The sequence below is a fragment of the Solanum stenotomum genome, chromosome 5, assembly GCF_019186545.1.
Source record: "Solanum stenotomum isolate F172 chromosome 5, ASM1918654v1, whole genome shotgun sequence".
In the NCBI taxonomy this organism is placed as follows: Eukaryota; Viridiplantae; Streptophyta; class Magnoliopsida; order Solanales; family Solanaceae; genus Solanum; species Solanum stenotomum.
The window spans coordinates 661,178-729,617 of record NC_064286.1 but is presented as its reverse complement, the minus strand read 5'-3'; the positions used below and the strand labels follow the sequence as shown (position 1 = coordinate 729,617).

At 33.8% G+C, this 68,440-nt stretch overlaps 12 protein-coding genes across 15 annotated transcripts; 9 read left to right on the top strand and 3 right to left on the bottom strand.

The window, feature by feature from the left end:
- Nucleotides 1-665: 665 nt before the first annotated feature.
- On the bottom strand, nucleotides 666-3,275 carry LOC125864699 (uncharacterized). Its single transcript, XM_049544737.1, has one exon. The coding sequence runs from the start codon at nucleotides 2,961-2,963 to the stop codon at nucleotides 1,056-1,058; it is 1,908 nt and encodes a 635-aa protein (XP_049400694.1). The 5' UTR covers nucleotides 2,964-3,275; the 3' UTR covers nucleotides 666-1,055.
- An 839-nt stretch (nucleotides 3,276-4,114) lies between these two features.
- On the top strand, nucleotides 4,115-5,098 carry LOC125865611 (late embryogenesis abundant protein 46-like). The gene is made up of 2 exons (XM_049545813.1): nucleotides 4,115-4,261; nucleotides 4,352-5,098. The coding sequence occupies exons 1-2, from the start codon at nucleotides 4,175-4,177 to the stop codon at nucleotides 5,075-5,077; spliced, it is 813 nt and encodes a 270-aa protein (XP_049401770.1). The 5' UTR covers nucleotides 4,115-4,174; the 3' UTR covers nucleotides 5,078-5,098.
- A 1,480-nt stretch (nucleotides 5,099-6,578) lies between these two features.
- On the top strand, nucleotides 6,579-7,678 carry LOC125865575 (protein LE25). The gene is made up of 2 exons (XM_049545777.1): nucleotides 6,579-6,737; nucleotides 7,330-7,678. The coding sequence occupies exons 1-2, from the start codon at nucleotides 6,663-6,665 to the stop codon at nucleotides 7,525-7,527; spliced, it is 273 nt and encodes a 90-aa protein (XP_049401734.1). The 5' UTR covers nucleotides 6,579-6,662; the 3' UTR covers nucleotides 7,528-7,678.
- A 1,090-nt stretch (nucleotides 7,679-8,768) lies between these two features.
- LOC125865760 (late embryogenesis abundant protein 46-like) lies at nucleotides 8,769-9,183 on the top strand. The gene is made up of 2 exons (XM_049545997.1): nucleotides 8,769-8,864; nucleotides 8,965-9,183. Exons 1-2 carry the CDS (start codon nucleotides 8,778-8,780, stop codon nucleotides 9,166-9,168), a joined length of 291 nt encoding a protein of 96 aa, XP_049401954.1. The 5' UTR covers nucleotides 8,769-8,777; the 3' UTR covers nucleotides 9,169-9,183.
- A 562-nt stretch (nucleotides 9,184-9,745) lies between these two features.
- LOC125865812 (zinc finger CCCH domain-containing protein 14-like) lies at nucleotides 9,746-13,432 on the bottom strand. Its single transcript, XM_049546064.1, has 3 exons — nucleotides 13,127-13,432; nucleotides 12,274-12,334; nucleotides 9,746-10,733 (listed from the first exon to the last, which is right to left on the bottom strand). The coding sequence occupies exons 1-3, from the start codon at nucleotides 13,197-13,199 to the stop codon at nucleotides 9,962-9,964; spliced, it is 906 nt and encodes a 301-aa protein (XP_049402021.1). The 5' UTR covers nucleotides 13,200-13,432; the 3' UTR covers nucleotides 9,746-9,961.
- A 3,169-nt stretch (nucleotides 13,433-16,601) lies between these two features.
- LOC125865498 (enoyl-[acyl-carrier-protein] reductase [NADH] 2, chloroplastic-like) lies at nucleotides 16,602-21,108 on the top strand. Its single transcript, XM_049545693.1, has 13 exons — nucleotides 16,602-16,759; nucleotides 17,894-18,184; nucleotides 18,287-18,396; nucleotides 18,492-18,547; nucleotides 18,629-18,713; nucleotides 18,804-18,851; nucleotides 19,429-19,503; nucleotides 19,592-19,703; nucleotides 19,857-19,908; nucleotides 19,987-20,038; nucleotides 20,140-20,197; nucleotides 20,532-20,630; nucleotides 20,761-21,108. The coding sequence occupies exons 2-13, from the start codon at nucleotides 17,911-17,913 to the stop codon at nucleotides 20,916-20,918; spliced, it is 1,179 nt and encodes a 392-aa protein (XP_049401650.1). The 5' UTR covers nucleotides 16,602-16,759; nucleotides 17,894-17,910; the 3' UTR covers nucleotides 20,919-21,108.
- Nucleotides 21,109-21,576: 468 nt separating this feature from the next.
- LOC125866086 (non-structural maintenance of chromosomes element 4 homolog A-like) lies at nucleotides 21,577-25,442 on the bottom strand. Its single transcript, XM_049546379.1, has 7 exons — nucleotides 24,994-25,442; nucleotides 24,370-24,450; nucleotides 23,481-23,733; nucleotides 23,308-23,398; nucleotides 22,685-22,901; nucleotides 22,505-22,596; nucleotides 21,577-22,124 (listed from the first exon to the last, which is right to left on the bottom strand). Exons 1-7 carry the CDS (start codon nucleotides 25,202-25,204, stop codon nucleotides 21,867-21,869), a joined length of 1,203 nt encoding a protein of 400 aa, XP_049402336.1. The 5' UTR covers nucleotides 25,205-25,442; the 3' UTR covers nucleotides 21,577-21,866.
- A 7,641-nt stretch (nucleotides 25,443-33,083) lies between these two features.
- Nucleotides 33,084-36,515, top strand: LOC125865055 (myb family transcription factor PHL5). Its single transcript, XM_049545220.1, has 7 exons — nucleotides 33,084-34,001; nucleotides 34,429-34,615; nucleotides 34,706-34,782; nucleotides 34,878-34,917; nucleotides 35,699-35,753; nucleotides 35,834-35,903; nucleotides 36,012-36,515. Exons 1-7 carry the CDS (start codon nucleotides 33,432-33,434, stop codon nucleotides 36,228-36,230), a joined length of 1,218 nt encoding a protein of 405 aa, XP_049401177.1. The 5' UTR covers nucleotides 33,084-33,431; the 3' UTR covers nucleotides 36,231-36,515.
- Nucleotides 36,516-40,904: 4,389 nt separating this feature from the next.
- On the top strand, nucleotides 40,905-43,898 carry LOC125865763 (uncharacterized). 3 transcript variants are annotated; one of them, XM_049546002.1, is made up of 2 exons: nucleotides 40,905-41,277; nucleotides 43,277-43,898. In XM_049546002.1, exon 2 carries the CDS (start codon nucleotides 43,311-43,313, stop codon nucleotides 43,716-43,718), a length of 408 nt encoding a protein of 135 aa, XP_049401959.1. In that variant the 5' UTR covers nucleotides 40,905-41,277; nucleotides 43,277-43,310; the 3' UTR covers nucleotides 43,719-43,898. The 3 variants fall into 3 exon arrangements, with proteins under 3 accessions (XP_049401959.1, XP_049401960.1, XP_049401957.1); XM_049546003.1 differs by having other exon boundaries at nucleotides 40,908-41,277; nucleotides 43,290-43,898; XM_049546000.1 differs by having other exon boundaries at nucleotides 40,910-41,277; nucleotides 43,266-43,898.
- A 4,558-nt stretch (nucleotides 43,899-48,456) lies between these two features.
- LOC125863608 (squamosa promoter-binding-like protein 9) lies at nucleotides 48,457-53,917 on the top strand. The gene is made up of 3 exons (XM_049543657.1): nucleotides 48,457-49,235; nucleotides 52,790-52,929; nucleotides 53,043-53,917. The coding sequence occupies exons 1-3, from the start codon at nucleotides 48,871-48,873 to the stop codon at nucleotides 53,654-53,656; spliced, it is 1,119 nt and encodes a 372-aa protein (XP_049399614.1). The 5' UTR covers nucleotides 48,457-48,870; the 3' UTR covers nucleotides 53,657-53,917.
- A 678-nt stretch (nucleotides 53,918-54,595) lies between these two features.
- On the top strand, nucleotides 54,596-58,558 carry LOC125863609 (outer envelope pore protein 16-3, chloroplastic/mitochondrial). Of its 2 annotated transcripts, none has more exons than XM_049543658.1 (3): nucleotides 54,596-54,701; nucleotides 57,134-57,476; nucleotides 58,176-58,558. In XM_049543658.1, the coding sequence occupies exons 1-3, from the start codon at nucleotides 54,597-54,599 to the stop codon at nucleotides 58,319-58,321; spliced, it is 594 nt and encodes a 197-aa protein (XP_049399615.1). In that variant the 5' UTR covers nucleotide 54,596; the 3' UTR covers nucleotides 58,322-58,558. The 2 variants fall into 2 exon arrangements, with proteins under 2 accessions (XP_049399615.1, XP_049399616.1); XM_049543659.1 differs by having other exon boundaries at nucleotides 54,635-54,701; nucleotides 57,129-57,476.
- A 1,667-nt stretch (nucleotides 58,559-60,225) lies between these two features.
- LOC125863607 (FT-interacting protein 3) lies at nucleotides 60,226-63,778 on the top strand. The gene is made up of 2 exons (XM_049543656.1): nucleotides 60,226-60,432; nucleotides 61,178-63,778. The coding sequence occupies exon 2, from the start codon at nucleotides 61,333-61,335 to the stop codon at nucleotides 63,652-63,654; it is 2,322 nt and encodes a 773-aa protein (XP_049399613.1). The 5' UTR covers nucleotides 60,226-60,432; nucleotides 61,178-61,332; the 3' UTR covers nucleotides 63,655-63,778.
- Nucleotides 63,779-68,440: the final 4,662 nt, after the last annotated feature.

Below are 68,440 nucleotides of genomic sequence, written 5' to 3'. Positions count from 1 at the left end.
TTTATTTGGTCAACAAGTTTGAAACTGAGACGTAATCGATCCATTGATTGAATAAACAGCCAGAGGCTAGCACAACCTGCAAAAGCTCCACCAGTTGTTTCATCGCTTCACATTTCTACGTAAGATCTACATAACATTATGCATCACTCTATTTTTTCCTGCGAGAAGGGAATAAACCTGCTGATTACCTGTCTGGACTTGGACAGAATATGTATGATATGATCACCTTCACTGGTCCAGAGGAGCTACCAATGGAACTTATAGGCTTCATTAGAATGGATAGGTGTCCAGCATTCAGAACTAAGAAGACTAGCAATATCTAGATCTGACACTGTATAGCACCATGCAATTATAGAATCAATTTAAAAAGTGTAAGCCTGTTCACCCTACCGTTAGGATCTGACTAAAGATTTATGTCCTCTTCCTTGTGTACTTTATTTTACTACAGATAAAATATCCGCCCCCCCCCCCCCCCCAAAAAAAAAAAACAGTTATAGCTGGCTTAGTAGTTCAGATTCATTTTTGACACATAACAAGATCAAACCCAAAATTAAAAAAAGGCAATATAAATATCTTCAAATTTATATTTATCAAGACACGTCCATGTTCCATCAACAAAAGGGGAAAAAGGAAACAGAGGAAGGGACATACGGAGATACATCTTCTTCTCTTTTTTCTTTTTCTTTTGAGGGGTTGGGGGAGAGCTGGGGGGACTCTAAATGATGTTAGAGATAAGACTTGGGTCAAAAATCATACAAAGACTAGCTTTTTAAGATAATATTACTCTAAATGATGTTAGATGTCAGGATCCAAAAAAAAAAAAAAAACTTTATTTAGACAAGATATATCAGATATAAAAAAATCTTTTGTCCCATTACATAAAGAGAAATATTGGGAAGATTTAAACAAAAGAATTCCTCAAAAACCAGATCATCTAAATTACATGCTAGTACATTCAAAGAAAGCTGCAAATACTTTGATAACTCATACCATGTTAAAAGATAGAAAGCACAAAGACACACAATTTCTAAACCAACAAAAGAAGCCATTGATGCTTAGTTGCATGTGTAAACTCCACTTGAATACCTGTGATCAACCTCATAAAAATCAGTCTTGCCCTCTAAAGCCGGCTGCAGAGAAATGCCAGACAAAGATCTAGTTCCTTGGGATGAAAACTTTACATAACCAAAAAGCTCTAGCTCTACCGCCTCATCATCATCATTAATATCAATGGGGAACCTCGCCTTCAATTTGCCAGGATGACCCTTGAGCGGAATCTCATCAACATGCCATTTCAGTTCTCTCTCAGAGCGGTTCAACACAGCTTTAGGTGAAACTTTCAATAATGTTGGGTCCACTGGCAATTTCAAGACAAAGGTCACATTGGTTAATGGAACTGGAATATCAGGATTTGCAACGTACTGCAGCATTACAGAAAGTAATGTCCCACTAAGACGCTTAACAAGTCGAATCCTCAAAGGCAGCGGAGTTAAACGTGGTAGCAAACTGTACTTGATAATTGGTATAGGCTCATTTGATGGTGCTGTCTTCACATGAAACAGACCATTCCCAAGGCTGCTCACACGAGAATTTTGCATGACAAACCTTTTAACAGCAGCAGTGTCTTCAACCTTGAAAGAAAACTCAGTTTCGTTATCATCGGAAGACTTTGGCGGCAGGGTTCTTAAGTAAACAATGCCCATCAAACCAACTCTAGCAAGCAATGATTCTCTGAACTCGGCACTGATCTCCTCAGTAATAAACATTTCTGGACCATTCATTTTCTTCACCAAAATATCCTCAAGATTCTTCCCAGCACCCTCAGCAGTGGCTCCAGCTGCAGCTTTTGGTGGTTCACTAGTCGCCAGTAATTCAAGCCCACCAAGACCCTGATCTTTCTTCACCTTTTTCGTACCCACATACTCAGAAGCATCTAATCCACCACCCCAGGCATCATTGATGCCTTCAAAATCTTCTCGCAGTGTTGATCCTTCATTACTAAACTCTATCCCTCCATACTCTCCTTCAAACCCTTCCACACCGATGTGAGTTGACTGGCTAGCTGCAGCAGGTGGCAGGGTAGTCACGTCAAGCCCTGCCAATGCCTTTGCGACATCTGAACTCTCATTAGCCTTGTCCTTCTTAAAACCACCCATCAAGGACTCTGGCTGATTAATCTTATCACTTGCTGCAAATGGATCCTGCTCCACCTCAATCTCCTCAATTTTCTCCTCCTCCTTTTCTCCACCCGTAATCGCCAACGTGGCTGCCACTTCATCTCCCGCCTCCAACGTTTCCTGAGGCAACTCAAACAACGCTTTCGAGAATGTCTCCAATCCACCTTCTTGTTCCAACGAATGCGCCTCCACATTCACCCAACTATCACCTCCCCTAATCTTATTCTCCGTATGAACAGCTGAATGCACCATCTTCGCTATACTCTCCCCGTGCATAGACGCCAACATAGCCGCCAACCTAATATTACTCACCCCTCTCAACACAATATCCAACGCCATATAAATCTCCGCGTATTTCTTAGCTAACTTCTCCGGTGTCACATCTACACCACGACACGCAGTAACCACCACAGAAACAGCTTGATTCACAATACTAATGCACTCAAACACATTATTAACAACCATATCTTTATCATTATCATCAGCAGTAGTAATAGCAAGCACATAAATCGAGTTCACAAGACGATACACAACCCGATACCTCGATTCAACCCCAACAATAACTTGACCCGAAGAAGCAGCAAGTGGGTCATCACCAAGTGACATAGAAGGATCGGAAGGATATGAGTCAGCGGTAGTTTGTTGTGGTTGTTTGGAAAATGCAAGACGCGTCTGGCGAAAAGCTGAAAGTGCCATTAGGGCTCGAGATGGTGGAAACCATTCACGGGTTTGGAGTAAGATATCAGGTCCATTAGTGGGTTGCAGAGAAAGTGCCAAACAAGACATTTTTTGGGTCGATCTTTATCAGATCTTTGCTAATTTTTGCACACAAAGTCTTGCTTTTAGAGCTAAGAATTTATGTATGTGTAGTGTGATTTTCAAACTAGATCATGCTTATACGAGCAGATTGGGAGAGAGAATACTTACTTGGGAACTGTGCAGAGAATTTTGGCTGAGCTCCTCTCAATTGCAGAGATCGGAGAGAGAGTACTATGACCGGAGAAAATGTTGACGGGATTTGGAAGAAGGAGATGATCAGTTTCGGAGCAATTGCTTAATGGGTCGGGTTGCTGAGATCCAATGTAGTGGGCAAAAATCAAAATTGCCCTTTTATGGATATTAATTTTAAAAAAATAAGGCACTCCATAAATTTATTTCTAAAATTTGATTTGATATATATTTGAATTTTATGAATCATTCATAGAGTTTAAAAATTACATTATCAGAATTTCACTTCTTTGAACTCTAGAAGTATGTTGGAGTAACAAATATTGCTTTCATATTTAAAAATGAATAGTTTTTTAAATATATTTAGTTTAAAATAATTTATTAAATTTTAATTGTCAACTCAATAATTGACATCTCAATAGAATGACACATGACCAACATACTATACTTGTCAACTTACATCGAGTGAATCTCTAGATTTGTGACTATATGCAACAAATCGCGTAAAATCCACCTAATTATTCATACGTATTAGTACTATACTAATAATTGATCACAATAAAACAAGCATGGCTATTTGATTTAAAATCTGTTACGTACAACTTAATTACGGCCATAAAACTTAAAACATGTAGTATACACTTGGATATTATCTTCACGATGCAGCTTATTATTTTCAACTTCTTGATAATAATAATTATTTTATTTTAAATTGAATAAGTAAAAATGGACTTGGCAAACCAAATCGTCACAACTTAACGTCAAGCCACAAGCAATTCTTATCATTTTTGACAATTTTACAAACGTGTTTGAATCTCATGCATCCAACTCTTATATGTATCCACGTATCACTTTAATTCCACGTGGCATCACCCCACGTCCTTGTTAAATCATGCCAAACGATGAACAATTTTGTCCCGTGCAGTATTTATAATTAAGAAACTTTATATTATAGTCCCATCGAATCATATTTTCTAAACAAAAAATAAAAAATCAGAGCCAATTGATCTATACAACTACTAACAAAGAAGAGAAGGAATAATTTGAAGATGGAAGCAGCAAAGAAAACCGCAGCTAATGTTGCAGCTTCAGCTAAGTCTGGCATGGAAAAAACAAAGGCAGTTGTTACAGAGAAGGTTAGCGAAATGTGAAATCAGTTTCACATGAAGAGTAATTAGTATATTTGATTTGTTATAATCAATTAAATTGAAATTTTGTTTGGATAGGCGGAGAAATTGACAACAAGTGATCCAGTGCAAAGACAAATGGCGACGGAGAAAAAGGAGCAGAGAATCCATGAAGCGGAGATGGATAAGCTAGCGGCGCAGGAGCAGAACGCGGCCTCAAAACAAGCGGCTGCCACTGGAGGAACTACTGCGTATACTGCTACTGGTGGTGGTGGTGTGGGTCTCGGTCACACCACCACCGGTACACATGGCATGACCGCAGGTCATACTGGTCTTGGTCACACCACTGGGACACATGGCACTACCACGGGTCATACTGGTCTCGGTCATACCACCGGTACACATGGCATCACTCCAGGTCATGCCGGTCTCGGTCACATGACCACTGGGGCACATGGCACTACCACCGGTCACACCGGTCTTGGTCACACCACTGGTACACATGGCATAACTCCAGGTCATACTGGCCTCGGTCACACCGTTGGGACACATGGCATCACATCAGGTCATACTGGTCTCGGTCACACCACTGGAACACATGACATTACACCAGGTCAAACCACTGGTGTGACCGGGACACATGGCACTACCGCAGGGCATGCTACTGGTGTGATGCCGGGAGGCCTGGCAGCTGAGCACCAAACCGGGACCACAACGGGCGTGGTAGGGAGCGAGTATCCACCGGGGACAACCACAGGAAGCGGAAGAGCTACGGTTCAAGGCCCTAATACTGGTGGATCATCTACCACTGATTCTGCCTTTTAATTACCTAGCTAGGAAGTTGTTTTTATTTGTGTGAGTTGTAAAATTAATACTTCTAAATGTTGTTACGTAAACCGTGTCATCCAACAATACAAGTATGTCCATGCCATCTCTTTTTTTCCTTATTTCTCAAGGAGTTTTGAGTAATATACATCACATCCCATAAAGTAACCTTATATTTTGTATTATATTTAAGATTTCAGTAGCGAAATAGAGATTCAAATAACACTCACATTTTAGAATGTAATAGTGGTTATAATTTGAATAAAATTCTTGCATAGTTGTAATTTGAATATACAATTTAAAAGTAAATTTGAACTTCATGTACATCTATATTCGAATTTTTCGTTGTATCAAGAGGTTTAACAACTCACGTATAACCAAAAAAAATTAGATTAAGAGGTTTAACAACTCACGTATAACCAAAAAAAAAAAGCAGATTATTTTATTTCTAATATAATCTTTTGACTGTATATCCTTAATAAATACTTGGTTCAATTTCTAAAAGGAGACTACTTAGGTTTACTAATGAAATATAAAAACTTGAACTCTATTTACAAACTTGAACTCTATTTACGTCGTAGAGTGTAAATGTAATTTTTTGATCACTTTCCAACTTAGTTCTATCGCTATTTTCATTTTACTACTTTTCAAATAGTACTTAGTTTTCTTTCATTAAAAAAAAAAAAAAAAATACAGTAGTACTTAGTTCTATCGCTAACAAATAGACTACTTAATTATGACTACTAGAGAGATAACGCAGGTTTTATTCATAGGACGTGTCTTACATCATCTAAGGTTTAGATCATGTTTTGCATATTGTTACTCTATAGCGACTCGAACTTGAGCGTCATTGGATTATAGGTTTTCGTTTGTTTTAAGGGTGTTCAAAATACTATATATACTGATATAGAATAAGACTTGACTTTATACATAGCATAATTTTTTAATGAATATTAGGACGTCTAGCTACACACCTTGACACTACTGTATGGCTCCTCCCCAGCAGCATTCATATTTAATGTAACAATATAGCAATAATAGAATATTTCAATAGTAAAGTGAATTTTTTCATTATATATAAAGAAAAGTAGAAACTCTATTATTCCATTTTCAATAGTAAAATAACTATATAGACAATCAATTCTCTTATTTCTCATTTTTTTAATGCAATACATTTCAAATTTTAATCTGTCTATCAAATATAATACAGAAAATACTCTGCATTTTTTCTAATTTTTTTTTTAAAAAAATCATTATTATATTATATATTTTTAAAGTACATTATTAGAATTCAAAAGTCATCTTTGCATGGACTAGTTGATACAAATCCAAAAAGGAATTAAAGATGTTTATCTATTCAACTAGTGAAAACAAAACGTGTCAAAACCTCAAGGATTCTACATCTCATGACTCACCACGTGTACATTTATAAATATTTACGTGGCATCACTCGGTTACCTACCCAACTCCTATATAAACTTTATTTCGTAACTTTCACAATAATCGAAATTACAAACAACAAACAAGCACTCTAGAAAGAAGAAGAGAGAAAACGAATTAATCGATTAGCGAAGAGTAAAGAAAAATGCAGACAGGAAAGGACGCAGCATCTGCAGCCAAAGCTGGCATGGAGAAGACTAAAGCCAATCTTCAAGAGAAGGTTTCCAATTCCTTACCTTTAATAGGTTCTTTAAGTGTTTTTTGTGTTTTAGAGGTCTGGCGGGTTGGATTGAATTTGAATGACGAGCAGAGTTAATATGTGAGGTTTATCAACTCGTCTAAAAATTATTTAAGTTATATTAAATTAAAATACGCGTCATAACTTAATTCGCTTTGATGGTTTTTTATTTTTTACCATGATTATATAAGATAAAGATATTTGTAAAAATATTTTTATGAATCAATTTAGGCTATATATTTGTGGACTAAAATGAGCTACGCTCAGTGGCATAGCTAGAGCCACCCTAGGGTGTGTATATTTCAAATTCTATATTTATAGGATATATATTTAAAATTAGATATCTATGACAAAAGCATAGCGGTTAAGAGTTTTGAGTTCAAACCCCAAATAGTACAATTTTACAATTTTTTATTTTGACCGTCACATACCATTATTTTTGGACACCTATAAAATTTCTGGCTCCACCAGGGACTATGCTTATAAATAAATAGGTCAATAACTCACTCAATTTTTTGTTGTTGATTGAGTTATATTTTTAAAGTTATGAGTTCATATATATCTATTCGTGCAGGGTGAGAAGATGACAACGAGGGATCCATTGAAGAAAGAGATGGCAACGGAGAAGAAAGAGGATAGGGTTGCAGCGGCGGAGATGGAGAAGAGAGATGCTAAAGCACAGCATGCAGCTGCAAAACAAGGAGGAGCTACAACTGGAACTGGAACTGGAACTGGTTATGGTGCCACCACTGGCGATCATACCACTTTTTAGAAAGAAAAAAGCTAGTTACTTTTAATTTTGGTGTTTTTTTTTTGTTTTGTTATTGGGGAGGGATGTGATTCACACTTTTTGTGTGGGTGTTGGCTTTTAAGATTGACACCAAATTAAATAAATAAAGTGGTACTCTTCCTATATTTAAAAATTGTTTTATGTTTTGTTTCGTAGTAGTGCAATTTTGGACATGTAATTTTATATTATGATTTTAATTTTTTTAAAATATAAAATATAATTGATAAGTTTAAGAAGAGGTTATATATAAAAAATAAATGAAGAGTTATTACTCTTGATTAATGGATATTTAATTAAAAAAATATGAAAAAGGTGTGATTTATCAATGTGGTGTTTATGAATTATGATTTCTTCATTTATAAGAGTACAAAAATTGATGAAATTTTATTGTTTATCATAAATTTGTAGGGCTCTATATTAATGAAAAATATTACTACCATTTAAGAAATTTAAATGGTATATGGCATGTCCAAACAAAAATGTATAAGTTCCCTAGAAATTTTTATAAATATCATATTTGGGTCCTAGAAGTTGAATAATAGTACTTTCTCCATTTCCAAGTTAGTGTTATTCTAAAAACTGAAGATATAAAATCAATTTGGCTTTTCCACAATATTCTTATAGTCCCATCTTTTTATAATTTTTAAATTTTCAAGAGACATTTATTAAAATAGATAATTTAATAGATCTTATGTTACATTTATTAATTTTAATGAACATGATTTTTAATTGTAGTACTTATTTTGAGACAAATCCCTAATTAAATGTGTTTAAACTATATATACTTGGCTTTAAGTATCCTTTGTTCTGATTTTTTTTTTTTATAATCATCATCTTTTCAAACAATAATTAATTCTACTTATCTCTTTGTTAGGAGAACAATTGTTTAAAATAGTGGAATTTTTTTATTTTATTTCCTTGAAATTTGTTGCTTGCCAGAAGTTTTATCCTTTTAAGTAAATATGAAACACAAAAAATCCCAATTTTCTCCTCATCCTAAAAATTCTCGACATTTTGCTAACACTTCGATGAACTCTAACACCTGTCTCGACAGATGTCGAAATGTTAGTGAAGAACGATAATGTACGATGCAATATGAGGACATGTGTTATACCGTTACTCATTAGCCAAATATATTTAAATCGCGATAATATAATATTATATGACATAAACTAATTGAGCATAAAAAAAAGTGTGTTTTTACATTTACAGAAACTAATTAGAATAACAAAATGCAGTCATTGAAGGAAAAAGCATCAAATGTTGCCGCTTCGGCAAAATCTGGCATGGAAAAGACTAAAGCTACTGTCCAAGAAAAGGTTATCTATCGTTTTTGTTTTTCTTTTACTGTCCATCCATAATTTTACAGTTACTTTCTCTATTTCGTTTAAATTTGTTTGTTTTACTTTTTTTTTTAAGGTGGAGAAGATGAAAGCTCATGATCCAACAGAGAAAGCGATGGCAACAGAGAAGAAAGATGAAAGGATCTATGAAGCAGAGATGAACAAGCAAGTAACTCAAGACCGCAATGCAGCTCTCCACCATGGCGCAGGCACGGGTACCGGGAGGCCACATTATTCAAACGCAACCACGGGTTCCACTGGACACCCTCATAACAGCTAAGCTATAGCACTGGTGGTAACTGGTAACGATAGTTAGGCTTGGGAGGAGCACAATAAAGTTACGGGTTAAGCAAAATTCAATAGCTGCTATTGAGAATCCAATCAATAAAAAGATTTGTGATCAAAACTCACGACGATCATCAAATCCTGAATCCAAATCTATAGTTAGGATATCATATTGAGCTAGAAATATTTGGCTTTTGAAGCCTGTGTTGCCTTAATGACACTACATTTAGGTGTTTCAATTGGTAATAGGTTTTTGAGGGGTTTAATTTCCATTCTTCTTCATGTTGTTATATTTTCTGATTATTGTTTGTTTCAAGAAATGCAAATTAGTTAAATTATTCCATGACAAACTAACTTGATGCAAGTAGTAGTTTTCATGTTAGACTCACCTGAAACAAAAGTACTAATGGAGACATACATCCCGCTAAAGAATACGATAACGATCACCAATGGTTCAAAGGGGAAAAAAAGGGAAGAATCAAGCAAGATCATGTAATCTAATGATATTCATGCGACATCCTTCAGACAACAATCAAAAACTACCAAGATATAGAAGGGATTAATTAAATAAATGAAAGAGAAAACAGAGCTAATAAGCAACTAACACAACTCAACAAAGCTAGAACTAGAAGTGTACTGTTAATAAGATATCAATTCATGCCTAGATAATACTCGGTTCCTCTCATGAAGTTGCATTTCATAACTAGAGCCCAAAATTGAGATATACAATGTATCAGCATGACCGACCACAAGCAAGGTAACACAGAGAAGAAACTGCCTTCTTAAAGTCACGCTCCTGTTTTGCGCATTTCAGCATCCCCATGGGCAAAGTGGCACCTATCCCCGAAAGTGCAAGACCCTTTAGCAAAATTCTCACAGAGCTTCGTCTTGTAATTGCTCATAGGAGGGGCGGGGCCACCAGGACCAGCCGGACCTCTTCCATGACCTGAAGGAGCTCTCCCAGGGCCACCTACTGGACCAAGGCTGTTGATCAACTCTCTTACCATAGCACTAGCCTGAGAAATTTGTTCAAAGGTACCCTCCAGTTCAATGTTTCTGAGATTAGTGTCTGTTTCATGCTCCCGGATTGCCAGCTTTGCTCCCGTCTGTCGACAAATCTGCTTAGAGTTCACACCACCCTTCCCAATGATTGCTCCAGCGAGAGAAGAATCCACACTGATCTTTGCAGTTGCCGTGGTACCAAAGCTAGCAGCAGGTCCAGAAACAGGAGGCTCTGTTCGCCCACCAAAACGACTAGGAGCAGGTCCAACCCCCATGGCACGTGGATCTTCCTGTGATGGCATAATCGGCTTGCCAATTTGCCATTCCCCGTGGGCAAAATTGCATGTGTCTCCAAATTTGCATCCCTCGGCAGTGTTGAATTTGTTGCAAAGTTTGGTTTTCACAGCAGGAGCATTTCCATTGGACATGGGTGGTGCAGCCACATTTCTTGATGGTGGTGGCGCTGATCCTAAGTTCATCATCTGGGCCACAGCATTATAGCCACCAGGGACGTGATGAAGGAAATGACAGCTCTCACCGAATGGGCAGCCAGCAGTGCTGTGTAAAAACAAATCGAACAAAATCAACTCCAAACCAAGCTAAGAACATAATTCCCATCTCAATATTAGCAAACAGGTATAATCCAGAAAGCAGATATTATCAATACACCATAACAGGACTAGTATACTAATGCAAATGAGAATCTTATCCAGACCATATTCTAAGAACAAGGGAAAGGGCATCCCACAGAACAAAAAAAGCAAGCACTCTAGTTGCACTCAAGTGCTTTTAACAATGGTGGATAACTGCAACCAATATTATATACATACAACAGAGCTGCAAAAATAGGTTTGCTGACTTCCTAGGCTCCAATCAGGCAATCACCAAGAAGACACAGTACAACTACTTCCCTTTTGCGCACTCCAATCTCCCATGAGAAGAACATTTGAAACAACTGATTTTTTGAAACAAATGATGTTCAAATGAAGAAAAGATAATAACTCTCCCTGTTATTCATCCAAAGCAAAGGACATAAAAAATTCTCACTTCGATTAATATTGAGGAAAATTGAATAAATAAAAAATCAGGTCAAAATTGACTGAATCCTTCAGGTTATTTGCTTTTGGCCTGTTTCATCACAATCTAATAATTTTTAAGACAAGTACGGGTTCTTAAGACTATTCCTTTGAATAAAATAAAGAATCCTTATGAACATACAAATCCTTACTCTTATCCTACACAGAAACATACAAATCCTTAACCAAAATAAAAGAATCCTTATGAACACCAACCTAATGTATGTGCAGACAACAACTAAGCCTCTTGATAACTTGATACACCATCTTGGATTGTGTGCTAGCACTATGTTCTATTCTTAGCTAAGAATGCATTGATTTAAAAAGTTTCTGACTTTAGAAAATACTTCCTTTCATGTAATTGAAGAGCATCACAAGGACGAAATTTCAGCACCCATTCAGCCCTTCTGAACTGAAGAAAAAGGACATCACCTAAATCCAAGCTCATTACTCTTTCAAAAAGGATATGGCATGTACTTGTAATATAAAGCATCAAATGGTAAGTGTCCCACAGATGCCTTCTGTACCATTTTGCAACTCAAACTTTTTAAGAAGTCCACTAACTTGTAGACACAGAAAACTGAGATTCAGCCATTTTAGACATTAAATAAATACCTCTACATGGACTATGCCAACTCTAAGCAGCTTTACAGTTAAAAAAAGAATTACATACCTGTTTGAAACATATTAAGGCTTGAAAAAAATCATTGCAGTACATAGTAGATAGAAACTTTGGAGGACTGTGACAATATTTTATATTAGAGTTCCCCTCTCCTCCAAGTGTATTACAGCGGGTAAATATTTATCTCTGTGGATATCGTTAACAGACAGCTGTCTCATCATTAACTATTAGACAATTTATTGAGAATTCATCAACCTCAGCCCTCAAGGGCAAATATTTATTCTTTTGAGCTTCTCACAACAGGAAAATACTGAACGTTTGGATCTTGCACTTGATACCAATTAAAAGTCCACAACAAATTTAAAGTTAAAAAATGTCATTAGGTGGGAAAGATCTGAACCTGAAAAACTTCGTGCATGGCTTCGTTTTACTTCCTATACCACCTGATAAGGAGTCCATTTCTGTTGCACCAAATTAATTAATTTTTACAAGTTAGAAATTTTGATAGTTTCTAAATTGATGCTGGACAAAATTTTAAAGATATCATATACTTTATTAACATCGTAACAAACTACATTCAATTATAACTCGGAAACTCAGAATCTCAATATTAGAGAAGAGAGTTCACCATATATTCTGTAAGATATACCTTAGTCGTCGCAGTAAATAAAGATATAAAGCCACACTACACTGTAAATTCAATGTCTTTAAGGTTTTGTATACCCTTTTCACCCAGATAAAGCTTTCAGGCTTTCTATGCATATTTCAGAGAGAATTCATCTTCTTCAATAATTAGAAGTTCATCTCTCCCAGCTGCAAGTGATAAACATAAAGTTCCCCTAGTAAACAGTTAAGACACCAAGTTGTCTCTCTTCAAAAATTTCTTCCCCTTCTTACGATTTATGCAAGCCTCTGTTCATCCTCCTAAACATAAATATTTTACTTCTTTTTTCAGGAAAGTATTTTACTCAATTTAGCGTTAGCACTGGTTCAAAGTACTTCAACCAGCAGCCATTCCTGCTCTACCGCCTCCCTCAATTACAAGAGAAGTCAGAACAAAGGAGCCAAATGAAATACGGAAAAGCTTTCAATACATGAGACATGAACATACCAAAATCTAAACAACATAAACGAACGGTGCAGATAATGCAAACAGTATTCCTCCATAAGATTCATAACGAGAAAACGACAATTCAAAAAGGCCAAATAAGCATAAAACTGAGAACGAAAGTAGATCTATAAAATGTACAAACCTGGCTTTGATTTCTTCAAACCTCCATTGAAGTTCGAACCAGCTTCATTTCTGCTTCTCTTCCGGAAATCCATAGCTACTTAAAACACTCAGATTCGAATAACTGAACAAAAAAACTCTGAAAAAAAAAACAAAAGGAAAATATAACTACGGCCTATAGAGCCCTAAGCAAAGCAGTAGAAGTAGACGAATGAAAAAAACCAGTAGGTTAAAACCCTAACCCTAGTTCTAGGGTTTATCGGTGAAGGAGAAGAGAGCGTGAAGATGAGGAGAATGAGATATATATGAACAGTGGATAATAATGGGAATATCTTTGATATTTTCTTTGAATTTATTTGGAGGACGAAATTACGACGTGGAGAAATTGGAGGAGATCACGTGCTATATCAAATTACGTGCACTTTGTGGATCTACTATGCTAGGGCTTTAGTTGTGTTTTTGAGGCCTTTTAAGTTAGGTCCAATAAGGTGATGCTCATGATGAAGGACGGATGTTTAGGTTGATAAGTTTTTGATGAAGATATGCACGTGATATTTAAGTAAATACTTATATTGAAATGTAAAAAAGAGAGTGAAGGAATTTATATGGCATAACACAAATGTATATTGTATCAGACAGACAGATAAATTTCTATGCAGATAAGTTTTTGAAGAAGATATGTAGGTGATATTTTAAGTAAATACCATATTGAAATGGAAAAGATAAGGATAACACAAATGGAATATAAGCATTTTCGAGACTGCAGTTGATATTAGAAAAAGTTAAGATCATTAAGAGATGACATGAGAGATTGGTATACGCATGAAAAATACTACTTGATTTTGAGAGGGATGTACTCTGTTTCGAAAGCTATTTTGCTATCTTAAGAAACCAAGAAAAGGTTGATGTTGTTGTTTTAATCTGGAATACAGTAGCATAGTCTAAAGATAGGTTTATTATGTAGTTACTTATTAAAGAGAGACGGCTCATCAATGGGAGATTGAACCAGTTGAATATTCATATGGATAGCCTACAATATTGATTGTATAACTATACATATGAGGGAACCACTACTCATCTATTTGATGAAAGTGCACAATTTAAAGCAGTTAAGAAAATTATAATGCAATGGACTGGAATTGAATATATAACACAGGAGTGTGCGACAAATGTTAATGAAAATAAGGATGAAATATTGGAAATACATATAGAAGGGGGTTATTACAGCCTTATGGGGGGCAATGATCTACCATGCATGGAGGACTCGAAATTGGAAGTTGTTCAAAGGTCAAAATATATATACAGAGAGGGTCAATTAAGCAGATAAAGAAGGAATTGACAGATAAATCGATGTTACCTTACATATACAAGAAACTTCATATCACTAGAGGATTAATGCAAAGATTACATATGTAACTTTTTTTCCTTTCTTTCTAAGGCCTTATCTGGCTTGTTATAAAGAGATGTTGAGGTGCTCTTTAGCTTGTACTCACGTGGTTTTTGTTGTCTATGACAATATTAACAGTGTTACCAAAAAAGAAATGAAAAGAAAGAGTGAAGAGTTTCATAAGACACAACATAAGTGTATGTGTGCTTTTAAACTCCTTGATGGTGTAGCTTAAGAGATGAATTTATAACATATGTTGGGAGAGAAAATACGTAATATGAATTTGGACCATGATAAATATGATTTTGAACTTAAATGTTAATTTAATACGACGGTGGAACAAACCTCGATCCTAAAAGGTTGTCTATGTGATGGTCCATTATGCAAAATGCACGAGAAAAAGAAAGACTAACATATTTTTAAGCTAACATGTTTTACGTAACAATAGTTTGTTTCAAAATATAGTGAATATATTGTGTCCACACAGATACAATATTATTATAGCGAAACACATAACAATAATGAAATGCATCTATATCCATGCGCTTAATAATATATGTGCGGGTACAGGGGCGGACCCATATGGGTTACAGGGGTTCACCCAAACCCCTTGGGCAAAAAATTACACTATATATATATATATAAGGTAAATTTTTTGTATTTATGTAGATATATTAATTTTGAACCACCTCATGGACAAGAAGAAAGTTATATCGCAATGGCAGGTCTCCTTAAAGTTAACTTTTGCGTCAAGAGTTTGAATCCCAGCGTAAGTGTTTATTCTTTTAGCTTTATTTTCATTTAGTTTCAGTTCCTAAAAGTGTGGATTTGAACCCCAAAAAGTTCAAGTTTCACTTCCCAAATAATCCTTATTTTTATTTTTTTTAGCTTTCTTTTCATTTAGTTTCAATTCCTAAAAGTGTGGATTTGAACCCAAAAAAAAACTCAAGTTGCACTTCCCAAATCCCTACTGTTCTAACCCCCTAAGTGAAAATCTTGAATCCGCCACTGCGCAGGTATATAATAGGGAAAACTACATAAATGGGGGTCATAAAATCCAAAATAAGTTCATACCCAAACCAAAGTAATTCCTGAAATACCCATTCTCTCATAAACAATTACAATTCATACCCCCTATTCATTAAGGCTGATAATTTCCACATATATGATACTAAATTAGTATCATATACTGTATTGGTATCATTAAGGCTGATAATATTCACTTAACTAATACAAAATCAGTATCATATACTGTATTGGTGTCATTAAGGCTGATAATATTCACTTAACTAATACAAAATCAGTACCATCTATTGTATTGGTTCCATTAAGGTTGATAATTTAGCTTAACTTGATACTAGATCACTATATTTATTGTATTAGTATCATTAAAGTTTCTTGTTCAGAAATTATTCATTAGTCAATGATACTATAAGAGTGTATATATATTGTTGTGGTATCATTAAGATTTCTTGTTAAAAAATGACTTATTAATCAATGATACTATAAGAGTATATGTATGTATATATATATATATATATATTATGGTATCATTAAGAATTCTTGTTCATAAATTACTCATTAGTCTATGATACTATAAGAGTATAAGAGTATATATACTCTTATAGTATCATAGACTAATGAATAGTTTCTCAACAAGAAACCTTAATAATACCAATACAGTGTATATATATACTGATTTAGTATCAATTATGCGAAATTATCAATCTTAATAATATCAATACAATATATGATATTATTTTAGTATCAGTTAAGCGAAATTATCAGTCTTAATGATACAAATAAAATGTATGATACTGATTTAATATCAGTTAAGCGAATTAGTTTGGATAATATAGTGTAATTATTTAGTGGGGTATGAATATAAAGAAATATATGTTTGTAATTATTATACTTTTATGAGGTATTTACTTAGTTCCCTATATAATATTTCTACCTAATTATTTATATCTCCCCTATATAATATTTCTACCTAATTATTACAAGGTAAATCTACTAGGCAAACTTTTTTGACGGGCTACTAATGGAGTTGGGCTATAAGGCCTATAAGCCCAACCCTTAACAGGGTAAAATAGCCATTCAACAGAAGAGCCAAAAGTCCCACCTGTTAGCACTCTCACTCACTACATTTTCAAAGCTCCTCAACTTCGATTTCATCGAAAGAGACCTATATTAATTCTACTTTGAGAAATCTAAATCAGTTTATTTCTTCTCTAAGCATTGTTTCTTCGTGTTCATCGACTTGAGGTGAGTTATTTTTTTCAGAAACATTTATGATCCAAATGCTGTTTAGATTTGCTACATTGATCAATTCATATCTCATCAGTTCGCGATTTTATGTTTTTCGTCGGAATTTCATGTTGCCTTTTTGTATTTGATTAAATCTGGAGAAAATTAGAATGCATTTGAATGTTTACATCTGTAATATCACTTCTGTACTACTTGAGCTATGTTATCTCAGTTTGTTTGTTGGAATTTTCTGTTTCTGTTTAGTATTTTGATTAAATCTGGAAATTAGAATTCATTTGAATGTATGCATCTGTATTATCACTCCTGTACTACTTGAGCTATGTCATTTCAGTTTTTTCGCCGGAAAGTTTTGTTTCCGTTTTGTATTTTTGATTAAATCTGGAAATTGGAATGCATTTGAGTGTATGCATCTGTAATATCATTCCTGTACTAATTGAGCTATGTTTTTAGCTTTTTTCTGCTATTATTTATTTTAGGTTGTGTCTGGTATAATGATGATATGAGTTGAGCTTAAATGAGTGAATGACAATTCATATAGCCGACCTCATCATGATTTGGATTGAGGGTAGATGTTGTAGGTTGTGTATGTTATGATGGAAAATTTTCATGAACAGAACCATTTTTCACCAAAGAGAGAGAGAATGCTATCCAGTTTCCTAGTGGAAGTTAATTTTCTTTACAATTTTTTCAACTTTTAATTTCATATTGCCTTCTCCAACAACACTCAGACATTATTATCAAATTTTTTTAATCAAAACGCCATCCACTTTCTTTGCATTAACATTGATCTTTGATAAATATCTTACCGGAAAATATTTTCTACCAAGCACACATTTTTAAGCTGGGGTGGTGTTTGATCATTCTTACTTTTGAGCGCTTGATGGCGGTTGTTCATGAATGCTTAACTTCATCATTTTTTGGGGTGGGCGGGCGGTTATTCCCTGAGTTCAAATTTGTGTTATATGGAATAAATATCTCGTTAGATACAATTCTAAGCTTTACATCTACTTACTTACACATTTGGATTTGACTGATTTTATTTCTCAAATTGCTTAGATGTTAACGTGTTATAATATATGTTTTCCTGGTTAAATGATATTTCGTTGCACTGACCATCTATGATTCCTTCAGATTCTTCTTTGTTGGAAATGGCTGCAAACACAACTCCTGGCTTGCAAATACAAGCAACCAAACAATGCATTTCCGCATCTCAGAATATTTCGAAAATGAGCACTATGAGTTTCAGTTTTGGAAGTAAAAGAAAATCTTTTAGTGATTTTAGAAGTTCATCACATATCTCGCTCACGAAGCCAATCCATAGCTTCAAATTGGCTCCTATAAAATTTGAAAGGATGGTTACAAAAGCAATGTCTGGAGCTAGTGAAAAAGTGCCAGTTTCAGGGTTGCCTATTGATCTGAGAGGTTGCTCTGAAGTGTCTATGAATTCTCCTTTGAGCCGAGTTTTTGTGCAGAAATTCAGAGTTCATACTTGGAATAAGTGATTGCTATTTCTTATTGATGCAGGTAAGAGGGCATTTATTGCTGGCATAGCAGATGACAATGGGTATGGATGGGCAATAGCAAAGTCTCTTGCTGCTGCAGGGGCTGAAATTCTTGTTGGTACATGGGTGCCTGTACGTATATATTTGATTTGTTTATGAAGTTACTACTACTTGTTACTTATAGCAATGTCAAAGAGGTAATCTTTTCTAATAACTTCATATTTTAGGCGCTCAACATTTTCGAGACCAGTCTGCGCCGTGGGAAATTTGACCAATCACGAGTGTAAGAATGATGATGTTTTTTCTTTCCATGTACTTTTCCCCCCCACTCTTTTCAGAAGGATAATGTAATTTGATGTTTTAGGTTGCCTGATGGTTCATTGATGGAAATTGCAAAAGTCTACCCATTGGATGCAGTTTTTGACAGTCCAGAAGATGTTCCCGAGGATGTAAGATAAACTATTTTCAGTACTCTTACCAACGAATTATAGGAAAATTGTACAAGTCTAATCATTTTTGGTGAAATTTGTATGGTGCAGGTGAAAACAAACAAACGTTACGCCGGATCCTCAAAGTGGACTGTCTCGGTATTATGCTCTACATATTTGTTGGTGTTTATCATATTTTTCAACTGGATATGTGCCTGCATGCAATCATATGTAATTGTTAATGCTCATGTTAAAGGAAACTTTGGTTCATGCATGTCAAAGAGTATTCAAACATATATCAGATGTTTCTGGTTGTCTCACCTTTCTCCACCATATCTTTGCACATTGCTTATAGTTGACATTCATATTATTATGTGTTGGTGCTACAGATAGTACCAAGGCCCTAGAATTTTTATGTAAAATCTTCTTGAACCTTGGCTTCCTAGAACTATTGCGCCAAAGAAGATGTGGTTAGGAAGACTTCATTGTGTCCTATATGCATCATTACTAGTGACTGCTGGTGTTTGTGTTTGGTTATCAGTAAAGACTTAATTATATGCTATAGGCATCATTGATGCTGGACCTTGTGTTTGGTTATCACTTTCTCCTCCATTTTTGTAGTTGAACTATCTATGTTATACGTAAAGTAGTAAATCTGTGTTGTATGTTAGGGAATGCATTATGTCAACAGAGCTGATAAACTTGTTAAATAACCTTGCAATTTCGAATATTTTAGGAAGTTGCTGAATCTGTAAAACAAGATTTTGGCACTATTGACATCCTTGTACATTCACTTGCAAATGGTCCAGAGGTACACTTCTCCTTCTTATTTTCATTGTTTTCTGTAAGTCCATGCCTAATCTTCATGAGGCCAATAACTTTTAAATAATTTATTGTAGGTTAGCAAACTTCTATCGGAGACATCAAGAAAAGGATACCTTGCAGCTATATCTGCCTCCAGTTATTCCTTTATATCTCTACTAAAGCATTTTCTTCCCATAATGAATCCAGGTAAACTCTTGTTAACCTTCTGTTGTTTTTGGTTATTTTAGTAATACAAAATTAGTGAATGACATGCTGTTCATCAGACAACTCCTTTTCTGAAACCGTTTTGAAAAAGAAAGAAAAAAATCTGAATCTGTCAACTATGTCCTTACCTTGCAGGCGGTGCCACAATCTCTCTAACGTACATTGCTTCTGAAAGGATTATCCCTGGGTATGACTCTCCTTAATTGCCTAGATTGAAGTTCATTAATTTCTCAGTGTAAGTTTAGTATTCTTCTTGAATTTACAGATATGGAGGCGGTATGAGTTCGGCAAAAGCTGCTTTGGAGAGTGACACAAAAGTAAGTTTGTTGCTAATTTTATTTTCAACAATCCATATCTCATTTCCTTTAGCTTCAACTATGAGCATCACTTAAGAGTAGTTTAAATGTTTTTGTTGAAGGTCCTGGCGTTTGAAGCTGGAAGAAAGCACAAAGTCAGAGTCAACACGATATCTGCAGGTATGCATCACAACACTCAGTATTTCGCATAACTTGATGCTCTTTGAACTCTGAAATTTTTCTGCACAAACTGATTCAAAAACATGCTGCATTTTCAAAGCTTGTAGCTTATTCCCGTCACAGGAAGAGTATGTTTTCCATGTTAGTACATTCCTTCAGTTCCATGACAAACTAAACTGTATAAAAATATATTTGGTGGAGAACCTCTTCAACCCTTTTTTGTGTGTTCGACTAACACAAAACAGTCCTATTTTTTTGGCTTCCTTCCACCGTGCTCGGTGCTCATAAATCTGGAATCCCATTGTTGAAAATTAAACAAGTAATTGTTTTCCAGGTCCACTGGGAAGTCGTGCAGCAAAAGCTATTGGCTTTATCGACATGATGATAAATTACTCACTGGAGAATGCTCCTTTGCAAAAGGAGTTATATGCTGGTAAGTCACACCCTTAATGTTTCTTTTCCACTGAGAATGCTGAAAATAATTGATTTTCAAAGTCGTATTAATGTATGTTGTTTGCGGCTCTATTGTTTCCGAGTATCTAATCTGAAATTGGATCTAACAGAGGAGGTCGGGAACACTGCTGCTTTTCTGGCATCTCCTTTGGCTTCAGCGATTACTGGTGCCACTGTGTATGTCGACAATGGTCTGAATGCGATGGGAGTTGGAGTTGACAGCCCAGCTTTCACAGGTCTCGACATCCCAAAAGATAATAAGAGCTAGTGCTTGAGGCAATGCTAGTATGGCTTTGGTGATCTAGAGAAACTTTGTTTTGTTATCTGTCATAGATTCCGGATAGCAATTGTTAGTGACATCGTATCTTTTTCCAAAAGGTAACTTAATTTGTACGAGGCAATCTCAGTTTTAGCTGCGGTCCTCATTATTTATTGTCAGTGTGTTACCTGACTATCTACATTAAGCTAGCGTTTGGTTATAGATTTTCATATATTTTTGGGAAACCAGTTTCCCGTGAAGTTTCTATACGTGTCTGGCCATATATTTTCAGAAACATATTTCACTCCTAAAAGAAACATAATTTGAATTCACAAGTTTGATACAAAGTTATCATTTTCATAATGAACTAGATAATACATTATCCAAAAATAACACGATATTTTATTAGAACTACTACTAATACAACTATCAGCTATCAGCTACAAATGACTGACGTACCATATTTTCTAATTACCCAAAAAAATAAACTTTTTTCCTGATAATCCACATATCTCATCACTTTTTGTTGTGTACACTTTTTTGGTAATGATGTTCAACCTCTGCACCAACCATGGTCATCCAGGCGTACCATAAAAATATTCAACAGGGTCAATACCAACTTCTCTAAGAAATTCAGCTAAGCTATTATGGAATTCTAGCAGAGTCGTCATTTAAAAAAAAAACAACACTGAATTGTTACCACCAGTGTCACAATTACTAGTTTACTACAAACGGAGAACAATTTACAGAAAGCATAAAACCCACTTGGGGGATTTCCCAACATTTGAATTCCCATGTCCCCAACGAATGTCCATTTGGCACCTCTATGTCTATTAACCAAAGAGATATTGGCCAAAGAGGGGGTGGGAAGAAAATCAGAAGGAAATTAACAAATCCTAATACTTCACCAATAACTAAGGAACATCCTGCATCATCTCAAAGTGGATAAACTGTAGCTTAGTCTTGTGTGAGCTTTCGTTTTCCTTTACGAATGGCAGCAGCTCTTGCAGAATTGTCACTTTCTGGGGAGTCTTCAACTACAGTCTGCTCCTGCAAAACCAGACCACGATTCCGAGATAACTTCCTTATAGGTGTTGTTGAAACAGCTTGTTCCTTATCTACGGTACTTGATGCTGGTTGAGAAGTGGCTGGTATATCCGCTTCATTTCTGTGTGGCATTAATTCATCTCCAACAGCAACAGAAGCTAACATAAGCTGCATATAACGATGAAAATTCAGATCATTATCGGACTTAAAATGATCATTTAACATATTCAAAAATGTGCAGCAAAGTGGTAGAAAATTTGCTTAGAACAATAAACTGTTATGAATCACAGATGAAAATGAGCCAGATGGCAAAACTGATCAAACACCTATTAGTGCAGAATTATACAAATTTGACAGTTGTTTGTCGTCAACTAACTCCAAATCCTTGGCCATTAGGTTTGTGTGAGAAACATAGTTTTAGTAGAAGATAGAAAGTCATTCAGTGTGCTAATACGGCAATCTCAACAGATACAAAATACAGACCACCAAAACATCCACAGTCATGTATCATTTGAGAGAGAGGGAGAGAGAGAGATGGTTTGCGTTACCTTCCAATCCTGGAAGTCAAATCTAAAGACGAAGTGGTTATAAGAAACCTCCCCAGAAAGGACTGCATTAGAAGCAGGTGCATTCCTTGGTGCTGCATAAGCATTAGTTACGCAAGTCATGAAACAAGAAGTAGCAAAAGAAGAGAAATGAGAAAACAACTATGGATGTAAGAAACTTACAAACCCTATGACAGCCTTTGTCGTCAACAGTTATGTCAGCCCGCCCATCTTTAATTAGAAACGATAGGGCAAACAAATTTTCAACTGTTTGTGCAAAGGATCTTCTATTCAGGATTAAGTTTTCAAGCTTGGCATTTTTATGCCTCCTTAGAATCTGGAACATTGTCGCCATATTCTTGTCAGTGTCTGTCTTGCCTTCACCATCAGGTTCATCTAGCTGAAAATATATCTAGAAATCTTAGGATACAATTCATTTCACCAAAGTAAGAAAAAGTTAGCTAGTGGTTTTATACAGTTCAGAGGAACTACAGATGAAAAATGACTGCAGTCAGCAGCATGTAAAACAGAATGAATAAACAAGATTGCATACAGAGAAATAGTTTAGCTATGGAAATCTATAAGATAATAGTATCCAAACAAAATGCTTGCTTAAACTATTTTAGTGATAGACCCAATTCTTCTACAGACTTGATTTCTTCTAACAGAAAACATCAGAGTAAAGTACTTTAAATGTTTTAGCTCAAACTATATTCCAGCTTCTGATAAGGGGTAGCAATTTCATTATCCAATTTCCCCACAAAATAAGCAAGGACGTGTAGAGGCTTGTAAATCGGAATTTATACCTCCTCTGGGTGTTCACTTTCTGTTGGCATCACACGCTTTTTACGAACCACAGGATAGCGTTGCTTAATTTCAGTATTCATAGGTCCAATCCTGTGAATAATATAGATTAACATCTGTTTCAACAGACAAAGCAGTACCTACCAAGAAAGAAGATGGATGATTGAACAATTACATAGTGCAGCATCCAGGAGCACCCCTGAAAACATGAGAGACTACACGACCAACATTGTACCAGTGCACAAAGTTTCCATCCTCTTCTGTCCTACGGCTGGATCCACCTTCTTGGCAAAAGTCCCTAAGTAAGCAACTAACAAAATCTGAAGGGGTCACGCCTCCATCACTATGTGCCTTTACAGTCGTCACCAACGTGTTTGTGATGTCCAGCAAGGCTTCAGCATCGGCGACCTGTTCCCTAGGTTTTTGTACTATATATAAAAAAGAAAAAAACTTCTAACTGAATTCAGTATATTCAAACATGATAGCGTTAATGAGTCATCAGGGTTGTGAACCTTCAAAATCTAAAAGAATAAGCTTTTGTTTCATTTCTCAACAATTAAATAAATCCCAAAAGTTGGAGGGAAAATGATCAAATGTATATTTCTCATGCTCCAAGTTTAAAGGAAATTATCAGGCATTCCATCAGCTTTCTGAAGAAAGTATTTTCCACTTACACTCAGCTTTGCTTAATTTTTTTTTTTAATAAGGTTTTAACTCAGCATAAAATAAAGATTTGAGAAACAGACTAATCTAACAAATCAATCATAGTTATGCGAGCAAGTAATGAAAGGCTATCAATCCAATTACTGAAGAAACCATCTATTCTCGAATGCACTAATTCTTTTGCCAAATAGACCATGAGATTTAGCAACTGCATGCTGCGAAAATTTCAACTTTTGCAGTAGTACTTCCAAAACTCTAGAAAAAACAATTGTGTAACTTATTTTCAAGGTGGAGGGAGCATTCAGTGCACAAATTGCACACTCACACGGGCATAGATAAGCTACATTAAAAATAGTACATATAGTATCAATGCACCAGAAACGTAAAACTTGAATCAATACCTTGCTGATGTAGCCTTTCAGCTTCCTCAATTATTGACTTAAATCTATCTGAATCAACTGTTGATATATTATCTCTCTCATCTGCAACAAACACACAAATATTATCGCCTAATTATGCAAAAACGACAGCAGCACCAGTTGCATTCATGGAATCAACTTACTAACATGAAATATTCACCATAAAATCAAAATCGAACTCTTTTAACTCCAACGGAAACTAATCTTAGAACCATCCAAAAAAAGGTAAGAATTAGTTGCTAGCAAATGGCATCAAAAAGGCAAATTTAAAGAAGATGAAAATGACGATTCTCTACGACACTACGACTACCATGATTTCAGTGAAAAAGATACTACATTTTAGAGTTTTGTTTTGTTTCGTTTGGCATTATATTTGTTCAAATGAATAGTATAATTATCTATAGCTATTTCACCAATAGTGAGTTGCATTACTTTCATTACTATCTGAATACCTAAATTGCATATCTGAATTCTAATTAGATAAGTCATGAATCTACTCAGTTATGCAACAGAGCATCTAATCACACATAAAATGATAAAATTAACAAACAAAAAAACTGAATGCAAGCATTTAAAGGAGCAAAAATTATGAAACTACTAAATTACCAGAAATCCGATTCTTAAAATTGAGATAATGAGAACGAAGAACTCTTCGCCCTATTATAGTCTCTTCCTCCACCGAACTGTTATTGTTGTTGCTATTGCTAGGGCCTGCTACTGCTGCCGCCACTGCCTCTGCCGCTGCGGCACCATTTCTCCTTGTCTTGGCTCCATTACCGGGGGTATTAACTGGTTCGCGTTTTACAGCTCGAACCATTGCTTAATAAGGAAGCTTTTTATGAAAGAATTAGGGCGAAATTGTTCATAGAAGATTCGAGAATCAACGAAGCAGATCGAAGAAATTGAGAAATCAGAGAAGAAAAATCGCTAATAATTGAAATCCAGAAGAAGAAGGAGAAGTAAGAACCCTATGAATATTCAAAAAATGTTGAAACCTCCATTGAGGCGCGCTGTGAGTAATTTCTCCCTTTCCCTCTCTCGCTCTTGTGTATAAATTTTGGGTAATGATGAAAATAGTCCTTAGTATGTTTTAAAAGTGCTGGATTTGGCCCCCTAAGTTTTTTTTTTTTTGGATGACAATGAGACCTGCCCGGCTGCTCCTATGCAATAACTCGCAAATCACATAAGGGAGATAATCCGCACTAGGCAAACCGCTATTCTTTGGATGCGCACGAGGTAAAACCACACTCTTATGCAATAGAGCGCAAACTACATAAGAGAGGTAAACCGCACTAGGCAGCCCAGTGCAAGGCAAGGGATTTCAAACTTGAGACCTCCAACATGGAAGTCTCAAGCCCAAATCATTGGGTCACTCCGAAGGGTTTGGCCCCTAAGTTATATAAGTAAAGACAACCATTATTTTTATTGTCAAAATAAATTGTGGAAACATAACCTAATGTACTTTAGCTAAATCGAGGATATTTTAGGCTTCCTTTTATGTTACGTATATTGAATATATTCAATTATTCATCATATAACTGCAATTTTCTCCAAGCTCTATTGCTCGTGGAACTTTCAAATTAGATTAGAAATTTTAGTGTGAAATATTAAATTGTATTAAACGTATACTAATGGTCTTAGAATTACAAATGGTTTTAGAAGTAGATAGTCTGAAACCTTAACCCTAGCTTTCTTTGTGGGCAAACTTTCATGGGGCAGTTAGCAAAGTCAAAGTGTATAAGAATAGTACTAAATAAAATGTATCGATAATATTGAGATTAGCAATGATGATATTAGTTATATTGAAATTACTTCTTATTCACGGTTTGATTTGGTATATCAAAGGTGATTTGTCATTAACTATATTTACTCATGTTTTAATAACTTTTGTATTGATAATGTCATGATTTGTTATATATTAGTTACACATCTTCTAATAATGAATTAGGTGCATAGCTAATATATATTATTTTCCTAAATGTATCCTATCAAACGATCCTCAATGTAAAAAAAAGTGGCAAGCGGATCCAAGATAATCCATTTCTAAAGCTATTGGGCCTACTCGGGTAATAATCAGGATTTGTTGGGTTAAGGCCCAATGCCTGTAATGGCATATTGGCCTACCTCATTGTAACTTGAGTCGAAATTTGACCGTATCAGTGCAGATACAAAGGGTTATCTACGGGTTTATCGGAATTCAGTATTTAATAGTAAATTTAATTATTATTTTGGAGTCATGGTAAAAACCTATAAATTTGATTGATCTCTAATTACGTTATAGGTGTATTGATGGTGATATTGTGACGATTGCCAAAAGTAATGGTAGTTATGTGGGGGAGGTGGTTGTACTTTTGGGGATGTAATTATAATTGTTGTGTATCTACGGACTATAATGTGAGATGAATTTTCATAATATTCATTACGTAAATACATTTAATGGCTTTCAAACTCAATAAAAGATCTTAATATATTAAGATATATTTATTTAGATTCGAACTTTCATCGAACACAAATAAACATCAATGACATGCCATCTCTATCATCCATAAACCGTGGAAATCTTATTCTAAAAACACCCTATAAGAATATTTTCAACTTTTATTCACTTTATTGCCCATTTTATTGAAGTATCTCTTATTGGGTTAGGCAAATTATGATCTTAAAACATGATGAGAATTCTTTAAAAAATAGTGGTCACCAATTTATGTTCTTTTCAACGATGGCAAGAGTGGTTTTAGGGTGTGTTTGGTATAAAATTTCAAACTTTTCCATATTTGGTTAATTAAAATATTATGAGAAATTTTTTTTGTGAAAAAATAAAATTTATAAATGACATTTCAAGTTCAGTGTCTTATTCTCACCCTCACACCCCAAACTCCACTCCTTGACCACCTCGCCACACCGCCCTATAGACTTCATATGTCAGAGTCTATTCAGAGAAGAGAGTTAGCTTTCTACTGAGTGTCAAGTAATACTTGCTCAAGGCCAAATAATGGCACAAATACCTACTACAACTCCCATAATATTTTCTTAAATTAGGTATAAATGTTATTGAAATTATAATATTATTTTATTTACTCATCAAACATCAAAAAATATGTAAGAAAATCATTTTTAAGAAATAAAAAACCATAGAAAACATATTTATTCCTACCAAACGTACCCTTAGTAAAGGGCGATTAAAATTAATCAATAGACGTGGGCTACACTAAAGGTGTGAAATGAATTTTATGATAGTGATTTGCAAAACGTTTAAATTTTCTTGTGAAATTAAATTATTTAAAAATAATAAGGCCGTGTTTGGAGAGTTTTGACAATTTAAAGACAGACTCTAAGGCTCCTCTATTGTTTTCTTGTTGTCATATTGTTTATAATTTGATGCCAAACGTTATATTATTATAAAGAAATCATAGAAGATTAATAATTCTATTTTTAGGGTTTCTTTGTTTGTTAGATTTTATTCATCCTTACAAGATTTTGACCTTTTGGGGGTGTCTTTTTCTTATTCCGAGTTATAGAACATTGAATTAGTTTATAATATTTAATGATTTAATTAAAATTGAAGAGACATAATGTTCATTAAAGAGTATTGACTTTTCATAACGAGCTCTCTTTTTCTTTTCTTATATATGAGAATTTTCTTAAAATAACGTAAAGTATAAATTTGCATTATATTAAATTCTGTTGGATTTCGAAAAACTTGTAATTCCTAAATAAAAAATATGAATGATATTCCTTTATATGGAATTATGAACAATAATGGTGTTATGTTAAAGTCTTTCTTTTTTAATTTCGTTTTATTGTTTTTTCCTAACTTATGAAATGCTTGTTAAAAAGATTGAATGATTCTTTTCTTATAAAACTATTTTTAGAACCCCTATGTGGAGATGGAATCTTTATAAATTATAATAAAATACTTAAAATATTTTTTAATTAAAGACATTATTATTTTAAAACACGTGTAAAAAGAAAAATTCATCTTGATGGAATCCGACAATTTAAAAAGGAGAAAATCATTTTCATTCACATCTCTCTCTAGTCTGCATTATATAATTATTAATGACTATCTAATATCCACTTATTGCAATTTTATTATTTATCAATGTAATGGTTGAGAAGAAGAAGAAGTTCCAAAATGTATATAAAAAATAACAATTTCCATTTTTGGATATTAGGGTTAAATGTATGTTCCCAATTCTATTATGTTATTTTACAAAAATAAAAATAGAAAAATAGACAAGAGACTTTTGAGATTTAACAAATATATACTCTGTAAAAAGTCTTTGAGATATTATCATTTTTCTTTTTTTCTGGTGAGGTCGGTAATATATTCGATGACGACATTTATAATAGAGGGTCGATAAAGATGGATTAAAAAGAAGGACTGACAAATTTTTAGATTATTAAGCTTTTGAAAAAAAGGGATGTATCCATTACATGACATTCTAAGTGTTATGTTGATAGAAGAAATTGACTAATTTTATAAAGCCTAACACAACCAAAATGGATAATACACACCATATATGCTTGATTTTTGTATGACATATTTATTTATTTAAAGCTATAGAGTATTTCAATAAGAATAGTATTTTTTTTATGTTTAAAGACAATTGATTTCATCATTAAAGTTATAATTATACAGTCGCATATATATAATACGTTTTATATTACAAATTTCTAAAGGTTTATTTTTTCAATCGTTAAAATTTGTCAATAATTAAGTATCTTTACATACTTATAGTTGTGAATTTCACTCTCATTGAGTTCATTAATCATACAAATCTTTTATTAAATATCCATGGAAAAAAATCAATTTATTCTTTCAGCTCTTTCTATGTTTCAACAATGCGATATTTTTAAAACAATTATTTTCTAAAATAAAATTTTTAAAAATCTTATCCAAACGACGACAAGAATATGCAAAATGAGAAGCCAAAAAATTTGGCTAAGATCAAATATATTATATACCTAACATAAAAGTAGCATAGTTTTAATTTGCCTATTGATCAATACCAACTGGCCAATGTGTTTGAAGTTTTCTATAAGGTGTCCTTTGAACAATTTAAGAGGCAAAATAGCTATGTAATTGTAATGTTCATCTAAAAACAAAAAATAAACGGTCCTTTTCATAATTATGTAAATAATAAATTCATCTCTTTTTGCCCTTTTCCTTTAATTATATTTTAATGCCAAAAGCATCCAAAAATGAAATTTTTGAATATGAATCTATTCCACCAAGTGGACAAACAACAAGCGACAACATACTCAGTGTAATCATACATGGAAAGTCAGAAGAAAATTGAGTGAAAGATGTGTAAGTATACTATATTCCTACCTCGTGGAGGTAGATATATATACTGTTTTCAAAAGACTTTCAATTTAAATAACATATATCAAAATACTTTTAAGAAAAAAATACAAAAATTATGAGAGGACATAGCAAATACAAGTTAGTCAATTAATATCCGGTTAATTTAGGGGAATTAATCATTTTTTGGTACTTACCTATTGTAACATGCTCTTATTGTCCCAAATTGGAAATATCACACAATGACACAAATAATAATAGAATATAAAAGTCAACGAAGAAATCTTTTTTTTTCTTGCATATTTTATGTAAGATCGTTTTCATTCTTTCTTTTTCTTTTCTTTTTTTCGTTTAAAATTTGGGTTGATTAAATAAAAGATCAGTATAGTTAGCCACTAAATCAAGAATGTTAAAGCCTGTAAAGATAAATAATAACAATTTTTTTTTGGAATTATGGATTGACATTCTTCATTAGGTAAAACTATACATATATAAAAAATTGTAAAAAAAATAAATCTCCCTCCAATAAGAAAATACTTTAAAAAAAACTATACTTTTCGTATAATAACTTAGTGAAACAATAATTCCAAAAATATATATAGAGGAAGAAAAAGTATTAAGGATATTGGCAAGGGGTTGTACCTAAATATAATTAACGAACAAATAATTGATTTTAATTAGTATCTTTTAAATTATTTAAGCTATAATTATATGCTAAACTGATTAGAATATAGATCATTCATGTGCTTCATCAAATAATTGCAGTCGATTATTCCGTTTAATCATTTCATAATTAACAATAGTTAATCATAAAAGTCCCACTTCTCATTTGATTAATTTTTTAATGATATAAAAACAAGTTCTCCAAATAGAAACCCCAAAGAAACCATTGTTGTTGCATTTTATTTATTTATTTATTTATTTATTTATTTTGGCTACTTGGCTACTAGCACATAGTGGAAACCGGCCATTTGTATTCTTTTTTAATTGGTCAAAAGAGAAATAAATGAAGTAGTTCGCTTTTATGCATGGTCCGAGAAGAGTCATACGTGGGTTCGTCCGAACCTATCAACCCCACCTTACTCTGCCTTTAAGAATCAAGATGTAATCAGAGTGATGGGGTGAAGCTAAAAGTTTATCGAATTCTTTAACTTTAGTTCAAACATGCATCATGTTCATATTAAGAAATATTTCACTAAACTAATATGTATGAAAATTAAATCAAGAACCTAGTTACTAACACATAATATCGATAAGAGAAAGTTGCTCGGATGCTAAACATCTCTACTTCTGAAAAAAATATATTAAGTTTAAATTCTAGCTCCATCTCTGCCTCTAATGCAATATAGGTGGTCTAAATAAAAAGTTAGAATTAAAACTTTAAAGCTTATGAGTTTAAATTCCAAATTTTTGAAAATTACTGAGTTCTAATCAATAATTTACGTAGATTCAGTAGATTTTTTTCAATACAAATTAAAGCATGGATCAAAGCTACTGGAAGCACTAGCTAGCTAGCTCCTCTCCAGAGTCTGTCTCAACATAAATGTGATCCAATATTAATGACTGATTTCATAATTAACTTGTAATAATTTATATATAAATTAATCATGTAAAATAATTTTATTATTGATCGAAAATTCCCTCCATTTAAACACTTAACCCCACAAAAAAAAACAAATTATTCTGGAGGATTGGATATTTTATTACTGTAAATGTCAGCTACATATTGATCAAGATTTTGAAAAAAATAATATGAGATAACCAAGGTGGTTTCTTGTTTTTTAGTTTTTGTTTGATACTACGTGGAGAATCAATCTGATGATTCACTTTTTGTCTACTTCTTGCTGGTACAATAAACAGCTTAGCACTCAAAGGGAAGCCCTTCGATAGATTCGATTAGGATTGATTTTTAAGATCGAAATTTTATTAAAATGTATGTCTACTCATATTTGTTAAAATCTTCGACTTACACGATGTGTTCTTCACATACTCCAGCTATAATAAATAAATAAATAAAAAATAATGGGCTGATGGTCTATTGGTATATTTGCATGTTAATTGTATTTGAACTTTTAAATTATTTACATTAACGATATAAAAAAATTAATGCAGTTTAATTACATGATATAGCATGCCATTTACCATTTTTTAAAGTTGAACAAGTCACATGTATCAAACATCCAAAATACACTATTTGGGAGAATCTAACAAGCCTATATCATTTTTTAAGAATTCGAACAAATAAAACTATGATTTTAGGTGTAAATTCCTCCTCGTTCCATCTTTTCACATAAGGAAAGGACGAAGAAAAATTAAAGAACAAAACATGTATTATTATTAATTTAATTAATAAAACAATAAGAGAGGTTTATTTATCCAAATGTCTCCTTTTTAGGTTATTATTTAGATTTTTATTTTTATTTTAAAAAGTTGTATGAATATAGTTTTTGAAATTGATAAAACATGATTTTATGAAAAAAATTGACCGATTATGATTCTCTCAAGCGTCTTGTTCATCTATGTCGATTTGGAGTACGGTCAGTTCATCGGGAGGATTGCCCTCTCAATATTTTTAGTTTTCTCAAAAAGAATCTTTCGATGTAAGTTGCAGAAGAAATAAAAAAAATAAAAGGAATGTGTGTGTATAAGGAAGTTTCTAGGCATGAACCACTATAGGCTACTGAGAATAATTAAGCTTGAGATAAGAGTATTAATTAGTGGATATATACCATTCCTCATAAATTTATTATGTTGACAGATGCACCCATAAACTATATTCTTTTATCATCTAAAAATGATGCTAAAATCAATTGTTTAACCTTATATTCCCCCTTTTAAAAAAATTCTGTATCTTTTTCACTTTTCATTTTAATAGTTTAAGAACAAAACACAAAAGGACACTTAAATTCTAGGCAAACATCGTTATGGTGGCATCGTTTGTCTGAAAATTTAATAGCTGCTAGTAAGATATTGTTAATTTGTTATATATGTATGTATACTGTCATTTGATTTTATATATTGTGTATCAAGAAGAAGAAATATACTTGATAACTAATTTAACCAATACTTAGAAAGAGTACGAATGCAAAAAAGGCATACCTTTTCCTCGTGAAGTTGTGATCTGATGGATATCATTTAAATATATTTTTTTCTTTTAGAAATTTGTACTTGATATTACCATAATATTTTGTTTTTATACATAATATATAATTGTCAGTGTTATTATAGGTAGAATGTTGCTATAGTAAAGTAAAACATAACATGAAAAATCGATCGGGATTTGATAGTGAAATGTTGGTATGAGGAAGTTTGACTGTATTTCTTTGTTGGAAGGGACAAAATGCTCTTATATATAGTAGTAGTAAATAGTTCACCTTGTAAAATGTTATGGTCTTATCATTTGTTCATTCCTTATCTACATTACAGAATATTTAAAATATAGTCGGCATTTGGCACTTACATGTTGACATATTCATATTCTTTATATCATGTGTATGGAGTCATTCAGCATATAACAAAAAGAAGAAGAAATTAGGAGCAAAGATTCAATTTTTATTTTTCAAGAATCTTCATCCTTTTAGTTTCTTGATTTTTCGCGCTTTTTAATTAAGACATTCATTCAAGAAATGCAGTTTGTTTGTTGAAAAGAATAAAACAGAATCACCCTTGTTTGTGTATTTTGATAGAAGTTGCTATTTTCTTGATCTTGATCTTGACTAGTCGTTTTGGCGAAAAAATGAGTATTCAGAACTATGAGTTAGCAAGTGATTGCAACTTAGAGTTCCCACAGATGGGATTTTGTTTCCAGCCTGAAAACTCTGCAGAAAATGGTTGTCAACAGCAGCAGCAACAGCAGCAACAGAATTTTTGGCCTAGTACTGATTCATCATCATCGAGAACGATTATAAGTCGAATAGGATCATCACCTTCTGCTTTTTTTGCTACAGAGAGGTACCTTGGATTAACACAATATGAATACCAAGACAACAATAATAGTTGTTCTCAACTATCCAAGAATCTTGGTCCTCAAACTACGTCGTTTACTCAGCAATGTGGAAATGGATTCTTGGCAGATTCATCAGCACGAGTTGACACCGATTTTCCTAAGATTTCAATGCCATCATTCATCAGATCACAGTTTTCAAGTAGTCAACCATTTGGTCCTGAAGGACTCTATGGAAATCCTTTTAGTAATCTATCAGAGAAAGAGAGGATTTTGCTTCTTAAGAGTAAGTTGTTTAGAGAAATTGACTCTTCAAATAGGCAGCCTGCTTCAATCCCTTTTCAAGGAAATCAAGACTATGGTGTAAGTACTTGATTCTTGTCTACATAATACAGTCAAATCTCTCTGTAACGATTTTGTTTCTCCTGATATATTTTGGTTGCTATAATAAGATGTTGTTATCGAGAACATCTAATATAACGTAATATGAAAGTTTGCTCCAAAGAAAACTTGGCTGATATAGAGGGGTCTGACTGTAGTATTTTTTCCAAGTAATTGAATTTAAGTACTTTCAATTGATTGTTGTCTACATAATATAGTCAAACCTTTCTATAACAGTGTTGTTTGTCCTGATATGATTTGGTTGCTATAGTGGGATGTTGTTATTGAGAACCATCTAATATTACGTAATATGAAAGTCTGTTCCAAAGAAAACTTGGCCGATATAGAGAGGTCTGACTGTAGTATTGTTTTTCAAGTTTTTATTCTGACTCGAGTTATGTTCCAACAGGTCTCAAATAATACATGTGGTTTTAACTTGGTACATATAAGGCAACAATCTGGAAGTCAATCAGCAAATAGTTTTAACAACTCTGGATGTTCTGGAGGATCTTTATCGAGTAAGGCACGAATCAGGTGGACTCAGGATCTTCATGATCGATTTGTTGAGTGTGTAAATCGTCTTGGAGGAGCTGACAGTAAGTAAATTTACACATTTTTTTAACTTTTGTTTCTTTGGAGGTGATCATTTTGGCTATGGATTAATTGTTCTTCACTTCATTTGCCAGAGGCGACGCCAAAGGCAATACTAAAGCTGATGGATTCAGAAGGATTAACAATTTTTCATGTAAAAAGTCATTTGCAGGTACTTGTTAATATGAAAGAAATACTTTCTTGGAACACTTTTTGTATTTAGACAAAATTCTGAATCAAATGTTTTTTCCTTCTTGTTTTGACTAGAAATATCGAAATGCAAAGTTCATCCCTGAATCGACAGAAGGTATGTATTATCCGAAATAAGCTTCATGTTTATAATGTAAGACATATTCATCCCACAGCTTGAAGCCTTGAACCCGTGACTTACAGTTCACACAGAGACAATTTTATTGTTGCTCCGAGGCTCTCCTCATTACGCAAGCATCAGTACAGATGCATGCTGCTTGTTTTATGCTTTTTTGTGTTAATTTCTGAGCAAAAAAATCAAATATGTTTCTCCAAATACAAGATCCTCAACCACATAGAAGTATCCTTGTCTTGACAAACAGTTAATTCACCTTAATCCCAAACAAGTTGAAGTCCGTTATATGAATCCTCATGAACCATGTTATAGACCTTCTTCGGAAAATCTTCTCTGCTTTTCATTTTTTTTATTTATGCAACAAGTGGATCCAACATGATGAAAAACACAAGAAGAGACTATCTCCTTAAACAAATATGCTAATAGTAAATCTGTTGAAGTCTTTGAAATCTCAGAAGATTGAAAGAACATTTTCATCTTACTTCTTATACAAATCACTTTAATTTTATTTCGTATGATGATGATATAAAATGAGCTTTAAATGAAGGAGTGAGGGATTCGTATAGCGGACCCCAACTTGTTTGAGACTGAGGCATAGTTGTTGTTTAAATTTGATATTTTCAGCATACTACTTAATTTTAACTCTGCTTGTGGAAAAATGCTCTCTGAGATGTACTCATATCTGCCATTACATGCCAAGTACTTAATCTTAAAGTTTCCATCTCTTTCTGGAAATGAGAGTTCCCTCCTTCCTATGATGCAGGGAGATCTGGAAAAACAGACAGCCCGAATAATGTGTCACAGATCGACAGCAAAACGTATGTTCTTTGCAACTATCTTAACAAATTTTCGTGACTATTTTAGCTGGAAAGTTACCTTAATACAGATTTCTTTTCAGTGGAATGCAAATCAAAGAAGCATTGCATATGCAACTAGAAGTCCAGAGACGCCTTCACGAGCAACTAGAGGTACATTTAGTACATGAAAAGATATAAATTTTAACACTTGTAGGCATGCTTAGAGCTGAAACAGTATCAAGGCAATCTTTCTAAATCTTATTGTCTTTCTGTTGTTAGATTCAGCGGAAGTTACAATTGAGGATCGAAGAACAAGGGGAGCAGTTGAAGAAGATATTTGAACAACAACAACAAACAACTAGGAGTCTCTTGGAGACGCGAAATTCAAGTATTTCGTCTCCTGCTGATCAATTCACCCCGCACGAAGAAGAAGTTTTTGCTGCAGAAAGCTTCAATAATACTCATTTCCAATCTAATATAAGTTACAATGACATGTAAACAACATTAGTTTTACATTTTTTCAGCTAGTTTTTGAAAGAGAGTCGACGTTAGCATTTCTGTAGAGATAATTTTGCCTCCCAAGCAAACTACACAAAAAAAAAATGTATATTACAAAGTGCAGACATAAATATCATGCAAAAACTTAAAGTACTTCATTCATGCTATATGTTCAATGGTGCTCTGGTGTGCATAAGGAGAAATTTGACTAATGATAGTTATTTAATAAGGTGATCTTGTAAGTTGTAATATGCTTGTATACACTAAATTTTGTCTTTGCTTCTCTGTAGTTTGCCCTCAAGTGTGACACAACGTATATCATGAGAACTTCGCGCTTCAAGCTTTAACGTTTACTGAAATGACTTAAAAGTTCTGAAAATTGGAAACTAGTTAAGCCTAACTTAAGACTAAAGTATCTAAAGTTCAGACCTTCGAGTCTGAAGTTCAAATTCATGTTTACCCTTTTTCTTCACATCGTTTTATTCGAGTTATACCATTTTGTGAGAGCATTGTATGCAACTAGATACCTTCTACAGCCAGAATTTCTAATAGCAAGCAATTTTCCATCTTTTGGTCTGCACTGGTTCCTTATGTTGTCCATCCGTCTGTCTACATAAAAAAACAACACAAAGCAACAACATGATGAAGAACACAAGGAGAGACTATTGCCTTACACAATTCTAATTATAAAATCTATTGAAATCTTTGGAACCTCAGAAGATTGAAAACAACATTTTCATCTCACTTCTTAGGCATTTCCAACTTGAAAAGGAATTATAAATTGTTTTCCTCCTATAAATCTGCCTTGTGATGGCAGGATTTTAGCATCCACACTACTGTATACTACATTAACAAAAGAGCAGTACAAGGAAATTGCACAACTATAGTTGAAATCTGAAAAATGGACAGCCCGAATAATGTGACACAGATCGACAGCAACACGTATGTTCTTTAATTTGCAACTGTCTTAACCAATTTTCTCGATTATTTTAGCTGGAACATTACCTTAATCCAGATCCTTTTTTTCAGTGGAATGCAAATCAAAGAAGCACTACGTATGAAGCTAGAAGTCCAGAGGCGTCTTCACGAGCAACTAGAGGTACATTTAGACACTTCTAGCATGCTTACAACTGAAAATGCTACTATGTAGAAACAATATCGTCTTTCTGTTGTTAGTATCAGCGAAAGTTACAATTGAGGATCGAAGAACAAGGGAAGCAATTGAAGAAGATATTTGAACAACAACAAGAGACAACTAGGAGCCTCTTGTAGACGCGAAATTCAAGCATTTCGTCTCCTGCTGATCATCTATTCACACCACATGAAGATGAAGTTTTCATTGCAGAAAGCTTTTTATAAAACTCATTTCCAATCTTAAATAAGTTGATCATGTTAGCACTTCTTTAAAAGCTAATATAGCCTCCCAAGCAATTAAACTACACAAAAAATGTTTAGTATACAAAGATCAGACACAAATATCATGCAAAAACTTGAAGCACTTCATTCATACTATATGTTCAATGGTTCTCTGGTGTGCATAAGGAGAAATTTGACTAATGATATGCTTGTATATACTACTCAAATTTGTCTCTGTGTGTGAGATAATGCATATGACATATGAGGCCTTTGTGCTTCTAGGCTTTCACAAGGGGGTGGGTGTAGCGCGGATGATTTTAAAACGGACTCCTCATTCATTAGATAAAGAAAATCACCAAGAAACTGTGATCCAATGCAGAATTTAAATCAATTCCAAGAGCTCGGATTGAATCGATATATTAAGTACAAATTTGATCTGAGCTCTGTTGTTATATACTTCCTACATATCAAATTAATTGAATTGTTGAGACATTTTTCATTTTTCAAATTAACTTAATTGTTCAATTTTCAAGACTAGTTTTAGAATGTTCTTCCAATTTTACCCTTCATTAGTTAGTATTGAAATTAATTATTAATTAATGTTTAGTTATTTTAATCATAAATTTGACAATAATTAATAAGGGTAAAAATGGAAAGTTATGCCTAATTTATGTCTTGATCTTCTTTTCTTAAACCTCAACAATTCAATTAATTTGAAATGGAGGGAGTAGTAGATATGATGGTCTATGGATAGTCGATACACAAAACTTAAAACTCATAATTAAGGGTGTGTTTGTATGAAGGAAATTTTCAATTTTTTCATGTTTGGTTGAATTAAATGTTTTGGAAAATGGAATTATTTTTCTCCAATTTTTTTAAAAAAGGACTTTCTATGTAAAATAAGAAACACATTTTCTAAAACTCTCATTCAATCTCACCATCCAACCCTAACCCAGGGCCTAATTTTTGACCCCGACTTCAACTTGGAACCCAACTACAGACTCCCTCCTCAACTATGACCCATGGTCAAAGTCGGGTCCTAGCTTAGAGTCTTTGCTTTGATCTCGATTTGGGAATATAGGTCTCGAGTCAACGTCAGATCTCATGTCGTGTTTGGGTTTGGTTGTCAGGTCTCAAGTTAGGGTTAGACCAGAGTCAAGGTTAAGGGTCAAATATCAAATCGGGGTCAAGTCTCGAGTAAGGGTTGGTGTTGGGGTTAAGTCGGGTCTCAAATCGAGGTCAGAACAAAAGTACAAGTCCATGTTAAAGGATGGGGATTCCGGTCCAATCTCCGATGTCATAGTATTTGTTCGGATTATACCTAAATGGTCTTGAGGGAAAACATTTTCTTCATACCAAAACACACCCTAAGGGGTCGTTTGGTGTAAGGGATAGAAATAAATAGTGATGAGATAAAGTTTTTATATCTTATTTTGGTTGCCATGTTTGGAATAACTTATCCCACCATTTATATCATAGTGATGAGATAAGTTATCCCATATTCATGGTGGGATAAGTTATCTTAGGATAACTAATCCCAGGATAACTTATCCTGAAATAACTTGTTCCCAACCAAACGACTCCTAAGTTTCTATTTCAATAGTACTTGTCCAACATCATATCTTCATCCCAAATGTAATGAATGGATTGGCCTAAAGCCCAATTTATGATTTTGAGTTATGTAGGCCCATGATAGTGTCCAATCATCATCAGTTTTGTTTTGTACCAATAGTAACCAACACAACATGTGGGACCTGGCCCAGAAGCGACGAAAAGTCGCAGATAAAAAGCCCAAAAACAAAAAGGGCTTTTCAGTCATTTCATCTTTAAATTAATTAATTAACCTTTGTATAACTCAATTGGACTCTCGGGATTCAGTTATGTAAGGAATATTTACTGCTAATCATAATAATTTAATCTTCATATAAGGTGGTTATTTCTAATTCATCGTGAAAAAGACAAAAATACCCTTCCACAAATTTTAAAACTCTATAAGAACTTGTCAAATGTGAGTGGATACCAGCAATTTGCTCTACACAAAATCTCACGCGTTTCTTTTGTTGGGTAAAGCAAAGTCAATTATAAGTGAGTTTTTGATAGAACTTAACAAGAAATTAATAGAAATAAAAATCGAAGGAAAAAAAATTTAATAACTTGTAAAAATATGACAAACTTTACATCACCAATTCATACAACTTATGTTCACCGTGGAAACATCATCAATAGAATTAATACTTTTACCAATAAATTTAAAATATAAAAAAATTAACTCACGCATAAATTAATAAAAAATTGATATTTGTTATATATAAATTAAAAAATGTTTTTGAGTTTGAATGTAGTTTACCACATAACATGTAACATGTGTGCATTTGTTCAAGACAGTAATATAACAAATAGTTTGAGTTTTGCCTTGTTGATCATCTTGCATGCAATTTTTTAAAGACAATAATATAACAAATAATTGTTCATCTTAATTTAACTTAAGTAGGTTTACCACTTATCAAACATTAATTAAAGCCACGAGATATTCATTAACATGATTCCTTAAATAATTCCATACTTCAAGTCTTCAATCCTTTCCTACCCAACTAACTACACCTATTAATTGATTCACTATTTTCCTTATCTTAATATATTAATGTTCATCCACTTCCCTATTGACCGCTGGTTCCTTATCGGGTAAATCAGCAACAATCTATCTATCTCTCCTAAGATATGAATAAGATTACGCATATATCATTTTTTTAAGACTCACTTCACTCCTAGGAGTTTTCTCCTTATTTTTCTTGTTTGTTGAATTTCAAATTTATAACATTAGGATTTGAGATGAGACACACTACAATCTGAACAACTCACCCTAGTCTTTTTAAACTTTACTAATAAAATTACACTGAATATATTATTATTATTATTTTTGTAATTATCCGTATCAATTTTTCCACACAAACCAATTTAACTTATTGTGATTAATATATATATATATATAATATTAATTATAAGTATTTGATAGTTTTATATGTTTAAGCACATGTCAATATCATGGAGGTGAACTAAATCATGTAAATTAACCGTAGCTAAGTGAAAAATGCATATATGGTTAAGACTTAAGCATATGATATATGTTGACCTGATATAAATATTGGATATAAATAAATTTGTACATATTATAAAATTATTGATTTGAGGTAAATATTGATTGGATAAATATTACCCTCATTTTTTTTTACCATCAAGTTCCTTATTTTATACTTTACCCTAATTCCCCAAAAAGCCCATCTTGATAATACAAAAATATTTTTTCAACATTTTCTACTATTACTACTACTGTCCCATTTTTATTTCTTTTAACTTCTGTAGTCTTCTTTGGCTTTGCCTCTTCTGCCTCAGCTTATTTTTCACACTGCTCTTAGCCTCTAATGGCAGAGATTCTTCTCCTCGTAACTCTACTCACATGTTAAACTTTTCACTACTTTCTATTTTTTTCTGATCTGAGTTTCCAATATTTTCTCTCAGATCAATTTTTTTTCTCTTTAGGTTCCTCAGTTTCAAGAACTTTATACCCTTTAATACAAAAAGACTTTTTTGGGTATTGGGGTTTTGTTGTATTGGTTTGATAGGATTTTAAAATGATGTGTTTTGGTTAAGGATGGAAATGGTGGCTGTTTCTTGAAAAATCATTTTCAGTTTGGTATGTTTCTATACCCAAAGCATCAGAATAAATAGCTTTATAGTTTCTTGTTTGTGGGTTAATCGAAAGATTCAATCTTTTTATGATTTAGTGTCTTATTTTTTGTTCAATATATATATATGGTGAGGAGATATCTATCTGTTTGTTGATGTGCGTGAAGCTATCACGGGGTTACTCTCTTGCTCTTCTTGTATTGTTATTAGCTTCAAGCATGTTTTGTTTTGGTTGTTTACTGAATGTCTGATATGGTGAAAGTTTGTGTTTTTCTATAATGTTTTATTCCCAAAGCATTAGAACAAATAGCTTTATAGTTTCTTGTTTGTGGGTTTATCAAAAGATTCAATCTTTTTATGATTTACTGTCTTTTTTTTTGTGTTCAATAAATATATCTGTTTGATGATGTGTGTGAAGCTATCATGGGGTTACTCGCTTATACTCTTCTTGTATTGTTAATAGCTTCAAGCATGTTTTGTTTTGGTTGTTTACTGAATGTCTGATATGGTGAAAGTTTGTGTTTGTGTTTTCTGTAATGTTTCTATTCCCAAAGCATCAGAACAAATAGCTTTATAGTTTCTTGTTTGTGGGTTTATCCAAAAGATTCAATCTTTTTGTGATTTAGTGTTTTTTTTTGTTCAATAAATGTATTTGTGGGGAGATAGCTATCTGTTTGTTGATGTGTGTGAAGCTTTTGTGGTGTTACTCACTTGCTCTTCTTGTGTTGTTAATAGCTTCAAACATGTTTTGTTTTGGTTGTTTACTGAATGTCTGGTATGTCAAAGTTTGTAAGTTTGGTGTTTTTCTGTAATGTTTCTATTCCCAAAGCATCAGAACAAATAGCTTTATAGTTTCTTGTTTGTGGGTTAATCGAAAGATTCAATCTTTTTATGATTTACTGTCTTTCTTTGTTGTTCAACAAATATATTTGTGGGGAGATATCTATCTGTTTGTTGATGTGTGTGAAGCTATCATGGGGTTACTCACTTGCTCTTCTTGTGTTGTTGATAGCTCAGGCATGCTTTGTTTTGGTTGTTTACTGGATGTCTGATATGGTGAAAGTGTGTTTGTCTGTAATGTTTCTATTCCCAAAGCATCAGAACAAATAGCTTTATAGTTGTTTGTGGGTTAAAGAAAGATTCAATCTTTTTATGATTTAGCGTCTTTTTTTTGTTCAATAAATATATCTGTGGGGAGATGTGTTTGTTGATTTGTGTGAAGCTATCACGGGGTTATTCAGTTACTCTTCTTGTATTTTCAATAGCTTCAAGCATGTATTGTTTTGGTTGTTTACTGGATGTCTGATATGGCAAATTTTTCTGTTTTTCTGTAATGATTTTATTTTCTTTTGTTTATTGTAATTTTTTCTGGAGTACAGACCAGTTTCTTTTCTTTCAGCAGTGGCTTTAGTTTGTTTATTTGTTGTATTTGAATAATTTGTGAAGGATTCTTGTTTGAAATCGTTGTATTTTTGTTCAGTTTTTACTTGAGGGTGAGTGTGAATATGTAATTTTGTTCGGTTGGGACAAATCTCATTTCTCACATTTGTTTGTATTTGGTTTAGTTGAGAATTGGATGTTGTAGAAGATAAAGTTGTTATCTTTATTGTTCTTATTGGTGAATGATTTCATCTGGGATCATCTTCAACAAAACAGTTTTAATTAGCTGAACTACTGAGTGTGAAGACATAATTTTGTTTGTTTGTTTTGGACAAGTATTATTCCTCATGTTTGTTTGTATTCCACTTCATTTTCAGTTTAATATTGAGTATAGGATACGGTAGACGATAAAATTATTGTTTTTATTGTTCTTATCGGTGATTGATTTCATCTGGGATCCTCTTCATCAGAACTTGTTTAATGAGCCTAACTACATCCTTCCCATATGTAAAATTGTGTTGGTTCTCTTTAATCCATTGGCGTTTATTTCATTCTATTCAGCAATCCTTTCAGTTTCTATTGGTGTGTTTTGAGTTTAATGCCTCTGATGCTCAGATTTGTTGCAGGAATTTTTACCAGTAAAGTTTTCTTATTTGAAAAATGGGTAGAGGAAGAGGAAAGGCAAAGAAGCAATCTGTTCGTGAGGATCTTGTGAGTGGTGAAGAAGAGAAGATACCGGTGAGGAGAAGGGGAAGACCACAGAAACCAAAGGATGAAATAGAGGAGGAAGAAGGAATTGAGAAGGTAGTGGACGATGAAGATGACAGCGAGAATACAAAAGGTTCCGTCTTGAATAAAGATATCCAGAACCAAGTAGCTGAAGATGGAAAGAAGAGGAAGAGACCTTCCCAAGTCATGGAAAATAAGGATTCTGTGAAAGAGGAAAATGGAGTTGGAACTAAAACTATCTCTAATGACTTAATAAAGTCAGTTGGGTTCAGACCGAATGGTAGCAGAAGGAAAAACAAGCCTAGACGGGCTGCCGAAGTTGGTGTTGAGTGCAGATGAAGTGTCCTCTCTGTGATTGAGAACTGACTTTATGATTATTTACATGTGCTTATCTATTTTAGTCCTGTTATAATTACTTCTTTTTGGAAATTTCAACTTGAATTTTGTGATGATTTCTGCAGCAAGTTTTAGTTTTACTGAATGTATTGCTGCTAAATCCCTTTGACAGTTCTCTCATTTGGCATGTCTCATCAATATCCAGAATGATATTTCTCTTTTACGGTGACTTTTTCTACTTCCAGTTTGAAATGTATGGTTCGCTTGTTAGACTTAGAAGTTCTTTATCTATCATTTATATGCATATACTAAACAACCATGACTAGGCATCTTGGTGTATAACTTCAAATGACCAGAAAAAATTCCTGTAGCAATGGCTGAGCTGGTGAGTGAAGCTGAACTTCAAATGACCAGAAAGAATTCCTGCAGCAATGGCTGAGCTGGTGAGTGAAGCTGGAAGAAGGCCACTTTTTGATATGCAGAATCAAAGAGGACAGGCTTATTGGAACTTGAGTTTGTATCATAAACCTTTTACTTTTCTCACTGATATTTAATCCCATTGACTTTATCGTACATGAAAACTGGAAGCTATTTCTCTTGAATCTTGATACTATGGCTTTGCTTCATCCAATCTTGATGCACTTTCTATTGCTTAATATATGTAATGTCTGACAACAGTTCCTCCACTGGTGAAACAAGCTTCTGTTTGTAAGATACAACTCGTGAGTATCTAATTTTTCATTCATACCTCGTGTCAAAGCCTCTGTGCTGAAGCACTTCAACTTGCGGGGTCACAGTTTTTCTTGAAATATGTTTAACCACAAATCTGTTTCAAGGAACAAACACTCTTGGGACAACTGATGTTCTGTTGATCCCTAGCTAGTCTTTCTGACCGTTGATGGAAATGGCTCAGCTAAAATATGAATTTGGTCCAACTCAAGTCTAAACACAGCACATATTAGCTCCAAAACTTTTTATCTACTTTGTATTTGTTTCTTCCTTTTCTGACCCTTGCATCAGAGACGATGTGAAATGGTTGCTACTTTTACTCTTATTTTTTGTGATTTGTGTAAGTGGAAGAAAGTTATTTCAGGGTGAAACCTCAAGAGAATGCTTCTTGAGCTGAAGTTTGTCCACTTTGTATTTGTCTCTTCCTTTTCTGATCCTTGCATCCGAGATGATGTGCAGCAGTTACTCCTTTGCTGGAAAACTAAAGACGATGCTCTCATCTATTCATTTATTTTTGTGATGTTGTATTCGTGGAAGTAACCAATTTGAGGGCAAAAGCTCTAGAGAATGCTTCTTGAGTTGAATTTTAATGCCAGGATCAGGGGCGATGTGAATTGGTTGGTACTTTACATGAAAACTAAGATGACACTGTCAATTTCTTTTGGTGAATTTGTAGAAAATGCTTCATGAGCTGAATTTTTAGTGCTACTGTCTCTGCAAATGTCCTAGTTAGAGGACTAGTTGTGATTTACTGCAGCAATCAGGTGTTTTTTGTAAGTAATTTGCGATATGCTACTTGAGCAGAAATACTTGGGATATTTTGATCAGTTTGGCTTGTTTGTATTACTTCAGTTTACAAGTTTTGTTGGTGGAAAGGATTTGCGACATGGTTATGATGATGTTCTTATAGAGCTATTCTCCTCGTTCTAAATCCGAAAGAGATAGGAACTAAAATTGTTAGAATATGAGGTTTCCTTGAGCCGAGGCTTTATCAGAAACAACCTCTCTACCTCTACAAGATAGGGTAAGGTTTGCGTACACTACCTTCCTTAGACTCCACTTGTGGGATTACATTGGGGTTTTGTTCTACTCGTTTTGCGTCCGAAAAAGATAGGAGTTGCATGATCAAGAACTTGGGCTAAGTTACCTATCTTTCAGAGAAGATCCTGGAGTAAGTTGAGTATTGTAATTGCTTGATTCAGTTTGCTCTTCCTGTAAGATTTCTGAAACTTGATTAACAGTTTTTTGTTATTTTGATAATCCAGAAATCTGTTGTTTCTAGCTTCGAAACTCGATGGATTGTGGAAGTAGAGATACAGTTTTCGATAGATCTTTAGCTTAAATAAAAGCAGTTTTGAACACAAATAGTACCAAGGAAAGCACAACATAGTAATAACAATAATATGATAATTGACGTACAAGAAATAGTAACATATAGTAAAGAAATCAAAGAATAAGAAATTGTGTGAATATCACTATATTTCCGCTGCTATGTAACAAATAGTAAAGTAAATGCCTTGGTGGATAAAATCATCTAATACTTGTTGATAGGAGATGAGAGGTACTCCGTGAAACTAATCGAGATGCATGCAAACTGATTCAAACAACACGATTATAAAAAAATAAAATAAAATTGGTGTGTGCTTTGGAGGCATGCACACAGATACCCAGACACACACGTACACAGTTTTACAGCATCAATTTCCCATAAAAGCACTTGAAACTATGAAATGAGTCTACAGTCAATATGTATGTTTTTACTATATAAACACATGCTCTTTCAACTATTCAGTTATTTTTTTTTGCTTCTGCCTTGTGATTTGGTGTCCCCTAAAAGACTTATTCCCTGTCTTTTCTTTTCACAAAAAAAAAATCTAGGATTCTGTTACAAAGTTAATTTCGGAGTTAGATTTCCAAAATTTACTATTCACTCCGTCTCATTTTAACTATCGATCTAACCATTGGTTGAAGAAAAGGGAAGGTTCTGTTTTCGGATAGGGTCGACTGGATTAAACCTTAATTTCTATTGGTTGATTTCACCTCAATTTTTTTTTCATTAATTTTTAAATTATAAGAAAAATATAAATATACAAATCAAATGGTTCAATCTTGAATAGTTGATGCATAAATATCCGTTAGTTTTGCCCAAAGCAAATGCCACTTTATGTTCAACTTATTTGCATTATTGCCCTCTATTTGAGGGTAATTTGTCTATTAAAAAGATATACAACAACAGTAGCAAATAGTTTTATAGCTTTTCTCCATTTTCAACTTTTTTACTTACCGTCAATTGTGTCATTGGAAGGGGCCATATGATACGCTGGACAATCATAAATAGTTTTGAGGTATAATATGATATTAACATATTTCGTATATGATTATTAATCATGACATGCGTTATATCAAGATTGATAATTAGTCTTGAGAAAAATATCTAATAATATAGTATCGGGACTATTTATTTCAAGATGAAAAATAATTTTTATAAACAATCAACTTCTTCTTAAAAATTACAAAAAAGGGTTTTAAAAAATCCCCTATTAAAAGTTTTTTTTTTAAAAAAAGAGTTAATCTACATGATTTATTTTTAAAAAATTAAAAGTCAGGCATTAATCTACATGATTATTGGACTCAAAAAAAAGTTAAAAGGTATTCATTTTCCTCTCTCAAAACTTTAGGGGAAAATTAGGATTACATGGAAAATTGGGGATTAAAAATGCAAAGTATCTTTTTTGAGACAGAAGTGATTGGGCAAAAGTATGAAACAAATTCCATCAATAACATTTACATCAAGTCATAGCAAGGTGATAGATGTAAATATAATAATAATAATAAAAATAAATGAAAGATAAGCCAAAGGGCCCCAATTTTATTTCATATGTACAATGTGTTGTGAAAAACTAATATAAAATTTCTACCAAAAAGAATTTAGAAGCTCTAAAATTTATTGTATGAGTGGCTATTAATCCGTCTTAAAGGTCGCAAGTGTTAAATATCAAATATGTGACGTCCAGACTCTAGTATAATGACGTAGTCCTTACAAATATGACTCAAGTCGAGTGATGTCGTAAGTCAAGTTAAACAATTTGCTATGATAGAGTAATCACGCCTTGCTCCCTCGACATCTATTAGGGGGAACAAATGACTAATTTTAATCAATCAAAAGAAAGCTTATCATACTCCCTACATTCACTTTTATTTGTCATGTTACGTTTTTCGAAAATCAATTTGACTTATTTTCAAAGTTAAATTAAATTACATTAATTTGATTTTTTAAACAAAAAATTTAGATATTCAAAAACTATACGAAAAATTCTATACATTGCAATTTTTTACATATCAATATGATGAAAAAATATATTCTAAAATGTTAGTCAAAGTTTTTATAGTTTGACTCTAAAAATGAAAAATATGACAATTAATAGTGAATGAGGGGAGTATAAATTTGTAATTGAAATGATCAAATCATGATAAATACTTTTAATTTTATCATAAACGTTTTTATTCTATCGCTATAAATGATGAGCTTCTATAGGACCAAAAATAGATATCATAACAACATGATGTAAGTAGAAAGAAAAGTCGGAAAAGCTTTGGAGAAAAATAATGCACAAGATCAAATTCTTGATTTAAATCAAAAGTCTATCAAATTCAAGATCAAACTCTAGACTCCTTAAAACAACGTTCATGAAAAGAAGAATAAAAGTAATTGCAACCTTCATCATTTTTTAAACCAAATAAGAGTATCATACTTTGTTGCACATTTTTGTTTCATTATTTTTAGCCATGAAAAATACTAAAAAGTGTGGCCATTAAAGATTACTAGACAAACAAGATCTTGTACTCTTAACTAAAGATTTTGAATTTAAATAAGTTTAAAAGGAATATCGATTATTTAACCAGATATCGAACACAGAATAGAAAAATGATGTGCAAAGTGAGGAAGAATGAAGAAGAAGAAGCAAAAATTAGAAAATTGTGTGTTTTTATAACATGGCAGTTGGGAGTTAGTGACCCCAAAAAGCATCAAGAGTTGTAAAGCTGCTGTGAACTCCTCAAAAAGCTCTCTCTTCTTTCTTTCTTTCTTTTCTTTGCTCTGCTCTCACCTCCATTATTTGACAGTCTCTTCAGAGCAAATGGGGTACCTGCACAACCTCCCAAGCTGGCATCATGGCCCATTGTCAGGTGTCTACTTTTCACAATGCCCCAAACAAACAAAGCAAAAAATGAAAATCTCACTACTACCCTTTCTTTCTCCTACTTTCTTTACTACCTCTATATACTCAAAAATGCACAAAATTTAACAATACCCATATCGAGATAACCCCAAAATATACAAATAAAGAAAAAAAAACTGATCTTTTTCACAAATATCTTGTTTTTTCCTTCATATGGGTACAGTTTGTATTATGATTTTGAACCTATAATGGAACTGGGTTCAGTTTCTTCTTCTGGTAATTCAAGCTCATCTGATTCTTTGAATGGTTTGAAGTTTGGTAAGAAAATCTACTTTGGAAATGTGGGTGTTGGAGTTCAGGTCAAGAATGGAAGTGGGTCGTCGCCGGTGACCGGAGATGGGAACATGCCACCGGCTCCGGCGACGACTAAGAGGGGGAGGGGTGGGTTGGTGCAGGGTGGTCATCCACCTAGGTGTCAAGTTGAAGGTTGTCAGGCAGATCTGAGTGATGCTAAGGCTTACTATTCAAGGCATAAAGTTTGTGGTATGCACTCTAAGTCTCCTACTGTTGTTGTTGCTGGTCTTGAACAGAGGTTTTGCCAACAGTGTAGCAGGTCAGCTTAATTTTCCATATTTGCTATAATACTAACAACTGTTTTTAGAGAAGTATTTATGAACTAGTTATATATATACTACATAGCTGTGTCAATAGGCAGATACAACATATGCACAGCAGGTGGGGATAATTAACTCACTTTTCAAAGTAAGTTATGCTATAAAACACACCTAAAGTATTCTAGTTTTTCGAGTTTCATAACTGAACCAGCAAATTTGCAAGTTTTCTATCTAAACTATCACCAATTATCTATCAAAACACACCTTAACTATGAATTTTTCCCTTTTCCTACCTGAAATATCACCATTGTTAGGTATGAAAGGGAACAATGGATAGTTGGGGTGTGGCTTTACAAAGTAGTTGGTAATAGTCCGCGGAGTAATATCCACATCTTATAGTTAAGATATGAAACTCGACTAATCCAGATACTTTAGGTGTTGTTTTTTTTACCTTCACTCTTGTAGTATAAAGGGTTGGCAATTTTGTTTTTTTAATGTTTTGACTTACGGAATAGTGGTTCTTGTACTTGTAGTTGTTTATATACTGGTTTGGTGGAGAGAGTTGACGGTTGTGGGTTTGTGAAATGATTGTTCTGATTTAGTGGTTATAATTAGTTGGCTAGGCTAGTTAAAGTAGAGGTGGTTTTTGGCTAATTCTGGTGTCTTTCCTTATCCCCTATATACAACAACATTTTGGAAGTTATTAATTTGAGATACTGTGCTTAAATATGACAATGGATTTTGTGAATGTTGTGTTAACAGCTTCTTGCTTATAGTATTGTCTGAGTATCATTTTAGGCTTTCTTGGCGCTTTTCTGCTTCATCTAGATGACTTTGCAGAAGCAATATGTGTTTGTTTTCTTACATTCAAGGGAAAGGAAGAGGAAACAAATAAGAGGAGATAGTTCGAGAACTTAAGGAATCATGTATCTCCTTGTCATTTGGTGATATCAACAAATTAATTACATTTGTCAACTTCAAAAGGTTTTACTCTCTCCGTTACAATTTGTTTGTATGGTTTGGACTTGATATGGAGTTTTAGAAAGTAAAGAATACTTTGGAATTTTGTGGTCTCAAACTAAAGTTATGTAGGATGTAGCCGAAGTCCTTTAATTTTGTGGTATTAAACTTGTCATGAAAGAAGTTAGAATTAAAGAGTTGCCAAATTAGGAAAGAGATATTCTTTTCTAATGGACTAAAAAGGAAAGTAAGACAAACAAATTGAAACAGAGGTATGTGAGCATTCTGTTTGAGTTGGAAAAGAAGGGTGATGTCCCTCTTCTCTAGACATGTTAGGTATACTGAAGTGGCAGACAATCTGCAAAGGAAAGTATTATCTTTCTTTCCAACCAACCTTTATCTGTCCTCCTCTTTTTCCTGCTTTTAGTTATTGGGAAGGATGGGGATACTTTTATCTGGCATGAGGACTGAAATTTCCCTTCCTTTCTAGTGGAGGCAAGTAAGTGAAAAGTTCCTCATCCTCTTTAAGCTTTTGCTTTCACTGAATCTAAAGGCATACTGTTTCCTCAATTTCTGATTTTTATGTGACTTTGCTTATCTTCTTGGCTTCAACTTCATTGTTAGCAAAATTATACATCAAAGAAGGAAAACTGTGATTCAAGGATCATTATAGAATGGATACCTCCTGAAGGCATGTTTCATTCGTTTGAATCTTTTGTCCTTTTTTTTAGGTATTAATATTTCTTATTCCCCATGGACTTCGTCAACCACCATCACTATAGTGTTTTGACTCAGCCCTTAATCATCTCAAGTTTATAAAACGTTTCAAGTCATATCCAAGACGTGCTCGGGAATTTCAGGGTCTTACTACTATCTATACAGAAACGTTGATAATTGTTGTTGCAAGATCTATATTTATCCTATTGAGTTGTTTTTTGCTAGAAAATAAAGGGCAGCATATTGTAGGAAGCAGATTCACTGCTATATTAGTTTCTGTTATGTCATGCCTCACTAGCTTTTTAGATAAGAATATTGTGTACTATTCTAGAGTTGTGTTTTTCTCCTTGGTGACTTAAAACAGCTTGCTAATGTTGAAATCCTTATTCTGGTCTTTATGGTTGTTGTAAGCACATTATATCCACTATACTAAGGAAATAGAAATTATTAAATCCGTGGTTTTGATTTGGTTAACTTCATTCACATGCTAAAGATTTCTTAAACAAAGTATTGAGCTAAACACTAGAATAAAATGCATTGAGTAACAAAAAGATTAGAACCACCAAGAATGGCACCATATTAATATGTTATATGTTATCTGTCAAAAAAATTAGTATGTTTCTATGTCTATCCATGCAATTTGACCTCTTTGCCATAACAGAAGTACTAAAGTCCATCTGTGGTGCATTGATGGTGTGAGAATTATATGGTTCGCTGAAATTTGCATATATGATGGTTAGATATAACTATGGTGTTTTATAACTGTCAAGGTACTAATTTGCCATTAGCAATGGTCTCAAACCAAAATTTTGGTCCCTACTATAGACATTAGGCATATCTCTCAATGCTTATTAGGTGAAATTTAGCAAGAAGTGATATTAGTCATGAAGTTTCCGAGCTATGCACCTTTTTGATGTAAAACGTTTAAAAGTTCATAAATCCCATCAACCCATATACGGTCAGTATTTTGCTCTTGATAGCACGTAAGGAATCTAATATCTGAAATTTGGGTAATTCTGAGTAGGTATGCGCTATGCACAGTCATTAGCGTTACTCCGATAATAACTCAATACCTGTGTGTTTCTGTCAGTCTCATACATATATGTATGTATACATTTTTGTTTTCCTTCAATACTCGAAGACGCCATGTATGTTATATGCTTGTTCTTACCTGAAAAAACAATTCATGTGTGTTTGTTTAAACTTAATACAAATGTACTTGCTCTAGCAAGCATTACTAGTTAATCTGATATTGTTTATTACAAAAGATTGACTGAGAGGATTATAAACAAATGCATCTTTGTATATTCTGAGACAATTTTGTGGGAGTCATAGAGCTTGTGTTGTGGAAAGCTCATAATCTGTCATCATGCCTATGTGAAAAAGCCGACTTTGAAGTAGACTTTCTACTGTGACAGCAGAAAAACTTGTTTTTGTCAAGAGCCATGTTCCACAATTTTAGGATATCGTGGTTTTAGATGATACCTATCTGAATGAGTTTTGGGGGGTGAATTTAGTTGTGCCAGATATTTACACCAAACCATTGAATGCAAGATGTCTTTCATACAGACATTTATTACTTAACCATGGTTAAAGTAACGTGTATTCTCAGTTTAATTTATAACTGCTAAGGTTGAGTTGCTTGATTTGATGTAAACACCAGGGGCGGGTAGGTATTACCATGAAGGGGGTGTTTGTTTCAGTAAGCTTTTCTACTTTTTAGAATGAGATTTTAATACTTGTCATGAGAGATTTGAAATCAAGAAAAAGTCTTATTTGAGGTCAGCAAAGCTCATCTTCTCAGATAACTTGTGGCTTTTCGATAGCTTCCTTTGTTCATGAATCATGATAATAGCTGCTCCGTACTTGGTTCCAGGTTCCATCAATTAACTGAATTCGACCAGGGGAAAAGGAGTTGCCGCAGGAGACTGGCATGCCATAATGAGCGTCGTAGGAAGCCTCCATCTGGATCTCTTTTCTCTACACACTATGGGAATCTTTCTTCATCAATATTTGGTTTGATAGCATTCCTCTCACTTTCTCTTTGTTTGCGTTAATACTATAAAATTTAAGCTCTTACTAAGAAAGAACTTAAGGCTGACTTTCATTATTCTGGTTTGAACTTGTAGAAAATAATAGCAGCAGATCCGGAAGCTTTCTGGTCGACTTCAGCTCACACCAAAATGTCAATGATAGTTCATGGCCAAATACTCGAGCATCTGAACAAGGATGGGATCATCAATCATCAGGGAAGTTCCTTCAACGTCCTTGGCTGAATAACTCTGAAAGTGCTGCCAGTGAGCTTGTTTTGCAAGGTTCAGCTACCAGGACCAGTTATCCTAGTGTTCCTTCTGGAGACTATTTTCCTGGAGTCTCAGATTCAAGTGGTGCTCTCTCTCTTCTGTCAAATCGGTCCTGGGGATCAAGGAATCGATCCCCAAGTCTTGGGGTTAACAGCCAAGTTCACATTGATGGGGTACACACCATTCAACCTTCAGGTTCTCATGGTGCACCTACCAATCACTTCTCAAGCCCTTCATTGAGTTTTAAAGGAAATGAAGCTAGCAGCAGTTCACATGAGATGCCTCCTGATCTCGGTTTGGGTCAAATGTTACAAGCTTCTGATAATCCATACTGTGGCGAGCTTGGGATGGCTCAGCATGGTGATGGACGACAATACATGGAACTGGACCAGTCCAAGGGTTATCATCCTTCTGTTCAGAATGTGCACTGGACTCTTTGATTGTCCTCTCCTTCGTTTATGATCACGATTGTAAGACTATTTTGTTCATTATCTAGTTTGATATCTTAAAAGGCTGTCTGTTGACAAATGACCTTTACTATTATGCCACCTACTGTGCATTTCTGTTGGGCTAAACCCCAGATGACTATCGTTTTCTTCTTGAACTTTTTGATGACTTACTTCGGTTTTTTCCTCTTGCTAAATGATATTCAAGGGGTTAAATGAAGTTTGAACATTTATCAATATATATGCTTCATTATGATGCCATAGTCATGCCTCTTTGCTAATTTTTCATTTCTGCACTTATAGCTGGTTGTTGCTAACTTTTGTTTGTCATCCTGTATGTGTGCACATTGGCTTGACTCATCTGAATTTGTACTGTATAGGACCCATTATAGGGGGAAACGCTCCCCATTTCCTAAGACTTGAAATCCGACACTCTTGATTAACGGTGGAGGAATTCCGTCCATCCCATCACACTTTGGGGGGAAGGGTTACGCGAAAAAATGCCAAGGTGGGAAGAATATCAACGTAGAGAAATTTATGGACACATAATTTAAAAAGTGGCCTAAAAAGGGAATATGATGTAAATAATTCAATAGGTAAATTTCACACATAGCCGCTTTCATTTTACAATTAAGCTAGCATTTGACCATGAAATTTAATTATACTAGCTTTTACAAAACTTCAATTTCAAATAAAATGCATATTTAAATACAACTTCAAAAATTCAAATTTTCAACTTTAAAGTTATAGCCAAACATAAGCTAAAACTTCATGACGTTGACTATCTAAAAGACGAGACGAAAAAGCGACAAGTGGCGAGTGGATGCTATTTCTACTAATCCAAAATGGGTTAGATTTGCAAATAAACAATGGGCCTATAAAGCCCATTAGAAAAAGTTTTACGTGTATTGTTTATTGGGCCGAAGTCTCAATAATGATCCATTGGATCAATATATTACCCATATTGCACAAGCCATCTTCTTCGCTTCCTTCTCTCTTCACAAAAATCGCGAAACAGATCAGTGCCATTTCCAGCTTGGTGAGTTCTCTGAGCTTAACTCTCTCTATCTATACAAATCATATGGTTGATTTTGTTGTAATTAAGTGCATGTGAATTATTTGTATTTAATTCTATATTTTTTGTTTTTTTTTCCCGAGAAATTTAGTAATGTAATCCGATTTTAGGGTTCATAGAAATGGTAGAGTTTTGTTTGTTGAATGGAATATGAGCTTCATTTTTGTTATATGGATTGTGGTCAAGTCTGTGTAATGGATCGCAGTTTTTTCAGTTAATATTAATTGGCAATTGTTTTCCGTTTACTTTTAGCATTGCTTGAGGAGCTAGAGAATGGAAGAGCATGTGGATGATATTGACTTGTTAATATTAAGGGTGATTTGTTGCTATATTAGGTCCATTGCTTGCTAATATCCCTTTTGTTATGGTCACAAAAAACTTGTATATTGGTGTAGGTGTAATTCATAAGTGTGAGCTTTAAAGAAGCTGGAGCTTTAGGAGGGTACCACTAATTTTCCTTTAAAGAAAAATTATTTAGTACAACAACAACAATATACTTAGTGTAATCCCATGAGTGGGGTCTGGGGATGGTAGATCGTATGCAACCCCTACCTTGGGGGTAGAGAGATTGTTTTCGATAGAACCTCGGCTCAAGGAAAAGCAATGCAAAGCAGGTCAAAAAAGAAATGACAAAGTGGAGAAGCTATGACAAAATAGTATAGAGAGCATGACAAAGCAGTCTAAAAAAAGGAGTAGAGATAAATTATTTAGTATTGGAATAAAATGGGCCTGACTAGAGCGAAATGCATACAGTGGGTGCCCAATTAGAGCGAAACGAATACACTGAGGGTCGTTTGGTGCGAGGGATAAAAATAAATAGTCATGGGATAAGAAACAGTGATGGGATAAAAAATTTGTGTCTTGTTTGGTTGCCATGTTTGGGATAACTTATCCCACCATTTATACCATAGTGATGGGATAAGTTATCCCATATGCATGGTGTGATAAGTTATCCCAGGATAACTTGTTCCCAACCCAACCAAACGACCTGTGAGAGTTTTAGAGAACCTCGAGCTGTAGGGGTAAGTACCCTAATTTTCCATAAAAGACAAGAGTATTTAGTATTGGAATAAAATGAGCCCTATTGGAGCGAAATGAATACAATGGATTTGTATGGCCTATTCCAACTAGTTTGGGATTAATATAGCATCTAAGGATGTGCTCCATTTGAAAGGAACTAATGTGGTTTTTATTTTTGGATGTGGTGATTTAGATTAGATACAACCCTTATTTGTCTTTAAGATTCCTATATAACAGATAGGGTATCCTTTAGTTGAGAATATGTATTTAAAAGAAAAAATGTGTTCATTCATTTTCTCTGCTTAGATAAATGTTTTTAAAATGGAATTTCATGTAACCAGATGCGATAAATGATAACTCTCTGTCATGTCTGAATTGTGTTACAATTTGACGATAGGAGAGGCACTGCCTTTGCTTGAACATGTACTTATAGGTTGTCTTCATATTCTTTTGCTCATCTCTAACCTTCATACATTTCTATGTACATCACACGTGGTTAGTGGCATATTTTGTAACTTGGTGACCAATTGATAACGTGTGTCTTGGAAAAATCAAATGTTCAGTTGAGTTTTAAGCACAAGGTGTAATTATATGAGGAAAGGTCAATTGTCTAGCCTTACTTAGACTTCTGATGGTTTTCTGAATGTGAAGTTCACACTTTTGTTTTCACAAACTTCTTCTGCTTCTTCCTCACATTTTTGTTGAACCTACTTGATTTGGTTAGAGACTATTGGAAGTATGTTTGCATAGTGTATTACATCCAAGTCATTTTTTTTTGAGAATGATTAATATTTAAAATGAATGCAAACACTTGTTGCAAAGATATTTGTTAATCACAAGAAAAAAGCTGTAAGATTAGTTCCATAGACTATTAATGTATGTCACTCGGACTCTCCAAAAATATAGTGGCGGGTGCCACACCCTTACCGGATCCTCCAAATATGCACTTCTTTTGGAGGATCCAACACGCACCAAGGCAATATTGTTAAAGAGTCTGAACAACAAAGCTGTTAAGTAGTTCTGTTTTGCATCTTCTTGAATTGTTCATATGGAGAACTTTGTAATTCAAGTAGTGAGTAAGTAAAACTGAGGCAGTATTAGAAGCAGAATGAGTAGTTATGGACCTACACGCAGACACAATCTTATGAAGTCTTTTATGTATGGGATTGGGTAAGCATATAGGGTCATGGCCGAACTAAATTTATGTGATCATTGTTTTCTCATCATTTACTTCTTATGGACTAAGATGTTTTTCTTGCTTCAAATATTTATGTTCGCGACACACTATTTCTCACCGTCTCTTGCCTTTGGTATCTGGTTATTAGTTCAAGTATATCTTGTTTTCACATTTTTTACTGGTGTTTTGGTAAGGATAGTGTAGAATCATGGATGAGGCTGCAGAGCTAAGGTATTATGAAGAGGAGGATTCACCAGGGATGAAAACACTGAAAGGTGCAACCTCAGGTCTAGTTGCTGGTACTCTTTGGGGTGCCATTATTGCCACTTGGCATGATGTACCCCGTGTTGAGAGAAATGTTGCTCTTCCTGGTTTGATCCGGACATTGAAAATGATGGGAAACCACGGGCTTACCTTTGCTGCTATTGGTGGAGTCTATATAGGGGTAGAACAGCTGGTGCAGAACTATAGGGTGAAAAGAGATTTTATTAATGGAGCAGTGGGTGGATTCGTTGCTGGTGCTTCTGTGCTGGGTTACAAAGGTAATCCCCTCCTCTCCACCCAACAACATCCTTTCAACAGAGAAAGTGTTTGTGGACTGATTTCTTATAACGAAAAAGGGTTTGTTCTTAGTTCACATCCAGCGTAGTGCCTATTTATAGTGCTGGTATTCAATTGGCATTGTGATGGGTGCATCCATTTAATTCTTATCATTTCCTGCCCTGGTGTTCGAAGGTTTTGGTTGATTTCAATTCCTTTATCATCTCTATTTTAGATGCCTATTAAGATTTTTAACTTCACAAACAATAAATCGTAGATTATCTTTCCCATTAATCTGATTTACGTAGGATTTGTATGTGCTGTATGGACAAAGATTTCTTAAACATGACCACAACCATTTTGCATGGCATTTCATTTAGTTCACAAAAGAAACAGGGGTGAGTCTTTTTTAGGACCTGTCACAGAATAGTTGCTGCTCTTGCTACGGAGAGCAGTAACCCCTTAATTCAACCGATGCTACAGGTATTTGAGAGCAGATTAATAGATTTCCCTGTGCAGAATGAACTCATCATGAATCAAAAGTTTAGAATTTAGTGAGTGTACAATCTCATGAGTTGCAAAAGGCAATTATGCAGATTTAAGTACATCATTCATTGACGGTGTTCTGTACCCTTGCCTCTGGTAACAAACCAACCCAATGTTACTGTGGTACCAAACTGATTTGACTGTTACCCTTGTAGGAAGGAGTATTCCAACTGCTCTATCTGCTGGAGCTGCACTTGCAGTTACTTCTGGTATAATTGATGGACTAGGCGCGACCACAAGAACTGACAATGGCAAGGAGTACTATCCTTACACTACGAAGAAAAGAGTTGTTGCTGAATGATTGGTAGTTGGACAGAATTAGTGTTACTCGGTGAAAGCTCACTATGAATGATGTGACTGCACCTTCTTGTTTTATTCTGTTCTCTTTTTGCTGTAACCTGAAAGGATGATGCAAATAAGCATGCTATGTACTCTATTTCTAGCATCTCATGTGATTTTTGATTGAGTATGAATACCTGACCATATATATTCATGGGTCATGTGTTGTTCGATATTACAACGCTCTTTGGCTTCTCTATTTCTGATTAAGAAATGTGATGATTTGCTATTAGACAATTGTGGTTTGCAAAATGAAGTCTGACCTTAACCTTGTTGAAGCACAATGTACGTTTTGTTTTGCTGTATTGGGAAAATTAGATTTGCCTGCAAGTGAACCTTTGGTAGCGGAATATTTAATGTGGACTGTTATCACATAGAAGAGATTGCTGACATCTTCTCGTACTTCCTCATTCGACATTGTTGTTTACTCTGATCAATCTACTTGTCGCATCGTGCAACGCCATTTTTGAGAGTTTGAGCAATATTTATCGTAGTGACAATTGACAATGGATTAAACTATTTCTTTTGTTTATTTTTGTTTCATTTTTTTCTTGGTAATGTTCTTGCTTTCACGGGCTCATCAGCTCCATAGTTCCTCTCCACCTTAAAAGGACAAGCCACCAAATAATGCTAAATTGATACTCCCTCCTATTGTCTAAGGTATCCCATAATTACAATAATTGTAAAAATTCTTTCATTATATTACCCTTTATTTTGTTAAAATGAGTGATAATTGTTGAGAGGTTTCTTGAAAAATAATGTGAATCATTTTTGGAGCAAGGTGAGGATTTCAAAAAAAGTAATTATTACTCTTCTGATCTTTTTAACTCGAGAATCAAATTTATAAGAAAAACATGATAACTGAAATGAATTAGAGATAGTAGGATAAACGTGACACTAGACTATGTGCCAGACATTATCGAATCTCATTCTTGCATCATAAGCATAAATGTCTCGAGTTTAACGCTATTGAAATTATAGGTTTTACATTTCTTGTGACATAAAATTTGAAAAAAAAACAAGAAGAATGAAAGCAGAAAGTTTATATTTATTTATTCGATAAATTATTCAAATAAGAAAGAAAAAAAGACAACACAATGATTAGCTTGAATTAAATAGAAAAATTATATAAATTTTGTGATACATATAACTATTTCTTTAAAATCTATGGTATCTTCGATAAATAATGAACTAGGAAAATAATAATTAATCCAATTACTAAAGTTACCTTCTTGTAAAACATAAAAATTTCTTCGCATTCAATATTATACAGAATGACTAAAAAATATATATCATAGATGTACACATTGTTACTTTAATTTTTAATTATTAAGACTAAATTATTTTCTTATATTATAAAAAATAATTCGATGCGAATAAATATTTAATCACTATGGGATTGGCACGTGTGAAGTCCAGACATACTCATCGCACGCGCGACCCGGTTCCTCTGGTCAAGCAAACACAAGACCAATAGTACCCAAATAAAGAGAATTCAATGAAAAATTGAAAAAATAATACCCTCCGTCCCATTTTACGTTACACTCTTTCCTTTTTAGTTCATTTAAAAAAGAATATTTTATTATAATTTGAAACTATTTAACTTTAATGAAATGAGTTTTAACCATATTATCTAAAGAATATTTTAGACCATGTTTTCTTTACACACGTTCTAAATCAAATGTGACACATAACATAGGACGGAGGCAGTAATATTTTTTTTAAAAAAATTAGAGACAGAAACACAAATATTCACACACCCAAAGTGAGAAAATCTCAGCAGATTCACCCCACCCTGCCCTACCTTACCCTACCCTATTGGAATCAGACAAAGAACACAGAACTCTCTTATACCCTCTTCACTGTTTTCTTCTTTCTTTCTTGTGTTGTGTACTTTGTTGCCTTTTTCACTTTTGATTTTGGCTCACTACACCATTTCTACTACACTTTGGTTCAAGAAAGAGCAAAACCCCAAACCCCTTTTACTTTTTTTTTTCCTCCTTAAACTCCATTCTTGATAACCTTACCAGTAAAAATCCAATCTTTCCTCTTCAGATTCTATGAAACCTCAAGGTACATTCACTTTTTCTTTATGGGTTTTTGTTTTTGATGTAATTTTATAGAAAAAAATTGATTTCCTTTTTTCATGCTTTTTGGGTTCTGTGTGTTTTGAATGCTAGGATGGTGTTTAGTTGTTGGTGTCTGTTGAGCATAATGTGGTTAGATTTTTGGCTTTCAAATGACTGGTTTTGTTTTGCTTTTGTTAACTTTCTCTTTATGTGGGTAAGAGTAGTTCTTGTATACAGTTTGTCATAGCATTGATTAAAGATTGCTTATTTTTTTGCTGCTCTATAAGTTTAGTTTTGTGTTTTTGATATATGTTACTATCTTCTATTGTTTATTGTGTTTCGGATATCACGTTGTTCTGCTATTTTGATGTTGTTGCTTTTCCCTACTTTTATAACTACTTTGATTTGATTTGCTGCACCTGAGCTGAGGATGTTTTGGAAACAGTCTTTTTACCTCCTCGAGATAAGGGTAAGGTATGTGGAATTACACTGAATATGTTGTTATTGTTTTGTATGGAAAAAGAACTGATTTTTTTTTATGTTATGAATGTTTGAAGCATTCAGATCTGGCTGTGAATGTTTTTGTCATTATTCTGATTGTCATTCAAGTGGTTCTTTTCCCCACTTTTAACTCTTTAAGTTATTCATGTGACAAAGATCTACTAGTCGACATTCTCTAGATTTTGCTATCTCATCTTTTTGGATACATCTGCTTAACACTCTGTTTGGGTTCAATATTTTTGGTGCAGTAACATAGTTCGGGAGTTTTCTTTGCTGGTAACTGGTTGTCTGTGCTGAGGTCTTCCTTCTGTTGATCACTGGGTCACATTCTGGTGGAGAACTAGAGGGGTTTTGTGCTTTTGACAAAGATTTTGTGTCAAGTGTTGTTGCGTCAACCTCGAAAATGCAGAGGCCCCATCAAGAAGATTTCTCACTCAAGGAGACCAAACCCCACCTTGGTGGAGGGAAGATCACTGGTGATAAGCTCACTAGCACATATGACCTTGTTGAGCAAATGCAGTATCTTTATGTCCGGGTTGTGAAAGCTAAGGATTTACCTGCAAAGGATGTTACAGGTAGTCTTGATCCGTATGTTGAGGTTAAGCTCGGGAATTATAAGGGTACGACTCGTCATTTTGAGAAGAAGTCGAATCCTGAGTGGAGTCAGGTGTTTGCTTTCTCAAAAGATAGGATTCAGGCTTCTGTACTTGAAGTGACTGTGAAAGATAAGGATTTTGTTAAGGATGACTTTGTGGGTCGTGTTCTGTTTGATTTGAATGATATCCCAAAAAGGGTTCCTCCAGACAGTCCTCTCGCTCCACAGTGGTATAGATTGGAGGAGAGGAATGGTAACAAAGTCAAAGGAGAGTTGATGTTGGCTGTTTGGATGGGAAATCAAGCTGATGAAGCCTTTCCTGAAGCTTGGCATTCAGATGCTGCAGCTGTTAGTGGGGCTGATGGCCTTGCAAATATAAGGTCTAAGGTGTACCTCTCGCCAAAATTGTGGTACCTAAGAGTTAACGTGATCGAGGCTCAAGACTTGATTCCAAATGACAAAAGCAGGTTTCCAGAAGTGTATGTCAAGGCTATCCTTGGAAATCAAGCATTGAGGACCAGAGTTTCCATGAGCAAGACTATCAATCCCTTGTGGAATGAGGATCTGATGTTTGTAGCAGCGGAACCATTTGAGGAGCCATTGATTTTGAGTGTGGAAGATAGAGTTGCACCAAACAAGGATGAAGTCCTTGGGAGGTGTGCTATTCCTTTGCAGTATGTGGATAGGAGGTTGGACCATAGACCTGTGAACACAAGGTGGTTTAATCTCGAGAAGCATGTTATTGTTGAGGGAGAAAAGAAGGAAATCAAGTTTGCTAGCCGGATTCACATGAGAGTATGTTTGGAAGGAGGCTACCATGTTCTGGATGAGTCAACCCATTACAGTAGTGATCTTAGGCCAACTGCAAAACAGCTGTGGAAATCTAGCATCGGTGTTCTTGAAGTAGGTGTTCTGAGCGCTCAGGGCCTGTCACCAATGAAAACGAAGGATGGGCGGGCAACGACAGATGCCTATTGTGTAGCAAAGTATGGGCAGAAGTGGGTGCGGACAAGGACAATTATAGATAGCTTTGCTCCCAGATGGAACGAGCAATACACCTGGGAAGTATTTGATCCTTGCACTGTTATAACTATTGGTGTATTTGATAATTGCCATCTGCAAGGAGGAGATAAATCTGGAGGGGCAAGGGACTCAAGGATTGGAAAGGTCAGGATCCGTCTTTCGACTCTTGAAACTGATCGTGTCTACACACATTCATACCCACTGCTGGTCTTGCATCCTACTGGGGTGAAGAAGATGGGTGAAATTCATTTGGCTGTGAGATTTACTTGCTCGTCATTGGTGAATATGATGCATATGTACTCACAGCCATTGTTACCTAAAATGCACTATCTTCATCCATTAACTGTTACTCAGCTGGACAACTTGAGGCACCAAGCCACTCAGATTGTCTCCTTGAGACTGAGTCGTGCTGAGCCACCTTTGAGGAAAGAGATAGTAGAGTATATGTTGGATGTTACTTCTCATATGTGGAGCATGAGGAGAAGCAAGGCTAACTTTTTCAGGATTATGGGTGTTTTAGGTGTGGTAATATCTGTCGGAAAATGGTTTGATCAAATATGCAATTGGAAAAATCCCATTACGACTGTTCTGATCCATATCCTGTTCTTGATACTGGTTCTTTATCCAGAGCTTATTCTACCTACCATTTTCCTCTACCTCTTCCTGATCGGAATTTGGTACTACAGATGGAGGCCAAGACATCCTCCTCACATGGATACTCGACTTTCTTGTGCTGATACTGCTCATCCCGATGAGCTGGATGAGGAATTTGATACTTTCCCTACTTCACGTTCTCCTGATATTATCAGGATGAGGTATGACCGCATAAGAAGTATTGCAGGGAGGATTCAAACCGTGGTTGGCGACTTGGCTACTCAAGGAGAGAGGCTGCAGTCCTTGCTGAGCTGGAGGGACCCTAGAGCAACAGCATTGTTTGTGATTTTCTGCTTGGTTGCTGCCGTTGTTCTCTATGTCACTCCATTCCAAGCCGTGGGGCTCTTGACCGGATTTTATGTATTAAGACATCCCAGGTTTCGCTACAAGCTTCCATCTGTGCCGCTTAACTTCTTCAGAAGGTTGCCTGCTAGAACAGACTGCATGCTATGAGCCATGCCTTCAACAACTATCATCTCTATCCTACCTTATGTTTTTTCCATTGAATCGTCGAAAATGATGTAGAAATTGTGGGGCTCTCCTAGTATTTTGCATAAGATCCTGGTGAAACTGTTAGGTCTAGTGAGTTTGCTTTCTATTTGTTCTATGTTTTTCAAAAAATTTGGCTGCTGTTGCAAATCTATGTATGTAATCATGTAGCTTGCAAGTTATTTTGTTTTGAACAAGCCCCAATGCTCAATTCAAAAGTATTCCCTATTCAATTTGGGTGTTTTTTTTTTGTTGACATAATGTAGTTGTATATTGATATACAAAACTTGGGTTTTCTTGGATAAACCAAAAATCATGAGGCTTGTGGGCGCGATAAGAAATTCGGTTGATAATGGCCCCATCCCTCTACCATTTTTTAATGGACAAGAATCTAATTTCACACATTACACGCTCGAACCTATGATCATTATCACATCTAATAAAATTTCATATTAATAGCTATAATGAAAAAAAAAGTTGCGTATAAGGTGTAATGTTACTTCTAGTAATGTGAGATCTTTTAAAATAAAATTATACAAATTTAATCCACCTTAAGATAAATTTACATGATATTAAGCTAGCGGACAATATATGTTTGAGCTGATTTAGTCCAACAAAGAATACTTTATGAAAAAGCAAAAGATTATGTCAGAAGAGGTAGAAAAATATACAAGGGACCACAAAACAAAATATTTCCAAAAAAAGAAGTAAATGACCGACTTTTTTTTTTTACTCTTTTTTTCTATTTTCTGTTTGTTTTCACTTTAATAAAGCTGTGTAAAGTAACAATGGGCTTCTTTTGCTTTGGGCCAATAGACACTAATAAGTGGGCTTATTGGCCCTAATTACTTGCAGACTTTCTTTCTGTGCTCGAGTTAAAATTGATTGGGCCCTCTATCTGATATATTCGGGTAATTTGCACAAATAGGATCTGTGGTGTCACCATTTAAATTTTAGCCTCATTTAGATTCAAACACAACTTTTTAATGGAGCAACACTTGCTTTAATAGCAAATTATGATGATCGTTAGGATTTGTTGGTCAAAATCTTAACGAATCGTTAGAATTAGGGTGTTCATGATTTGGTTAAATAGCGATTTTCATAGTGAATATTAAATCAAATGGATTAAATATCAAATTGATCTAAACCTAATATCAAATTAAGAATCTTTAGCTTATACAAAGTTATCATATCCTCAATGCATTCATATTGGAAGCCTCTAATTCTAATTAACACATTGCATAGTTAAATATATTTGACTTGATATGAGTATATTTTAACATGACATTACATTTACCTAATAATTTTTTTCTCCGCTTTATTTTGTTTAATATCAATAATAAATAACAACAGTATAAATAGGAAAGAGTATATTTATATACAATTAAAAATCAAACAAACAAACCAAAATCAATGAATCGATCAAGTTAGTTTGGTTTTGATATTAATAAAAAATCGATTCAAATCAAACTGTGAACATCCCGACCTATCTACGATGTTGTATCAAACCAAAAAAAATTATGATGGAATCACATGATTGTTGTGAGTTGTGACACAAACAAAAAGGAAAAAAGAAGAAGAAGATATTAAATAATTGGAGCAGAAGGTTCAATGTGAAACGTAACAAGGACTTAGCAGCAAAAATCAAGAACAATTCATCATTTGTCTTGAAGCCATATTTAGACAGTGTTTGTTTGTTCCAAATTGTCCTAACACAGCCACCACGACTCAACCTGCAGTTTTAAAGTAGACACTTTAATTACTCCGTCTCCGTCTATCTCAAAAATAAGTGTTACGTTAGCAATATTACAACTATGCTACTCATATTTAATAAAGGCGTTAATAAATGTCTCTTAAAAATTAAAAATTATTAAAAAGATAGAGTATGATTTGCTCAAATTATTGTAGAGAATTCATCACCGCAACTTTTGGTGGTATAGTAAATACTTTTCATTCTTAATTAGCGGTTCAGGTTCGAGCACTACATATGAAGTCACTTTTAATAGAAAAAGCTTTAGCTTCTAAAGTAAGACTTTTCAACACAAATTTGAACTAGCCAGACTATAAAATGTATATCAAACACTGGGTGAGAAATTTTTTTTAAAAAACATTATTTTTATGTGTTATGTTATATTATAGATTCTCTAATCATCAAATATTCGAATAAATGATTCCTTTATAAAAAGATTTGACTGAAGATATAATTACAACATTAATCTTTGCCTTTGCCTCATTTGTTTTAAATAGGGGGCACCTCTATTCTTTTCAAATTTCAAGAGTTATGCCTCTTGCATGGACGGGGCTAGAGTTCTAGCTATTAATTCGATAGAACTCAATAATTTTAATTAAAATTTTATATTTATATGGATAAATTTATTAAATATGTATAAATAATTATTCCAAATCTCATAAAACGCGTTTGCTAAAATCTAAAATTCATAACGTCAAAATTTTGAATTCGTTTCCGTGTTCTTGAATATTCCATTTTTGTTCCCCACAAACAAAAGAAATTTCCTTTGAATAATCAGAATGAAAAAATGCACATGACTTGAATGTAAATTTGGAAGACAGTAAGTGAGAATACTAAGTCAAGGCAAATAGAAACAATTTCAGAGAGAAATAAAACCTACTTTAAAAAGTTATCAACAATTTTCTATTTTTAGAAAGCAGAAAAAGAGGGCACATTCATTGACCCCATTGTAGATTTGGACTAAGATTAATATTGTTGTTTGGAGAGAGAGAGTAGGAAGTAGTTTGTTGGAAATAATAATAAGGTCTATGTTGGTTACTTGGTCCATCTAAGGCAGACGCGAAGATAAGATTTCAATTTATAGGTTCTGAATTTTATAAGTGATAATAATCGAGTTTTCAATTTGATATACATATATATTTAATGAATTTAATAACATATATATACTGTTTAAATAAAATTTACTGAGTTAGATTAAACCTGCATACAGACTACTAGCTCCATTCCTGATATAAGACCGGCCCCAAATACATAACGATTTACTTGGTCCATCTTGGAAAATATTTTTCTCGAAAACAAGTGATATTCTTATTTTCTTGTATTCGATACGTAAGAACTGACCGATAATGGGAAAACTAGAAAAATTCATTACAAACACACCTACATATGACTTAAAACTTTTCTCTTCTCAGCCTTAAACTTAAGGATTTATTTTATGTCCCAACTACTGCCGGACTTTTTTTTTATTATAACAATTAACTATAATGATTAAGTATTTTTAAATTGATTTTTCATGCTATGTTATATTATAGGCTCTTTATAACATTATTTTTCTATAATAAACGGTAAAAAATAGTTAGACAATTAACAATATTATTATAAAGATGTTTGATCGTATTTGTCATTTCGACAAACTGAATTTCTTCAATATATTGATATTTTAATAGGTAAAAGAAGCGTGTATTACTGTTTTTTGAAAAAAAATATCTTCTGAATTCACCCTTACTGTCTTAATTAAGCTAGTGAAATGTTAATTAAATGAAATATTCAAAAGAAATACAAATGGTAATTAAGATAAATACTCTTATAGTCTAAATGTCTTTTTTAATTAATAAGATATTGTAAAATCTTATAATATGAGGTGAAAGCAACAAAAATTATATGGTTTGGTTTTATTATTTATTTGACTTTATTTATTAAGTTTATCTTTGAAGTTTTTTTAAATATATATTAGTTCTCCATGCCTTCAAGCAAGTTCCCAACCCCCTTCTTTAAAGTCTCAAGTCGTTTAGCATAACAGATTTTTGCCTTTTTATGAACAAAATAATGGATAGACCTTAACATGGGAACTTGGAAATTTTCTATTAATGGAATTTGTTATTTAATTTTCTCGAGTCGTAAATCTATCATAAATATTTTTTCGTATCTTCTTTATTTTTTTCATATCCCATTTGTGAATTTTTTTCTCATCTTCTTTCCCACTTAATGCTCATGAATTCTTTCTTCTTATTATAACAACTCTAAATGATTTATCATAGAACTAATTAAATATAGGGTAAAAAATTATTTGCATTTAATATTTTATATAAATAAATTAAACATAATATGTATTTTACATAAATTTTCATCATTTAATCATGATTCGTTAATATATATTCTCACCACACTACATCACTTAGTTATAATAAGTTTACATAATTAATTTGAGACAAAAATCTCTGCGTGTAAGTATTTATCTTAAGAATATACAATTTTCTGTACAATATAAAAAATGGAAAGAAAGAAAGAAAAGAAACATAGTGGAATTACTGAATGAAGTCTTTCTATTTTTCCTAAATAATTTACAATCAAATAAATTTTTTTAGATGTTGGGCCTAACTTAACATCAAAATAAGTTTAGGAGGAGAAAATTATTTAGCATTATATAAAGAGTTCATGTTTTCGTCCCACAAAATTGTGGGACTCTAACTACCCCTCTCCTCCCAAGATCAGACATCGAACAAATATAAGACGAGGTTCAACATAAAAACAATTAATGAATTTGAACGAATATGACTCGGATATCATAATTAAAAAAATAATTCTTAGATTTAATTTAATCTCAAGTAACTTATAAGAAAAGAACAATTTAAAACCATATAAAAAGTCGATGTTGCCATTAATAATATGAAATTCTAATAATATGAATATCGAATATAGGCTGAAACCAAATAAAAAATCCAAACATCTCCCAGAAAGTTCCTAACCTTCTGACAGTCATATTTGTAACTCCTATGAGGA

Excerpts from the sequence above, each read along its gene's own strand:
- LOC125865498 (XM_049545693.1), top strand. The coding sequence starts at position 17,911 with ATGGCTGCAAACACAACTCCTGGCTTGCAAATACAAGCAACCAAACAA. Across the intron at positions 18,397-18,491 it reads TTGTTGGTACATGGGTGCCT|GCGCTCAACATTTTCGAGAC; the intron begins GTACGTATATAT and ends TTCATATTTTAG. Across the intron at positions 18,548-18,628 it reads AAATTTGACCAATCACGAGT|GTTGCCTGATGGTTCATTGA; the intron begins GTAAGAATGATG and ends TTGATGTTTTAG.
- LOC125864699 (XM_049544737.1), bottom strand. The coding sequence starts at position 2,963 with ATGTCTTGTTTGGCACTTTCTCTGCAACCCACTAATGGACCTGATATC.
- LOC125863608 (XM_049543657.1), top strand. The coding sequence starts at position 48,871 with ATGGAACTGGGTTCAGTTTCTTCTTCTGGTAATTCAAGCTCATCTGAT. Across the intron at positions 49,236-52,789 it reads TTTTGCCAACAGTGTAGCAG|GTTCCATCAATTAACTGAAT; the intron begins GTCAGCTTAATT and ends ACTTGGTTCCAG. Across the intron at positions 52,930-53,042 it reads TCTTTCTTCATCAATATTTG|AAAATAATAGCAGCAGATCC; the intron begins GTTTGATAGCAT and ends TTGAACTTGTAG.
- LOC125865575 (XM_049545777.1), top strand. The coding sequence starts at position 6,663 with ATGCAGACAGGAAAGGACGCAGCATCTGCAGCCAAAGCTGGCATGGAG. Across the intron at positions 6,738-7,329 it reads AAGCCAATCTTCAAGAGAAG|GGTGAGAAGATGACAACGAG; the intron begins GTTTCCAATTCC and ends CTATTCGTGCAG.
- LOC125865760 (XM_049545997.1), top strand. The coding sequence starts at position 8,778 with ATGCAGTCATTGAAGGAAAAAGCATCAAATGTTGCCGCTTCGGCAAAA. Across the intron at positions 8,865-8,964 it reads AAGCTACTGTCCAAGAAAAG|GTGGAGAAGATGAAAGCTCA; the intron begins GTTATCTATCGT and ends TTTTTTTTTAAG.
- LOC125865611 (XM_049545813.1), top strand. The coding sequence starts at position 4,175 with ATGGAAGCAGCAAAGAAAACCGCAGCTAATGTTGCAGCTTCAGCTAAG. Across the intron at positions 4,262-4,351 it reads AGGCAGTTGTTACAGAGAAG|GCGGAGAAATTGACAACAAG; the intron begins GTTAGCGAAATG and ends TTGTTTGGATAG.
- LOC125865763 (XM_049546002.1), top strand. The coding sequence starts at position 43,311 with ATGGGTAGAGGAAGAGGAAAGGCAAAGAAGCAATCTGTTCGTGAGGAT.
- LOC125866086 (XM_049546379.1), bottom strand. The coding sequence starts at position 25,204 with ATGGTTCGAGCTGTAAAACGCGAACCAGTTAATACCCCCGGTAATGGA. Across the intron at positions 23,734-24,369 it reads TGAAAGGCTACATCAGCAAG|TACAAAAACCTAGGGAACAG; the intron begins GTATTGATTCAA and ends TTTTATATATAG. Across the intron at positions 23,399-23,480 it reads GCTCCTGGATGCTGCACTAT|GATTGGACCTATGAATACTG; the intron begins GTAATTGTTCAA and ends TATTATTCACAG.
- LOC125863607 (XM_049543656.1), top strand. The coding sequence starts at position 61,333 with ATGCAGAGGCCCCATCAAGAAGATTTCTCACTCAAGGAGACCAAACCC.
- LOC125865055 (XM_049545220.1), top strand. The coding sequence starts at position 33,432 with ATGAGTATTCAGAACTATGAGTTAGCAAGTGATTGCAACTTAGAGTTC. Across the intron at positions 34,616-34,705 it reads TCGTCTTGGAGGAGCTGACA|AGGCGACGCCAAAGGCAATA; the intron begins GTAAGTAAATTT and ends TTCATTTGCCAG. Across the intron at positions 35,904-36,011 it reads GCCTTCACGAGCAACTAGAG|ATTCAGCGGAAGTTACAATT; the intron begins GTACATTTAGTA and ends TTCTGTTGTTAG.
- LOC125865812 (XM_049546064.1), bottom strand. The coding sequence starts at position 13,199 with ATGGATTTCCGGAAGAGAAGCAGAAATGAAGCTGGTTCGAACTTCAAT. Across the intron at positions 12,335-13,126 it reads TTTGAAGAAATCAAAGCCAG|AAATGGACTCCTTATCAGGT; the intron begins GTTTGTACATTT and ends TTGGTGCAACAG. Across the intron at positions 10,734-12,273 it reads CCATGCACGAAGTTTTTCAG|CACTGCTGGCTGCCCATTCG; the intron begins GTTCAGATCTTT and ends GTTTTTACACAG.
- LOC125863609 (XM_049543658.1), top strand. The coding sequence starts at position 54,597 with ATGATCCATTGGATCAATATATTACCCATATTGCACAAGCCATCTTCT. Across the intron at positions 54,702-57,133 it reads TCAGTGCCATTTCCAGCTTG|TGTAGAATCATGGATGAGGC; the intron begins GTGAGTTCTCTG and ends TGGTAAGGATAG. Across the intron at positions 57,477-58,175 it reads TTCTGTGCTGGGTTACAAAG|GAAGGAGTATTCCAACTGCT; the intron begins GTAATCCCCTCC and ends TTACCCTTGTAG.